Genomic DNA, 72,089 nt, shown 5'->3' with positions numbered 1-72,089 from the left:
AACATGCGAATAATTTACATCATCAATGATGTTCAAAAAATACCAAATCCTTCTATTACTGAATGAAAGTAATTTTGTCTTTAAATATATTCAACACAATGAAATATTAGTTGTTAATTGATCTCTGCAGATGATCCTCATTAACAAGTCCAAGTCTAGCACTCTGTAGACTTTATGTCCAAAGCATTAGAATAAAAGACGCATCATTCATATTCTCCATAGCTTTTCTCACAAGAAATGTCATATCATATCCCTTGTATCATGGCAAAATCGACATCATATACTTAAACACCGCCTTAAATATACCATTTAAGAGGGTTTAAAATATCATGTATATCTTTTCATACATTCAGTATTAGTTCCTCTATAAGCATAATTTGTATGCCATTTATCGAGGAAGTTCCTTTAATTATACTAGTTCCTATTGAACTAGCTCATTAGGTGTCTCATCTTGAACACCTTCTCGTCTATCCTAGACGAACATTCATGTTCATTTGTAACGTATGGGAAATACATTTTCAAAGAATGAAACATTTCTCGATTCTATTATCGAACCTTTGTGTATATCCGAAATCTTGGATTCATGCACAAGGAAGCGATAAGCACTACTGTGTTTAGCACATCCGATAAATATGCAGTCACCAGTCTTTGATCCTATCTTTTGTGCCTTAGGTAGGGAACAACTACCTTTGCTAGGCACCCTCACACTTTGAGGTATTCATAAGATGGTTTACCTTTCCACCATAATTCATATAGGTTTCATCTCTTTTCTATTGGGGTATCTTATTTAAAAGATTATTTGGCAATATGATGTCATCCCCCCACATTGACTGGCTTACACCAGAACTTACCAACATGGCATTCACCAGATCTTTCAAGTTCTATTCTTTCGTTCAATAGTCTCATTCGAGTGGGGTGAGTAAGGTGCAGTGAATTTATTTCTAATGCCATTTTGTGAACAAAATTCAGCAAAATGTGCGATATATTCACCACCTCTATCACTACGAAAACATTGATTTTTCGTTCAAGTTGATTCTCAACTTCGTTTTATAAAGCAATAAACTTCTCAATTTCTTCATCTTTACTTTAAAACAAGTAAACATAACAATACTTCGTGTTATCATCGATACACGTAATGAAGTACTTGTTACTGTTCCTCGTTGGAATGGATTTCAAATTACACACATTGGTGTGAACCATATCAAGAGGTTCGGTTATTCGTTCAATCGAAGATGATCTCATTAATTTGACTTCAACACAAGTTTCACATTTATAGGGCACAACCCTTTTAAATATACATTCACTCTTGGTCAACATGACCTTTTGAACATACTTTCCATTTTTATTTTATTTTTAAATGCCAAACTTGTACAACAAACATCCGGACACCAGATTCCTTACGAATCTCGGGAACATACAACACATTATTCAATGTGAGTTCCTATCCAGAAGTCAATTTTTCCAGGATCATCACTCTGGAATATAAACTAAAATAAACTCACGTGAACTAAATTAATTTGAGTTTTCAACCCAAATAAAAGTTTCACAACTCAACTAGGTTAAACCAATTAGGTTTCAACCAAATAGGTAAACCGAGCAGGTTCAACCTAAACAAGTAAACCAAATAGGTTTAAACCCAACAGGGTAAACGAACTAGGTTTTGACCTAAACAAGTAAACCAAATAGGTTTAAACTCAAATGGGTACCAAACAGGTATTACCTTAAGACCGTTTCAACTCAAACGGGTAAGCCGAACAGGTTTCAACCCTACAGTTAAACCAAGCAGGTTTAAACACAAACATGTAAACCAAACATGTTAAAACTAAAAAGTTTATGCTAAATGATTAAACTAAACCGTTTCAATAAAACCGGTTAAACCAAACATGTTAAGCCCAACTGTTAAATAAACAAGTTTAAATTTAAATTAGGTTTAATAACAGTCTAAAATTGTCCGAATACTGTCCCGAACACAGTCTATAACCAGTGTCGAATATTGTCTGGAAACAGATTGAAATACAGTTTGCAATTAGTCCAAAAACGGTCCGAATACTGTTCGAATACACGTTATAGAACGATCGACTTGCGCACAAGTAATCTGAATGATTCCAAACCTGAACCGCGCTCACAATTTGAGCATCATGGAGAGCGGTTCAACCAAGAACCTCCCAAGGTTCAGTCGAGAACCTCGCAAGGTTCAGTCAAGAACCTCGCAAGGTTCAATGTGGTCAGATAAAAGAACATCTTTTACTGCCGACGCTTAAAGTTCACACATGTGAACTTGTCACGTTTCTCAACATGAGAAAGAACCGCGTTATGAAACAGTGCAACAAGAGAGTTGGTTAATAACGTTAACAATAATTTTGTAACAATATCAGAATTATATAAAGTAAATAAACCGATTATTACACAAACAAAGTTAATACACTAATCTGTTTATAATTCGTCGGTCAACCAATAAAATCAAATTCATATTAACCATATATGTTCACTTTGTAACAAGAATAGAATCTGACCATGCTCAATAGTTCAACGCATCAATTAATATCAACTTCAGTATGTCTATTAACATATTAATAGAACACATGTAAATTCGGATTACCTATAAGCAAAGGCACATGATAATCAAATTAATTTAATTTCCCATATCTATCAAATATAATCAAGATATCAAGATGTCAAGATATATAAAATATAAGAGACTAATAATCACGTGCCCATATATACTCCGTATCAATTAGTTAACCATTAACCTTCTTATCAATTGGATTCACACATATAATAGACCACCAAAGGTTGTTAATACTGTTTTTAACACCGATTCATATCAGCCAAATTAAAACAGTACACAAACCAACAAGTTGTAACAACCTAATCAATTAATGATATTTCTCCTTACTAGCAGATCAAAGCAAAATCTTTTGTACCAAAGAGAATATATTCAACCATTTATCCTCAACTAATATGTAAAGTCAACAAAACCCTATTAGCCAGTCATCAAATTAATGGTACATGATACTAAGTTTCAGACTAAGTTTTATATGTAAACATGTTAGATCAATTAAAGGCATGCATGTCAACACAATATTGACAAAATTAATCGCAAATATGCTAAATCCGGTTTTTATAATAAAATAAGAGTAGTTGCCCAAACAGAACATCAATTAATAGATAATGGCAAAACCTTATAGATTAGGTACATGAGGTATATGGATCGGATAAATCATAGATCATAGGTAATCTGCTATGAGTTTACTCATGATATAGAGAAAACAAATTAAATAAGAAGTAATATTTTTAACCATACCCATAAACAAACATATATCTATATACATGATCAACCTAACGATTTCACAAATTTTAACCATGTATGAACCAACATCATATTTATATACTCGCATAAACTGTAAGTAGCACCCATAATTTAATATTTATATCACAACCGAAATATAAGTATACGTATATCATCAGCATGTTATATAAATTCAGAATTATTATGTAAAACATAACCTGATCAATAGAGTATGAACATGTAATATAAGCAAATTATATTATTTCTTTGTCTCTATGTGTAGCAAATCTTACTATAGATAGTAGAATCCATAAAGTTGATTATTTATCAATTAAGATAAAATAAAATTATATTCCGTATATAATAACTAAAAGAATTTGAGTTTTAGTTTATCCAATTTATTCAATACAAACAGTATCGAAATAGATGTACATAGTCTTGAAGATAAGCTAACAAGTCCTATAAAATAGGAAAATAAATAACAATCATAAAAGAAGTTTAATTATAATAAACTTCTTGAACACCCACATCCTATACGTAATGGACTCCAAGAATTCCAAAAATAGATTTGTTAAAAATAATATGTTCAATGTATATTATATTATCACATGTGACATGCTCACAATTTATTACGAATTAGACTTCTAATCAGATCAGTCGGTTGGACAAAAATTTCAAAGACAGTGATAAAATAACAGAGATATTATATCCGATTATAAGCATCCATCAGTTTCGTTGAACACGAATCTGTTTAAGTTTGTAGGAATATAGTACACGAAACTGAAACAATTATATATATGATCACAAATATATAGAAAATATGTATAATAAGTAATCATAATAACAACCAATAGATAGAACGATCTAACCGAATTGAAGGTTGAACCGGGCTTGTGTTTGACACAATTCCCTTAAACAGATTCGACGTCTGTTCTCAGGGTACACCGGTTCAAAGCAGCGTACTGCCGGACTTGAACACTTGCCTGAAAGGTAACTGGAAACGGGGTGACCGAAGTTGTAGAAGAAGCATAGAAAAACGAATACAAATTCGTAAGTGTGAGGGTTACGGTTTTGTGTGTGTTAGTTGATGCCTTATTCTAAATACCAAAGTATGGTATTTATAGTGCAAACACAATCTAAATTGATAACAAAAGATTTACAAAATCACAAGTCAAATCTTTTAGGATCTTAATAAGAAAAGAAAAGACTGACAAAATCTAAGAGAAGATTTACCAAAATCCTTGATTGATAAATCAAATCTTTTCTTACTTTGCACTTAAACTAACAACTTTGAGACGCGATATCTCATTCACCATTAACTCATTTTGGACACCCTTTAGTTCGTTTTTAAAGCTCTCATTAGTGGCTACAAAACCCACTACATAGTCGTTAATATATATCACTTTATTATATATTAATTTGTGTCCAAAAAATTGGTGGAACATACTTTCCAACCAAATTTTCCAACACTTTAGACTAAAAGAACATTGTGAATTACCTGAATAAACCATAATTATAAAATCTAATAGCCTCATCAACATTATATGCTCCATTTTGAGAAGGTACCTCGCATACTTCATCTGAATGAAATTTGCACAGTTTGCTAGAATACAATTGAGCGAATAGTTCATTAGCCTTTAAGGCATCATATCCTATAAGAGGAAAGTTTAAATGAAGAACCCATCCTTGTTGCTCATGTTCAAAATGGATAGGAAAACGAAATTTAATTGATGTTGCGTTTTGATACATAAACCATCGAAACTGTAATTGTACTTGAAAATGGTCAACCATTGAACCCGCCATTCGACCTTTTTCTTTGTTTCCGAGTCTGGTGTGTGTTCCATGAGGAAACCCTCATGCTTTTAAATTCTTGTCGGGAAACTGCTCAGCCGACATTTTTTCCATCAATATATCGAAATCTTGAAGTTCTTCTTTATAAGTAATCTTTTTAAGTCCCACCATTTTGCTCACATTCTTATCAGTAATGGGCAATTTTTTCGATCACTGCCTATCTTTAATTCTGATTTCACTAGTTTTATCAAACAAAGTAGACGCATAAAAAACGTTCTCAGTCAAATCTTGTTCATTTTGAAGTGATTTTTTCTTTAATTTGGACTTTGCAGGACTGCAAATTTCATTAGAGATTTTTTGTTTCCCACCTCTTTTTCGAATTATTGCATAAGAGGTATGACACTCATTGCCGAAACATTGATCTTGGTTATGGTCATTTGGAGGTGCATTAAGGATTATGTGAGTTGAATTTTATTTTTTGATGATAAGTTTTTGAGAAGTTGACTAGAATTTGAAGGTTTTGGGGAGAGGTTTGGAAAATCAGTTTCATTATATTAAAAAAGCATTGGTTGGGGAGAGGAAAGGTTGAAAGTACTTTGGACCTTGTTGTTATCCGAATTGCATTTAACTTGGCTCAGGTTTTCAATATTTGGGATTAGACTTTTGGTATTACTAATTTTGCAATTAGAATCTTTTGTTTAGACATTGCCTTATTGACCTTTTCCATTGATAAGTGTGTAACCCTTTCTTCATTTGCATTAGAGTTGACATATGCTTTATAGCATTTCTCGGGTTCCACATCAACCATGAGTTTAACATTATTTAAATTTAAAACTCCAACGGCTATCTCACCTTCTTCTTGTTCATCATCCACTTTGGGTTTCGACATGATATTTTTAGTAGCTGGTGACAGAACAACGTTTTCAGGGATAAATTGCTCTTGATGTTCTGATTCATATGATTCGGTGTAAGGACAGCTATTACTCTGAAGTAAGGAATTGTATTGTTCAATAAATTCGTTGGAGATGGATTCAATCGACACTTTTTTGTTAAATTCCTGTACCCATACCCTACATTTCCGAGTTTCAGATATTTTAACAGTGACATATCGATTAATAGGTGCGGGATCAACCACCTCAGTTAAAACGAACAAGGATTCAGCATGCTTTAATTCGTAAGAACTCTTATCCACATACAACACATCTCCGAAAGTCCCTGTTACCAATTTCAAGCTATTGATCGAAGAACATTTTAATGGAACACCTTTTATTTCTAAACGAGTGAACCTTGTAAATTTGAGTTTTCTTTGATCCATAGGTTGGACCTTCAAATATTCTAATTTACTCATATTAGGACTCATAATAATTCTTTGAAAGCTCTCTCCATCTTTGCATTCAACGATATAACCAAACACTCCCCAAGTAGAAACAAACTCAATAGAAAAAAAACGACTTTTCTACCATTTGAATAATTACATGTTTTATTGGGGAAAAAATTACGTCGTTGGTACCTGTGGTTTGTTCACATTTGCATCATAACACCTAAACTTTTTTTCTTGCGTAGTTGGTACCTCAATTTTGCTTAACTATCGTCGTTGGTACCCTAACCTAACTACAGTCAAAGATTAAGGGTTAACCCTTCACTTGTGCAATGCATGTGAGGGCAAATTCGTCCATTTCAATTTATCCTTCACATCTTCATCTTTATCACTAACTAAATAAAAACATTTCCCTTCATCATCTTCTTTCATCATCTTCTCATCTTCTGAAACACTTAACCACCACCAATTTTAAGAATACTTTATCGTCATAAAAAATCTAACACCCAAATCAAATACTCAATCAAGCACTAAGAAAAATCAAACACTAAAGCAAAACACAAAAATCATACAATAGAACTATCTTTAAAAAATTATAAAAGTTTAAACTATTTGTTTGCAAAACTGTAGAAGTAAAACATATCACTTTCAAACTATTTGTTTGCTACCACACATCAATTTAATAAATTGGTGGCTAAAATGCTCATCGTGACTCATCGTTACCACACATCAATTTAACAAATTGGTTGCTAGTTCCATTTTGTTAAAACTCATCGTTACCTACCACATCAATTTAAACAATTAACGAAATCAGATCTTTGTTGTTATAGATCCAAATTCACGTAAATCAAACCAAACTAACCTCCGGTCACCTCCAACCCATCATGTATTTGGGTTTGATTTATGGGTTTTGATTTGATCTGTCTAACTGAGAAAATTGGTTTTGTAATTTTCGAATGAAAAAGAAACAGCAGATCAGTGGTGGTGGTGGATGGTCACAAGTTACCTGAATATTCAATGGTTTCCGAAATGGTTGAATGGTTGCCAGAAAAAGCAACAACGTATCAAGTGGAGCGTGAATGCTTACCTGAATTTCGGATGGTCACGTGTTACCCACCAGATCTGGAGCTTGAAACCACCAGATCTGGATTCCGACACAAATTAATGGTGATTACAAGTTTTGTTTGTAATAGAAAAAAAAAGAAATAATAATATATAAATATAAATTTATGATTATATCCTTCTGAATATTCAAACAATCAACATGACCTGTAAATCATTTTTCTAAATGCAAATTATCAGTTACCCCGTAGCTTTCATCATCAATTATAAATTACTCCGTACTATGTATGCAAATTATCAAATCAATTACTGCAACCTGCCGACTGCAATTGGTTTTTTCTTTTCTCATAGCAAACATAATAGAAAATGACGAATTTGCCCTCACATGCATTGCACATGTGAAGGGTTAACCCTTAATCTTTAACTATAGTTAGGATGGGGTGCCAACTACGATAATTAAGCAAAACTGAGGTACCAACTACGCAAGAAAAAAAGTTTAGGTGTTATGATGCAAATGTGAACAAACCACAGGTACCAACGGCGTAATTTTTTCTTTATTGGGTCTTTATCAACAATAAGTTCCGTTAAATTCAATCGATCATGAACATCTTGATTCACAGATAGAGCTAATTCGAAATTTAACTTTTCATAGTTGTTAGAGTAACTACCTTTTTTGTTATCTTTAACCACCATTTCTGATTTTTCAAACCCAATGTAATTTGATCTTCCATTCAAGAGCTTCCCATATTTTCCCATCTTGTACACCTTGATTCTTGTGAAAAGGGATGTTTTTGTTTTGATAATACCGTGGTCTTATCGCCGTTCCACAGATTTTACAAATGATTGGCAACATTCATTCTTCTTTATGGTTAGCGACGCAATTCCAGATTCCTTTGCCCTACTTGTTTTTGGCGTTGTAATACTCAACCCCATTCAATTGTTCATGAGAGGCTATCTGTTGTCGAGAGAAAACTTTTAAATATAACTAAAGATGATCAAGTTTCTGACTATCAGTATTTGGAGAATCTGTTATCTCTTATGTTAATGAGTGTCAACTGGGATAACTCACGTTGTCTTCCTATTATATTTCTGAATAATAAAGGTATGAATTTTATCTTTAGTATTTTTTTTATTGTGTTCATGCCATTAAGTTAATCTGATATCCTCTTTCCCTTTCTTTGTTATAAAGATTTTTCCTCTTGATGCTATGTGTTATGCGGATTATAATGCTCCCCGGTATTGAAGAGGGAGAACATATTCCTACTGAGGACAGAGGTGATGGTTCATCATCTTCTCGATTGACACGATCTGATTCTCACAAACGTCGAGCTACTAGTAAAGAGAATTTTGGTCATATTGCAGATCAAACCGTTGAATGGTGCTCCGACGGTTTTGTAGATGAAAGTGTTAAAAATTGAATGGTGTAGCAATGGTTTTGAAGAAATTAATAGCTCGGGGAACTAAATTGATCAAGCATAGAATATTCAGGTCGAGTTCGGTCCATGCTTGACATCAGAGAAGGGGGATTTAAGGGTCAATTGGGTTTAACTCTCCAGTCCGGAGTACCGTGAATAACCCCCTGCGAGATGAGGATCTCAGCGGGGTGGTTAAACATAGACCCACCATCGGTGGGTAGTCCGGTCAGCAATGGCTCGCGCTGGGTTGTAGGGTTTGTGTTTATAGAATGTTACCTGTATATCAAGAATGTCTAGTGGAATGCTATAAGTCCGGTAGTGCAGGTATAATTGCGCTATCTAAGATAGCGCGGACAGTCCGTACGTGGATACTTAAAATAGTACGTGTGTAAGTTCTCCAAGAACCAATGGATCCCTTGTTTCGTGGATTGAGTCCGTTATTTATAGGGTGATCCTTTTTGTCTTCTATCGCCACGTAATAATGTTAGCAAGATCGTGGCCTGTAAATAGTACTTCCTTAAGTGAGTTGGCCCGACAAAAGTAAAAGGTATTTTTTCGGACCTGACTCCTGTCTGCCATATATCCTTTGCCAGCTACAGCATCGCCTGACATGCATACGTCACTACCGCGCTGACGCAGATCAGCACGGATTAGTGACTATAGCGCTTACCATTTCAGCGCGCATCATGCTTGGCCAACCTGACGATGATGATTGATGCGCTACACGAGCTAATCGAGTATGCGTATCATTAAGTCCCCCAAGTTCAATGGTATGCGCAGGTACTGCGAATGGCGTTGAACTCTACTTATGACCACCGTCTGCCAATTCTTTTCTAAGCGCCTTCGCTTTCCTCTCTTTTATTTAAATAATGTTTTGTCATGCTGCATTAAATGCAAGGTAATTGAGTCGACGTTTGTCAGTTGCTATCTTTTCGCCATTTTCGCCGTCCTTGGTCACCTCGTATATCTTCCTTTCCAGCTTTTCACACGTGGCTCCATCTCCACCCTTCAGATTTTAACCGCCCTTTTCAACTTCTCTTGAGACCTCTTCCGTGTTTTTACTCCCCTATAAATGCCTCATAAGTACCTCTCTCATTTTTTTTTACTTCATTTGTGTGTTCTTCAAGCTTGCGCAAATCTTCTCGGCCTACTACTTCGACCTCGTCTTTTAGTTTTTTCAGGTTAGCGCGTGTTTAGTTTCTTTCCTTACAATCTTTTGAATTATTTGTTAATAGATGGCGTGTAACACCCGTTTTTCAGTTACGCGTTATTTCGAACGTCATTCGAAATACGAGGCATGTAAGCGTATATTTGGATCCTAAATAAAGTTTGAGTTAATGTTTCAAAACCTTACCATTAGAAAGGAAATCTCATTACGTTTCCAACGATATTTGATTCATCGAAAACAGAGTTACGGTTTGAAAGTTACGACCAAAACAAGTTCAGAAAACTGATTCAGTTAATCTGGACGCCGTCCAACCTTTTTAGACGCCGTCTAAAAGGCCTGACGGGCCAGCTGTGATATTTTGAAGTTTTTAAAAGAGGGTATTTGGGTCTTTTCACTTGGGGGTCGTTTGGGCCATCAAAACTGATCTAAACTCACCCTTATCCTCATTTTCACCCACAAACACTCCCAACCAAGCCCTAGAGAGAGAGAGGAGTTTCTAGAGAGAGAGAGAGAGAGCTTGGATTAGTGATGAAGGTGGTGATTTTTGCCCAAATTGGAGTGGTTCTTGGTGCTTGTTGGTGATTCTAGCTACTAAAGCTCGTTTTGGTGCTTGAGGTAAACCCTAATCCGAATTGTAGTGTTTGATTTCTTGTTTGAGTTAGGGTTTGTGTTAGTTAGAGTTATAAACCCATTTATTGTGAAATTTGGGGGTTTTGGGTAAGATTCATATAAGTAAGCCTAAATGGGTGACTTAGGGTTTCGATTGATGAAATTGTAAGTTTGGATCTTGCATGCGTTGGTTAAACCTTAGAACACTTGTGTACTAGTGATTTTGGTTCGTGTTGACTTGATTTTGGGGTGTAAACCCTAATATGGGTCAAAATGGGTTTTATGTTGAAATGGGTTAAGTGTTCTTGATTTTTGGTATCAAATGATGATTTTGAGATACAATCACTAGTTGTTAGTGATTGTAGGTACTTAGGGTGTAATTTGACAAGTCAAAGTGAGTTAAACCTAATTTGGTCAACGGAAGTCAAAATTGGTGATTGTATGACATAATCACTAGTAATGGTGCTTATGGGTCAAATTTGGCTTGTTTTAGTGGTTAAGTGCAATTTGGGTCAAGTTGCGCTTATGGGTTGGTTTAAATGGTGTCAAGTATAATTTAGGTTAAATTGTACTTGCTTGATGTGTTTGAATTACCACCCGAAGTGGTAATTGGTTTTTGTCCATTAGGTGTTAAATGGGCGGGTTTTAGCGAGCAAGGTGTGATCCCTCGGCTAAGGGATGTTTGTCTCGGGTTCTCTCTTTAGAGAATGGCTATTTATGTGTATGTTGTACCTATGTGTGATATAGGTGGTTACTTGCTTGGATTTGAGGACGGAGATCATGTTATACATGACTTGTGCGGGCATTTCGAGGTGAGTGGAATAATTATATATGTATGTATATGATCTATTTACTTGCGGGGTATGGGTTTAAAGTTCGATGTTGACGATACCATATCCTCGTCCGAGTTGCTATTTAATGTATGGAGTTAAAGTTCGATGTTGACGATGCCATACCATTATTGTTTGTTGGATGAGGGTTTAAAGTTCGATGTTGACGATACCTCATGTATGGAGTTAAAGTTCGATGTCAACGATGCCATACCACTATTGTAGTGATTTTGATGAGGGGTTAAAGTTCGATGTAGACGATACCTCATATGTGGGTTTAAAGTTCGATGTTGACGATACCACATTAATTGGGACGAATGGGGTTAAAGTTCGATGTTGACGATACCATTCGTAGGGCTAGCCTTGAAACTTGAATACTAATGGATGTTGTGAACATCAATGTTTTATGTGTTGTAGTGTAGCATATTGTTTTATTCGCGTTATATGCTATTATTGTGCTAGCTTATATTATCGGAGATTTTAGCGTTATACTTGCGACGGTATGCTAGTTAAAATGCTAGCTTGTATTCATTGATATGCGGAATTTTATGCGTGGTTGCGTAAGTGGGTGCAAGTAGGTAAATTGTATATATATATATATATATATATATATATATATATATATATATATATATATATATATATATATATATATACACACACACACATATATATATATATACACATATATATATGTATATATATATATATATACACATATATATATATATATACACATATATATATATATATACACATATATATATATATATATATATATATATATATATATATATATATATATATATATATATATATATATATATATATATATAATTATTGCATTCACTAAGCTTTATGCTTACCCCTCTCGTTGTTTACCTTTTACAGGTATCGTGTATTGAAGCTAACTAGTTGTTAGACTAGACGCTTAGGAGCGCTTGGGCTCGATGGGGTAGCTTTTGGATATGTTAATGCGGATTGGGGATTTAGTAGTCCCCGGGATTATGCTCTTGGTATCGGGTTAGGTTGTAGAGTCCTAATCCGTCTAAAGTTATAAATGGGTCAAAATCGCTATATTATTGTAAGACGGGTCGTTGTGGGCCCGGTGTAGTAAAACTTGTTTTTATTGTGAAAATATCTTAGTTTTACTTAATATGATGTGTTGTGAAAGTCATTTCGTTTAAAAGTGTCGGGAAGCGAGTTTTCCGTTCGCGTAAGTTGGACCTCGGGGACAGAATTTTACAGTTCATTTGGACGTCGTCCAAATTGATTGGACGACGTCCTGGTCTTCACTACTGGACGCCGTCCAGATGTACTGAATCATAATTTTTTTTTAAGGCGTGTTTTTGGTAAAACGAAGTTGGGTCGTTACAAGTGGTATCAGAGCATAGTCTAAGGGAATTAGGTGACCTTGGAATAGGTGCCTAGTCTTAGAATTATTGGCGGTTGTGCGTTATTTGCGGGACTTGTAGGAATACGGGTCGGATTGAGATTTGTTAGTGCCTTAGAGTAGGTGACTAACTAGGACTTGTTTTTGTCCAAAGTGTGATCATGTGGGGCCTTATTTCGTGTGTAAATTAGTGCCTTAGATAGCTAGTGCCTAATGTAAGTAGGCGAACTTGGACATTGTTTTAGTGATAGTGACTTAGATTGTCGGTTGATTTATTGTTGCGGTGTATTTGTGTACATTTATTATTATATTGTATATAGGTGTATATATACAGGTATCTTTTGTGCGGTATCCTAGGGATGAATCTATTGGAGAGATTCGTATGTTTGGTGGTTTTGAGTGATCAAGTTCTCGGTAAGGACTTTGGTCATACGGGTACTAGGAGTCATCGCGTATTATTTTGTGTGAACGTTGCATCAGTCCGGGTAAAGTACTTTACGTGACCATGTGGAAATGGTAAGGTACGCATTTGTAATAGTGACTGATCACCATTATTACGAAAGTGTATCTTGACACTAAGCATGACATGACAGTACCGAACGGAGGAAACCTGGCATTGTTGGGGTAGAACGGGATGAATTAGGAATCTTTTATTGGTTCCTAGGATATAGTAGTCTCGAGTGATGTGCTTGTTATCACGTCAGGTTCTTTGTGAGTTGGGAAGTGTACGATGGATTCGGTTAGTTAAGTGAGCGAGCCAACTCACGAGTTTGGTGCGTGTTTAGTCACCCTAAGTAGTGGGTGCACTGTTGAGATTGTTATTGGTTTTAGTTACCCATCGTAACTAGGATGACCGATTTACACTTGCGTGTGTGCGACGACGACTTGAATTTCGTAATGAAATGTGACAAGTCTAATGATTATAGTTTGATTTACACTCGGTAGAGTGTGTGGTTATAGAATCGTGTTAGGATTCTAGTTGTGAGTCGCCTTGGAATTGGCGAATCGAGGAGTCTTCGGGTCATTAAACTCATGGGAGTGGGACCCATATAACGATGATTTCGTTAGCGTGTTGTAGATTATAAGGTAACATTCCTAATGGAATATCCCTTGTAGTAGTGGCTTTATCGAGATGTAGAAGGGTGTAAGACTTGGTGTTCCTGAGCATCTCCTTAGTGTTAGATGAAGGGCCTCATTAGGCCATATCTTTTGGCCATGTGGAAATTGCGGGTAGCGTGTGATCGCTTGGGACTTTCGATAAGACAATAAACCGTAAGGTTGTCGGGTAAGTATGACTTCGGGTCATAATTATAGAGAGATGGGTGTATAGAACCTAAAGATCAATTTTCTAAAATTCGATTGATTGTGGTGGGAGTCTGCATGACACTGCATCAGGTGCCTTTTTATACCTGCTAGTGTAATGTTCAACTCCGGTAGTGGTGTGATCACTTTATGCTTAGGGTTCCCGTGAAATACCCTTGGAAGCATCGGAGATTATAATAGTGATCGACGGGTGATAGTAATTCAATGGTTGCAAAAGTCGAAGTTTAAGAGCATTGTGATGAATACTTCTTATGAAGTGACGGATGAGTGAATCTTGTTTCTCTTAAGTGATGGATGGGTAAAGATGACCGGTGAGTCGGTGATGTACTTAATCTTCGGTTAGGCCGAAGATTTCGATGAATTGTTGATAGTGCGGTCGATGCAATTATCGTGTCAGATTGGTCACTCTTCATCATGAGAGTGAGCCATTGTTGATAAAGGTTCGTTGAGTGGAAGTTCGGGTGATCTCGACTGAGATGCACGACTGATTAAGCGGAGTGGCATATGCCTAGGCTTAGAGGCGTATGTGGGACTTTGGTGGAGTTCGCTTTGCGAACCATTAAGGCAGTTGACTGTGAATTTTGGTATGAAGGTGTGATGTCGTCGCGTGTACGACATTCCAAGTGAATGTGGATGTCGGCTCTGAGAGCCTGAAGTGAATTTGGAGTAATGTGGAGTATGTGACCAACGATGAGAATGGTCATGTGTTCCGTGGAACGACAATTTCACGGGATGTTATCATCTTGGCGGTGAGAAATGGAGCTGAATCCTTAGTGGTGGAGTTTTTATTGCCGCCCGAGGAAGCATCGGTGGTGTTTGTTTAGTGAAATGTCGGGGTGTACCGTGCTAGGTCTCAGCAGGAATTCGGATTTCCTAACGAGGAAGAGTGATGGGTTGGGGATGTCAACTCGAGATCGTGCATTTACGATTGTGAGTTACGATTCCGGAATGATATGTGTAGAGATTGGGATGATAGAATCGAGCGTGGTGTAGGATTTCTTACGTAAGGTGGTCGTGTGGTACCAAAGGGTGGTATGAGACCAAGTATGCAGTTGGAGACCACGGAAGTGAGAAAAGGAAGCTGTCATTGCGGGTGCTCTCGTAGTGAAAAATCTGGGTTGTCATGAAACCCGGATAGGATTAGTGGATGGGAACGAGTTCGATATCGTGGCGAATGCTGTATTTTCCCTGTCGGGAAAAGTGATCTTAGAAATTGTCAGTGGATCATTCCACTTTATGGACGATTGTGAGGCGGAGAGTGTCGGTTCTGACTGTATCCCGTAGAGATACACGGATGTGGTTTGTTTGCGAGAGTGTGTACCCTAGTGATGTGACCCGTAGGTTGCAATGAAATGTCGAGGCCATCCTTAACGGACGGTCTAGGTAGGAAGGTTCACCATGCGTTGGTAAATATTCTGTGAGTCATGTGGTGAATTGCGGAAATTTCGTGATGATAATTCGCCATTGACGGGATTCTAGTATACGATTAGTCTCCATGCTAGTACTAGGAAGCCGTCTTGTGTGGTTGTGTGGTAGGGTTTAGAGGAGGAACCCTGCGTCGCGTGTTGATGTTTTGCTCAGCACGTGGTGTATTATTGTCATCCCGGATTAATCCAGTGACGGATGGTCGTGTGCGGATCGATTGATTGAGTGATATGGTTACGAATGTAGCTTGTTGCGAGTTGTAGCGAGAACCTGAAGGGATATGTGGTGTTTTTCATATTTTCCTAAATGGAAATTCTGGATGTTGAGTGTGTGAGATATCGCTTGTTGCGGTAGTGCACGATAGTGATTATTAGCGTGTGGTGAGATTTTAGAGTTCAAGGAAGATGTTATGGATGTCGGGCTTGGTTGTGTTTCGTAGGATTGAAAGGCACGACGATGATGGTTGTCGGTGAAATGCTCTACTTTTAAGACGATTGTGAAGTGTATGGTACGAGTTTGGATACTCGGCGTAGGAGCAAACGGTTGCAGTTTTTTTGACTCGAGGGTTGATTACCCGATACTGTTGTTAAATGTTGAGTCAGTGCACGAAGCGAGAATTCGGGTGCGTGATTACTACATGTGTGACTTCGCATTGGAAGCGGAAATGTTCGAGGGAGAAGTGCTTAACTTCTAGTGTTGGTGCAGATCACGAGGACGTGATCTAATGTAAGTGGGGGAGAGTTGTAACACCCGTTTTTCAGTTACGCGTTATTTCGAACGTCATTCGAAATACGAGGCATGTAAGCGTATATTTGGATCCTAAATAAAGTTTGAGTTGATGTTTCAAAACCTTACCATTAGAAAGGAAATCTCATTACGTTTTCAACGATATTTGATTCATCAAAAACGGAGTTACGGTTTGAAAGTTACGACCAAAACAAGTTCAGAAAACTGATTCAGTTAATCTGGACGCCGTCCAACCTTTTTGGACGCCGTCCAAAAGGCCTGACGGGCCAGCTGTGATATTTTGAAGTTTTTAAAAGAGGGTATTTGGGTCTTTTCACTTGGGGGTCGTTTGGGCCATCAAAACTGATCTAAACTCACCCTTATCCTCATTTTCACCCATAAACACTCCCAAATAAACCCTAGAGAGAGAGAGAGAGGAGTTTCTAGAGAGAGGAAGCTTGGATTAGTGATGAAGGTGGTGATTTTTGCCCAAATTGGAGTGGTTCTTGGTGCTTGTTGGAGATTCTAGCTACTAGAGCTCGTTTTGGTGCTTGAGGTAAACCCTAATCCGAATTGTAGTGTTTGATTTCTTGTTTGAGTTAGGGTTTGTGTTAGTTAGAGTTATAAACCCACTTATTGTGAAATTTGGGGGTTTTGGGTAAGATTCATGTAAGTAAGCCTAAATGGGTGACTTAGGGGTTCGATTGATGAAATTGTAAGTTTGGATCTTGCATGCGTTGGTTAAACCTTAGAACACTTGTGTACTAGTGATTTTGGTTCGTGTTGACTTGATTTTGGGGTGTAAACCCTAATATGGGTCAAAATGGGCTTTATGTTGAAATGGGTTAAGTGTTCTTGATTTTTGGTATCAAATGATGATTTTGAGATACAATCACTAGTTGTTAGTGATTGTAGGTACTTAGGGTGTAATTTGACAAGTCAAAGTGAGTTAAACCTAATTTGGTCAACGGAAGTCAAAATTGTTGATTGTATGACATAATCACTAGTAATGGTGCTTATGGGTCAAATTTGACTTGTTTTAGTGGTTAAGTGCAATTTGGGTCAAGTTGCGCTTATGGGTTGGTTTAAATGTTGTCAAGTATAATTTAGGTTAAATTGTACTTGCTTGATGGGTTTGAATTACCACCCGAAGTGGTAATTGGTTTTTGTCCATTAGGTGTTAAATGGGCGGGTTTTGGCGAGCAAGGTGTGATCCCTCGGCTAAGGGATGTTTGTCTCGGGTTCTCTTTTAGAGAATGGCTATTTATGCGTATGTTGTACCTATGTGTGATATAGGTGGTTACTTACTTGGATTTGAGGAAGGAGATCATGTTATACATGACTTGTGCGGGCATTTCGAGGTGAGTGGAATAATTATATATGTATGTATATGATCTATTTACATGTGGGGTATGGGTTTAAAGTTCGATGTTGACGATACCATATCCTCTTGCGAGTTGCTATTTAATGTATGGAGTTAAAGTTCGATGTTGATGATGCCATACCATTATTGTTTGTTGGATGAGGGTTTAAAGTTCGATGTTGACGATACCTCGTGTATGGAGTTAAAGTTCGATGTCGACGATGCCATACCACTATTGTAGTGATTTTGATGAGGGGTTAAAGTTCGATGTAGACAATACCTCATATGTGGGTTTAAAGTTCGATGTAGACGATACCACATTAATTGGGACGAATGGGGTTAAAGTTCGATGTTGACGATACCATTCGTAGGACTAGCCTTGAAACTTGAATACTAATGGATGTTGTGAACATCAATGTTTTATGTGTTGTAGTGTATCATATTATTTTATTCGCATTATATGCTATTGTTTTGCGAGCTTATATTATCGGAGATTTTAGCGTTATACTTGCGACGGTATGCTAATTAAAATGCTAGCTTGTATTCATTGATATGCGGAATTTTATGCGTGGTTGCGTAAGTGGGTGCAAGTAGGTAAATTGTATATGTATATATATAATTATTGCATTCATTAAGCTTTATGCTTACCCCTCTCGTTGTTTACCTTTTACAGGTATCGTGTATTGAAGCTAACTAGTTGTTAGACTAGATGCTTAGGAGCGTTTGGGCTCGATGGGGTAGCTTTTAGATATGTTAATGCGGATTGGGGATTTGGTAGTCCCCGAAATTATGCTCTTGGTATCGGGTTGGGTTGTAGAGTCCTAATCCGTCTAAAGTTATAAATGGGACGAAATCGCTATATTATTGTAAGACGGGTCGTTGTGGGCCCGGTGTAGTAAAACTTGTTTTTATTGTGAAAATATCTTAGTTTTACTTAATATGATGTGTTGTGAAAGTCATTTCGTTTAAAAGTGTCGGGAAGCGGGTTTTCCGTTCGCGTAAGTTGGACCTTGGGGACAGAATTTTACAGTTCATTTGGACGCTGTCCAAATTGATTGGACGTTCCTGGTCTTCACTACTGGACGCCGTCCAGTGATGTACTGAATCAGAAATTTTTTTTAAGGCGTGTTTTTGGTAAAACGAAGTTGGGTCGTTACATGGCGTCTTCTTCTTCTACTGGCAAGCCTTCGAATTGCGGAGTTATTAGGTCCGTTATGACAGCGCGCAAAATCGCGCTTTTGGTGGACTGGTACCCGCCTTTGGCCGATCTAAACCCCATAGTGCCCCTACCAAATCAGCGCGCAGATACCGTTATTGACGGTAAGGTCACCGTGTATCGGCAAGTCATGATGGAGGGGAATGTGCGTTATCCTTCTACTCCTTTTTTCATGGAGGTCCTTCACTATTTCAACATCGGTCTTGGCCAGCTGCATCCATACAGTGCATGCCGCGTTACCCTTTTCGAGATGATTTGCTTATCGCTTCCCTCCTTCGCTAGCTCTATTTAAGCACGTGTTTGCGTACCGTAAAAGTCAGCAGAGTTGATATGCTTTTGACGATAGAGTTAACTTTGTGAAGCACCAGAAATCTGAGGTGCGTAAGAAATGGAAGAACTCATTCTTCTACATTGATGATTCGTTTATTCACCTTGCTTATAGAAATATCTGCGCGTGGCATGTGGATGAGAAAAACATCCGGTTAAATGATAAACCCCCTCTTTCTCCAATTGATGCGTGAAGGCTTGAGCACTTCTATAATCGCGAACTCCCCCTTCGTCAGTATAGCAGCGATATCTTGCAGGTTGCTAACTTGTGTCCCTATCCGCCTGGCCTGCCAGTTATCAAAGATGCCGATGATAATGGTAGGCAGCAGATGGGCATTAACTTTGTACTTGTCTTCGTTTTCACTGCTTCCGTTCTAACTTATCTTTTTTGAATTTACAGAGATGCATCTTGATAGGCTTCTTGCGTCTCGTGACATCGAGGGCGTCTATGCGGAGATACCCGAAACGGAGAATGAGGGTGAGATACGCTCATGCGTTGACCCTATTGTCCAAGGTGACAGTTCTGGTGGCGCCAGTGGTTCTGGTAGTGCCGAGCAGCGTGTAGGTGCTAAGGTACCCAAGGTGACTGAGCCCCCAATTGAGAGTGGGCACTAGCGTAAACACGAGAAAAAAGCCAAAGGTAGTTCCATTTTTTCTTAAGTTACTGACAATTGCGCTATTAAGTATGTCATTAATTGGCTATATTTTTGTCTGCAGAGGCTCGTCTGCGGTTTTATGGCATGAATGATTTCTGTCAATACCGAAAGATACAAAGACTTGCCAATTCAACTACTTAGAGGGCATCAAACTCCCCAATTACTTTACGCACCTATCACCCGAGGCAGCGTGGCGCTTCGATGTTCAACTAACTATGTTGAACTTGATGCGTTCTCAATTTTGCCTAAAGGAGACAAAAGCTCGTCTTGATGGCGCCGGCTCTTCTACGCCGGGCGCATTGACCACTGATCAGTCCTATGATCGCATCATATTTCTGAACTCAAAGCTCGAGGAGGCAGAGAATGCATGCCAAGAGGCAGCCAGCGCTTCATCCACCTTAGCTTCTAAAAAGTTGTCTATGGTTTCTCATGTTGAGGGGTTAACCGAAAAGGTTAACTCCATTGAGTCTGAAAAGAGCGCTCTGGCTAAGGAGCGTGAAGATTTGGTCGGTCGTTTGTCTACTTGCGAGGTCGATCGTAACGTGGCAGTGTGTTAATTTGAGACCTTGAAGAAGGGTCTTCCTTCGCTTGTTACTCGTGCTTGTGATTCCAAATATGTGAGCGATCTGCTTGTTGATGCCATTCTTGCCTTTAAGGAGGAAGAGAAGCTCGCTTTCTGGAAGAAGATCCAGCCTCACGTTCAATCTTTCGAGGCTTTAGAGGCTATTATTGCTAAGGAAGTGGATCCTTTGGCAGAGCAAAAGAGCAAGGAAGTAGCGCCGACGCTGGTGAACATCATGGTCCCCTCATTGGTAGCTTTGTCCAATGACCCTACTGTTGATGCACACCGCTTGTTAAATGAACAATTGTAATTTATCTTCATGTATGTAATGACCTTTGTGGAAATGAAATATTTATCTTGTTGCCTTCTCTCTTTTGTGGATGACGTTTATGTTTTAATGCACTAAAGTTTATGAATGTGCGTCAGTGATTTGCATTTGGGTAGATTTTATCGTTGTTAGTCATAGACGATATACGTGTGCTAGATATGACTTCACCCTTTGTGATTTACTCATTTTTGTCCGAGTGACGGTTGCTAAGTATTCGTATGACCAGGTATATGGGTTTTGTTTGCAATTATAGTATGATCATGCGCGCAAGATCGTGTGTTAACACATTTCCTTTGGCTAAGCTCTTGTTGATTTTAATCGTAATTATACTCAAGGCATGTCAACACTTAACTTATCACATATATTGTTGTGCACACAATATATGCTTAAGTTAAACGTCCGTATGTGCGCATCGGGAGTCTTCTAAGTGCGCCAACACTTAGGATTAAGGTCAGGCACGACCAACGCCGTCGTTTATAGTCATGACTTGTAGATCTCCAATTCTGCGCGGGTAGGTTAGGTTAATCCAATGACACTTAACTGTCCGGTTATAATAGACTAGCTCGTCGCCAAATGAGCTTCTGCCGCACGGGTGCCGGAGAAAGCAACCCTTCAAAGGCAGGAGTGCACTGCCTAAAAGATTGTGCTCACCGTTTTCAAGTTATAGAGCTACTTTACACATAATGGTACAAAGATTTTAGCAGACAGTAACATGAGGGAAATAATTAAATGTAGATAAAACTTGCGCATAAAGCGCTTAAAAGACATTGTTTCATTTGTACAGACTTTTAAACATGTGCCTAAACAAAGTGCGCTATAGAAACTTTCAAACATTTTGGTTAACGAAACATTCAAACAACCATCCGGATCACAACCGTAGTACCACGATCTCTCCCTCAGCAAATCATCCTTGTGTTCCTCGTACTCATAGTCAACACCGGCAAAATTGTCTCCTTCATCATTTCCAGCTCCTGAAGAGCCAGCCCCATCTTTCTTCGCCTTTGCCGCAGCTTGAATACTTCGGATCTGTGGATACCAGTCAAATGGTGTTACAAATCAACGAATACGTGAGTATGTGTGCAAGCGCACTCTAATATGCGTCTTATGTTTCAGATTATGTAAGATTGTGCTCATTTTAATGCGATAAGCGGGCAGACTGGTTGCGCGTTTATTGCATTCCATCCGGTTAAGTATTTAAGTGCTGGTTCTGCCTTTGTGTGCCCGCGCGTAATCTGTAGTTTTAATTTTCAAAGTAATTAGTTATATATGTACGTGTACCTACCGAAGTCGAGAGTCCCCTGTTGTTACTTTGGACTTGATCGTGGCTTTTTCTAGCGTGGAAGGCAGCACTATAACGCCTTGAGAAATGTTGGTGGCATTGGCAAAGTCTGATAATGCCGGTTGTCCAAGGATAGCGTCGTATTCTGATTTCGCGCGAATCACTTTAAAGTCAACCACCAACATGTGCGCCCTTTCCTTGTCATGGTTATCTCGCAAGGTCAACGTGCTCTAAGTATTCCCTTTGACCAAGCGGGGTCCCCACTTATTCCTCTAAACTATTGCTTCACCTCTTTTATGTTGCGCTTCATTGCGTAAGATAGGTTATCGAAGCAGTGAAAGAACATAGCGTTGACGCAGCTGTCGGTGTAGATAAGAATTTTGTCAATGTGTTGGGTGCATTTAGGTAAGTAACCCTCCACAACCAGCAGAGCATATTTCCTTTCATAGATAGGCTCGCGTGGAAGGTGCACCTTGAGTATTTCGTATGGCAGCAGCGGTTCTTTCTCGATTTCCTTCCTCCTTTCCCACAAAAAGACGTAGATAACTTTGTCCTTCTCAAATCCTTCGTTCTCCTTCTTGTACCCACTCGATTCATCCTTTCCTGGATTCAAGTGTTTCACTTCTCCGCGCTTGAGGCAAACGATCACCTTATCAACCAACGCTTTGCAACGATTGGTCTCATGTCCGAAGTCATCGTGAAAGTCGCAGAATTTAGACTTATCACGCCGCGCATATTCGCACATGCGCGCAATTTTCTCAAACATTTTTGAGATGGGCTCCGTTACGTATATCTCCTTTAGGCTCTTAGTGAGGCTTCTAATCAAGGCTTGCTTATTTTCCCTTGTGTCGTTATCCCTGTTTCGATGATGTTGCTGGTTGGTAATGTTATTCCCTTGATGGTTTTGTTGGTGCCTTCTATCACTGTGATGATTGTTACCATGGTGGCAGTAGGGCCAGGAGTCATGCTGGTTTCTCCCGAAACCGCCTGACTGACGTCCACTTTTTGGCAAATCATAACAATCGCACCGACCATTTCCCGAACCTCTGTAACCCTAGTAGCTGGTAATGTCTTCTTCAGCGTGCATGTGTTCGTGCGCTTCTCTTATTGCTTCCGCTAGTGTCTCTGGAGTGCGCTTCCTAAGTCTCTGCCATAATGCTAGGTGGCGTTCCCAGCTGATTCCATGTATGAAGCCGGATACTTTCAACGACTCGGCGCAGTTAGGGATTCTGGCTACTTCTTGGCAGTACCTATCGATGAACTATCCTAGGGATTCTCCTCGTTCATGTTTGATGTCATGACACTCGACGTGCATCCTTCGAGTTGCGCGCATGTTATGGAAGTTGAGTAGGAAACGTGTTCGAAGATCATCATAACAGCTTATCACGGGTGCTGGAAGGTTGTTGAACCCCTGTCGAGCCACACCTTCAAGTAGCGGAGGGAACTCCATGCACTTCGTTTCGTCAGCCTAGCACTGGTTTCGTTCTATTCCCTCATAATTCTGTAAAACGTCATGAGGGTCCGAGAATCCGTCGTAGTACCCCAAGGTTAGCGGTATCACGGGCAGTGGCATCGAGACGTGATTTAGTATATGCACTGAGAACTTTTCTCCAGTGGGAGCAGTTTCAAATGAGGGTTTAACGGGTGCTCCTTTCATTCCCGTGGACAGGTTTTTGATCATGAGCTCGACCTTCCCGGGCTGCTCAAATTCATGCACCATGTCATCTGGCGCAACATTCATCAAAGCATAAATCAGATTGGCTTGGCTGAGAGCCTGTTGTTCGCGCGTTCGAGCCGGTGATTCAGTGGATGCGCCTCTTCCCGCGGGCGAAGTTCCTTGCGCGAAAGTAGCGGCGCTAGATTCGGGAGTTGTCGGGGAGGCATCCCTTCGCGGTGAGGGAGAAGGTCTTGCGCTTTGTGGGCCGACAGGACTGTTATTGTGGCTTAGGCTACTGCGCATAACTTCAGGCGCTGGGTAGGTGGGGGTGAACCCTACGCTTGCGGTATTCGAGGCCCAAAGTATCGGCCTTACTGCTTTTGGGTCTTGAAGGGTGTTGTGGGCGCACCTAGGGGAGGCATTTGTGTGCCCCTTAGTTGTAGTGACCCGAACTTTTCCATGTTTATATATATTAATTGAGATTGATATTTACATGATTAAATGTTTCCAACATGTTAAGCAATCAAACTTGTTAAGACTTGATTAATTGAAATATGTTTCATATAGACAATTGACCACCCAAGTTGACCGGCGATTCACGAACGTTAAAACTTGTAAAAACGACATGACGATATATATATGGATATACATATGGTTAACATGAGATTATGATAAGTAAGTATCTCCATAAGTATATTAACAATGAGTTATATACATATAAACAAGACTACTAACTTAAGGATTTCGAAACGAGACATATATGTAACGATTATCGTTGTAACGACATTTAAATGTATATATATATATCATATTAAGATATATTAATATATCATAATATCATGATAATATAATAATTTAACATCTCATTAGATATAATAAACAATGGGTTAACAACATTAATTGAGATCGTTAACTTAAAAGTTTCAAAACAACACTTACATGTAACGACTAACGATGACTTAACGACTCAGTTAAAATGTATATACATGTAGTGTATTTAAATGTATTAAAATACTTTTGGAAGACTTCAAGACATATATCAAAACACTCATACTTAACAAAAATGGTTACAGTTACTTTCCCATTCTTTTCTTTCATCAAGAATTCTAGTCGTATTTTTACCCGTATTATACACAGCTTCAAAACGTACTTACTATGGGTATATACCAATAGGAACTAGCATGGGATTCCACTCTTGATTATGTCATGTATGACTAATCAATTTTAACTTCTACCATGAGCTAGTCAACTAACTAGAACTCCTTTTAACCCCACTCAACACTCACCAATTACCACTCATCATTCACTCCATTTCACTTCCAATTCTCTTTCTAATTCTCTCTCAACACACCCACACTATTATGAACGTATTTTTCCAGTAGTTAATCATCATCTTCATCAAAAATCACTTCAAGAATCAAGCTATAATCATCATAGGAAGAACACTTCAAGAACACTCCAAAAATCCCTTCAAATTTACTAATTTACTTCCAAGCTTTCTAATCCATTCCAAGTAATCATCTAAGATCAAGAAACCTTTGTTATATACAGTAGGTTATCTTTCTTATTCAAGGTAATATTCATATTCAAACTTTGATTCAATTTCTATAACTATAAACTATCTTAATTCGAGTAAAAATCTTACTTGAACTTGTTTTTGTGTCATGATCCTACTTCAAGAACTTTCAAGCCATCCAAGATCCTTTGAAGCTAGATCATTTCTTGTCACTTCCAGTAGGTTTACCTACTAAACTTGAGGTAGTAATGACGTTCATAACATCATTCGATTCATATATATAAAACTATCTTATTCGAAGGTTTAAACTCGTAATCACTAGAACATAGTTTAGTTAATTCTAAACTTGTTCGCAAACAAAAGTTAATCCTTCTAACTTGACTTTTAAAATTAACTAAACACATGTTCTATATCTATATGATATGCTAACTTAATGATTTAAAACCTGGAAACACGAAAAACACCGTAAAACCGGATTTACGCCGTCATAGTAACACCGCGGGCTGTTTTGGGTTAGTTAATTAAAAACTATGATAAACTTTGATTTAAAAGTTGTTATTCTGAGAAAATTATTTTTATTATGAACATGAAACTATATCCAAAAATTATGGTTAAACTCAAAGTGGAAGTATGTTTTCTAAAATGGTCATCTAGACGTCGTTCTTTCGACTGAAATGACTACCTTTACAAAAACGACTTGTAACTTATTTTTCCGACTATAAACCTATACTTTTTCTGTTTAGATTCATAAAATAGAGTTCAATATGAAACCATAGCAATTTAATTCACTCAAAACGGATTTAAAATGAAGAAGTTATGGGTAAAACAAGATTGGATAATTTTTCTCATTTTAGCTACGTGAAAATTGGTAACAAATCTATTCCAACCATAACTTAATCAACTTGTATTGTATATTATGTAATCTTGAGATACCATAGACACGTATACAATGTTTCGACCTATCATGTCGACACATCTATATATATTTCGGAACAACCATAGACACTCTATATGTGAATGTTGGAGTTAGCTATACAGGGTTGAGGTTGATTCCAAAATATATATAGTTTGAGTTGTGATCAATACTGAGATACGTATACACTGGGTCGTGGATTGATTCAAGATAATATTTATCAATTTATTTCTGTACATCTAACTGTGGACAACTAGTTGTAGGTTACTAACGAGGACAGCTGACTTAATAAACTTAAAACATCAAAATATATTAAAAGTGTTGTAAATATATTTTGAACATACTTTAATATATATGTATATATTGTTATAGGTTCGTGAATCAACAGTGGCCAAGTCTTACTTCTCGACGAAGTAAAAATCTGTGAAAGTGAGTTATAGTCCCACTTTTAAAATCTAATATTTTTGGGATGAGAATACATGCAGGTTTTATAAATGATTTACAAAATAGACACAAGTACGTGAAACTACATTCTATGGTTGAATTATCGAAATCGAATATGCCCCTTTTTATTAAGTCTGGTAATCTAAGAATTAGGGAACAGACACCCTAATTGACGCGAATCCTAAAGATAGATCTATTGGGCCTAACAAACCCCATCCAAAGTACCGGATGCTTTAGTACTTCGAAATTTATATCATATCCGAAGGGTGTCCCGGAATGATGGGGATATTCTTATATATGCATCTTGTTAATGTTGGTTACCAGGTGTTCACCATATGAATGATTTTTATCTCTATGTATGGGATGTGTATTGAAATATGAAATCTTGTGGTCTATTGTTACGATTTGATATATATAGGTTAAACCTATAACTCACCAACATTTTTGTTGACGTTTAAAGCATGTTTATTCTCAGGTGAATATTAAGAGCTTCCGCTGTTGCATACTAAAATAAGGACAAGATTTGGAGTCCATGTTTATACGATATTGTGTAAAAACTGCATTCAAGAAACTGATTTCGATGTAACATATTTGTATTGTAAACCATTATGTAATGGTCGTGTGTAAACAGGATATTTTAGATTATCATTATTTGATAATCTACGTAAAACTTTTTAAACCTTTATTTATGAAATAAAGATTATGGTTTGTTTTAAAAATGAATGCAGTATTTGAAAAACGTCTCATATAGAGGTCAAAACCTCGCAACGAAATCAATTAATATGGAACGTTTTTAATCAATAAGAACGGGACATTTCAGTTGGTATCCGAGCGTTGGTCTTAGAGAACCAGAATTTTGCATTAGTGTGTCTTATCGAGTTTGTTAGAATGCATTAGTGAGTCTGGACTTCGACCGTGTTTACTTGAAAAATGATTGCTTAACAAATTTTGTTGGAAACTATATATTTTTAACATGTGAATATTATGTGATATATTAATCTCTTAACGCGTTTGATATTATGTGATAGATGTCTACCTCTAGAACAAGTCCCATTGACTCACCTAATAATAATGAAGAGTCAAATGTAAATTGGAATGATTCGTGGACTGATTCACAAGTTCCCGAAGAGGAACCGGAAGAAGAGTCGGAACCAGAAGAAGAATCGGAACCGGAAGAAGAATCGGAACCGGATGAAGAAATAGAACCGGCGGGGGAAATAATAAAACGGTTAAGTAAAAGAAAATCCTCAACCAACCGACCAAGGTTAATTATGGTCAATGGTGTTTCCGCTAAGGAAGCAAAATATTGGGAGGATTACCAATTCTCCGATGAATCGGATTCTGACGAGAATTCCGATGATGTTATAGAAATTACCCCAACTGAATTTAAAAAGGCAAAAGAAAATAATAAGGGAAAGGGTATAAAAATAGAGAAATCTAATTCCAACCCCGATGAACTTTATATGTATCGTCAACCCCCGAAGTCCTTAAGTGGTAACAATGACCCGGGAACCTCTAAACCACCAGGTTTTTCTAAACCAATGTGAAAAATTACGGCTCGTATTAGGGGAACATCATATATCCCTAGAAACTTGGCAAAACGAACCAAAACCGAAGAAGAAGAAACAAGCGAGTCGGAATAAGATAGTTGTATTCGTGTGGTGTAATATATGTAATATAGTGTGCTTATGCTTTATGATATATGTAAAAATTGCTTGTATTAATAAGTATTTTTTTATGAATCTAACTCTTGTCTATTTTACAGTATAAAAACAGAAAATGGATAGACAACCCAATATTTTAAGAGAACTACCCGGAGACATGATTGATGAAATCTTGTCTAGAGTCGGTCAGAATTCTTCGGCACAACTATTTAAGGCGAGATCAGTTTGTAAGACATTCGAAGAACGTTCCAAGAATGCCTTGGTTTATAAAAGGCTTTCGTTCGAAAGATGGGGGATATCACATTGGGAAATCCATAAGTTACGATGTGTTTACTTTGACGCATATATTGCGGGGAACCCAAATGCTATTTTACGCAATGGGTTAAGAAATTATTTTGACTCAATATATCCGAATATTGGACTTCGTGATTTAGAAAAAGCGGCTAACATGCAACATAAAGAAGCATGTTATGCTTACGGATTAGTAATGTTCGCTTCTCACCAAAGTGAGAACAAGAACATCGGGCTACAACTATTAAACAAAACGTTCCCACAAGTGACGGAGTCGGTAATTGGGGTAAGAAATGAGGTATTTAGATTGTTACGGGACTGTTGGACATTACGTAACCCTCGTCCCTTTGACGACGTTACAACACGCTGTCTTATCAACGGCCATAACGGTTATGTTCCACAAGACCAAGGATGGGAAGTAATCCTAGTAAAACCAGAATGCATGACTTGTTTCTGGACGTATGAATTACGTGTCTTTATTGCCTTTGCTGAACGACTTGTGTACTAGCTAGAATTATCTTCACAACCATCTTGTATCAAATTTATTGTGTGCTATATTTCATGCTATATGTAAAATAAGCAGTATTGTAAGTTTGTAAAATATTGTGTAAAAGTTTGAACGCGAAATATTATTATAATCAGTTTTTCATATAGAATTGTAGTAGTTGAATTGTATATTAGCTACTAAGTATGAACTTAACGGGTAGGTACTACCCGAATTTAAACTTATAAAATGCTAATATGAAGAAAAAGCTTTTATAAATGAGTTCATATTATGCTACAATATACTATTAACTACTCTTAATATTCTGTATGATTAACTTGTTCCATTTAACTATTTTGAAGGAAATGGCACCGACTACTCGACACACCGTGAATATGAATGAAGAGGAATTCCGTACTTTTCTAGCTTTAAACATAGCCGCAGTACAGGCTGCGCTACATACCAACAATAACCTTGGATCTAGCAGTACAGGAAATCGTGTAGGATGCACCTACAAAAAATTCACTGCCTGCAAACCTTTGGAATTTGATGGAACCGAAGGACCGATCGGATTGAAACGGTGGACCGAGAAGGTCGAATCGGTGTTTGCCATAAGTAAGTGTACTGAAGAGGACAAAGTGAAGTACGCTACGCATACCTTCACAGGTTCTGCGTTAACATGGTGGAATACCTATCTAGAGCAAGTGGGACAAGACGATGCGTACGCACTACCGTGGTCAGCATTCAAGCACTTGATGAACGAGAAGTACCGTCCCAGAACCGAGGTCAATAAGCTCAAGGCAGAACTTAGAGGGTTACGAACCCAAGGATTTGATATTACCACGTACGAAAGACGATTCACAGAATTGTGCCTATTGTGTCCGGGAGCATTCGAAGATGAGGAAGAGAAGATCGACGCGTTTGTGAAAGGATTACCGGAAAGAATCCAAGAAGATATAAGTTCACACGAGCCCGCCTCCATACAACAGGCATGTAGAATGGCTCACAAACTAGTGAACCAGATTGAAGAAAGAATTAAAGAACAGACTGCTGAAGAGGCCAATGTGAAACAAGTCAAAAGAAAGTGGGAGGAAAACGGTGATAAGAATCACCAATACAAGAACAACAGCAATTACAACAATAATCGCAACAATTATCCCAACAATCGCAACATCAATCGCAACTACAACAAACGGCCCAACAACAACAACAACAACAACAACAGCAACTACAACAATCATCCCAACAACAATAATAACCGCAACAACAACAACAATCAGAAGCAGCTATGCCAAAGGTGTGAAAAGTATCACTCGGGGTTCTGCACCAAATTTTGCAACAAGTGTAAAAGAAATGGTCATAGCGTGGCGAAGTGTGAGGTCTACGGACCAGGGGTTAATAGAACGAAAGGAACAAATGGTGTCGGAACGAGTAATGGCAGAGCAAGTAGTGTCGGAGCAAGTTATGCCAATGTAGTTTGTTATAAATGTGGAAAACCGGGCCACATTATTAGAAATTGCCCGAACCAGGAGAACACGAATGGACAAGGCCGCGGAAGAGTTTTCAATATTAATGCGGCAGAGGCACAGGAAGACCCGGAGCTTGTTACGGGTACGTTTCTTATTGACAATAAATCTGCTTACGTTTTATTTGATTCGGGTGCGGATAGAAGCTATATGAGTAGAGATTTTTGTGCTAAATTAAGTTGTCCATTGACGCCTTTGGATAGTAAATTTTTACTCGAATTAGCAAATGGTAAATTAATTTCAGCAGATAATATATGTCGGAATCGAGAAATTAAACTGGTTAGCGAAACATTTAAGATTGATTTGATACCAGTAGAGTTAGGGAGTTTTGATGTGATAATCGGTATGGACTGGTTGAAAGAAGTGAAATCAGAGATCGTTTGTTACAAAAATGCAATTCGCATTATACGAGAAAAAGGAAAACCCTTAATGGTGTACGGAGAAAAGGGCAACACGAAACTACATCTTATTAGTAATTTGAAGGCACAAAAACTAATAAGAAAAGGTTGCTATGCTGTTCTAGCACACGTCGAGAAAGTACAAACTAAAGAAAAGAGCATCAATGATGTTCCCATTGCAAAAGAATTTCCCGATGTATTTCCGAAAGAATTACCGGGATTACCCCCACATCGATCCGTTGAATTTCAAATAGATCTTGTACCAGGAGCTGCACCAATAGCTCGTGCTCCTTACAGACTCGCACCCAGCGAGATGAAAGAACTGCAAAGCCAATTACAAGAACTTGTAGAGCATGGTTTCATTCGACCAAGCACATCACCATGGGGAGCTCCTGTTTTGTTTGTCAAGAAGAAAGATGGTACATTCAGGTTGTGTATCGACTACCGAGAGTTGAACAAACTTACCATCAAGAACCGCTACCCACTACCGAGAATTGACGACTTATTTGATCAACTACAAGGCTCGTCTGTTTATTCAAAGATTGACTTACGTTCCGGGTATCATCAAATGCGGGTGAAATAAGATGATATTCCAAAGACTGCTTTCAGAACACGTTACGGCCATTACGAGTTTATGGTCATGCCATTTGGTTTAACTAATGCACCAGCTGTGTTCATGGACCTTATGAACCGAGTGTGTGGACCATACCTTGACAAGTTTGTCATTGTTTTCATTGATGACATACTTATTTACTCAAAGAATGACCAAGAACACGGTGAACATTTGAGAAAGGTGTTAGAAGTATTGAGGAAGGAAAATTTGTACGCTAAATTTTCAAAGTGTGCATTTTGGTTGGAAGAAGTTCAATTCCTCGGTCACATAGTGAACAAAAAAGGTATTAAGGTGGATCCGGCAAAGATAGAAACTGTTGAAAAGTGGGAAACCCCGAAAACTCCGAAACACATACGCCAGTTTTTAGGACTAGCTGGTTACTACAGAAGGTTCATCCAAGACTTTTCCAGAATAGCAAAACCCTTTACTGCATTAACGCATAAAGGGAAGAAATTTGAATGGAAGGATGAACAAGAGAAAGCGTTTCAATTATTGAAGAAAAAGCTAACTACGGCACCTATATTGTCATTGCCTGAAGGGAATGATGATTTTGTGATTTATTGTGACGCATCAAAGCAAGGTCTCGGTAGTGTATTAATGCAACGAACGAAGGTGATTGCTTATGCGTCTAGACAATTGAAGATTCACGAGCAAAATTATACGACGCATGATTTGGAATTAGGCGCGGTTGTTTTTGCATTAAAGACTTGGAGGCACTACTTATATAGGGTCAAAAGTATTATATATACCGACCACAAAAGTCTTCAACACATATTTAATCAGAAACAACTGAATATGAGGCAGCGTAGGTGGATTGAATTGTTGAATGATTACGACTTTGAGATTCGTTACCACCCGGGGAAGGCAAATGTGGTAGCCGACGCCTTGAGCAGGAAGGACAGAGAACCCATTCGAGTAAAATCTATGAATATAATGATTCATAATAACCTTACTACTCAAATAAAGGAGGCGCAACAAGGAGTTTTAAAAGAGGGAAATTTAAAGGATGAAATTCCCAAATGATCGGAGAAGCATCTTAATATTCGGGAAGACGGAACCCGGTATAGGGCTGAAAGGATTTGGGTACCAAAATTTGGAGATATGAGAGAAATGGTACTTAGAGAAGCTCATAAAACTAGATACTCAATACATCCTGGAACGGGGAAGATGTACAAGGATCTCAAGAAACATTTTTGGTGGCCGGGTATGAAAGCCGATGTTGCTAAATACGTAGGAGAATGTTTGACGTGTTCTAAGGTCAAAGCTGAGCACCAGAAACCATCAGGTCTACTTCAACAACCCGAAATCCCAGAATGGAAATGGGAAAACATTACCATGGATTTCATCACTAAATTGCCAAGGACTGCAAGTGGTTTTGATACTATTTGGGTAATAGTTGATCGTCTCACCAAATCAGCACACTTCCTGCCAATAAGAGAAGATGACAAGATGGAGAAGTTAGCACGACTTTATTTGAAGGAAGTCGTCTCCAGACATGGAATACCAATCTCTATTATCTCTGATAGGGATGGCAGATTTATTTCAAGATTCTGGCAGACATTACGGCAAGCATTAGGAACTCGTCTAGACATGAGTACTGCCTATCATCCACAAACTGATGGGCAGAGCGAAAGGACGATACAAACACTTGAAGACATGTTACGAGCATGTGTTATTGATTTCGGAAATAGTTGGGATCGACATCTACCGTTAGCAGAATTTTCCTACAACAACAGCTACCATTCAAGCATTGAGATGGCGCCGTTTGAAGCACTTTATGGTAGAAAGTGCAGGTCTCCGATTTGTTGGAGTGAAGTGGGGGATAGACAGATTACGGGTCCAGAGATTATACAAGAAACTACCGAGAAGATCATCCAAATTCAACAACGGTTGAAAACCGCCCAAAGTCGACAAAAGAGCTACGCTGACATTAAAAGAAAAGATATAGAATTTGAAATTGGAGAGATGGTCATGCTTAAAGTTGCACCTTGGAAAGGCGTTGTTCGATTTGGTAAACGAGGGAAATTAAATCCAAGGTATATTGGACCATTCAAGATTATTGATCGTGTCGGACCAGTAGCTTACCGACTTGAGTTACCTCAACAACTCGCGGCTGTACATAACACTTTCCACGTCTCGAATTTGAAGAAATGTTTTGCTAAAGAAGATCTCACTATTCTGTTAGATGAAATCCAAATCAATGAAAAACTCCAATTCATCGAAGAACCCGTCGAAATAATGGATCGTGAGGTTAAAAGACTTAAGCAAAACAAGATACCAATTGTTAAGGTTCGATGGAATGCTCGTAGAGGACCCGAGTTCACCTGGGAGTGTGAAGATCAGATGAAGAAGAAATACCCGCATCTATTTCCAGAAGATTCGTCAACACCTTCAACAGCTTAAAATTTCGGGACGAAATTTATTTAACGGGTAGGTACTGTAGTGACCCGAACTTTTCCATGTTTATATATATTAATTGAGATTGATATTTACATGATTAAATGTTTCCAACATGCTAAGCAATCAAACTTGTTAAGACTTGATTAATTGAAATATGTTTCATATAGACAATTGACCACCCAAGTTGACCGGCGATTCACGAACGTTAAAACTTGTAAAAACGACATGACGATATATATATGGATATACATATGGTTAACATGATATTATGATAAGTAAGTATCTCCATAAGTATATTAACAATGAGTTATATACATATAAACAAGACTACTAACTTAAGGATTTCGAAACGAGACATATATGTAATGATTATCGTTGTAACGACATTTAAATGTATATATATATATCATATTAAGATATATTAATATATCATAATATCATGATAATATAATAATTTAACATCTCATTAGATATAATAAACAATGGGTTAACAACATTAATTGAGATCGTTAACTTAAAGGTTTCAAAACAACACTTACATGTAACGACTAACGATGACTTAACGACTCAGTTAAAATGTATATACATGTAGTGTATTTAAATGTATTAAAATACTTTTGGAAGACTTCAAGACATATATCAAAACACTCATACTTAACAAAAATGGTTACAGTTACTTTCCCATTCTTTTCTTTCATCAAGAATTCTAGTCGTATTTTTACCCGTATTATACACAGCTTCAAAACGTACTTACTATGGGTATATACCAATAGGAACTAGCATGGGATTCCACTCTTGATTATGTCATGTATGACTAATCAATTTTAACTTCTACCATGAGCTAGTCAACTAACTAGAACTCCTTTTAACCCCACTCAACACTCACCAATTACCACTCATCATTCACTCCATTTCACTTCCAATTCTCTTTCTAATTCTCTCTCAACACACCCACACTATTATGAACGTATTTTTCCAGTAGTTAATCATCATCTTCATCAAAAATCACTTCAAGAATCAAGCTATAATCATCATAGGAAGAACACTTCAAGAACACTCCAAAAATCCCTTCAAATTTACTAATTTACTTCCAAGCTTTCTAATCCATTCCAAGTAATCATCTAAGATCAAGAAACCTTTGTTATATACAGTAGGTTATCTTTCTTATTCAAGGTAATATTCATATTCAAACTTTGATTCAATTTCTATAACTATAAACTATCTTAATTCGAGTAAAAATCTTACTTGAACTTGTTTTTGTGTCATGATCCTACTTCAAGAACTTTCAAGCCATCCAAGATCCTTTGAAGCTAGATCATTTCTTGTCACTTCCAGTAGGTTTACCAACTAAACTTGAGGTAGTAATGACGTTCATAACATCATTCGATTCATATATATAAAACTATCTTATTCGAAGGTTTAAACTCGTAATCACTAGAACATAGTTTAGTTAATTCTAAACTTGTTCACAAACAAAAGTTAATCCTTCTAACTTGACTTTTAAAATTAACTAAACACATGTTCTATATCTATATGATATGCTAACTTAATGATTTAAAACCTGGAAACACGAAAAACACCGTAAAACCGGATTTACGCCGTCATAGTAACACCGCGGGCTGTTTTGGGTTAGTTAATTAAAAACTATGATAAACTTTGATTTAAAAGTTGTTATTCTGAGAAAATGATTTTTATTATGAACATGAAACTATATCCAAAAATTATGGTTAAACTCAAAGTGGAAGTATGTTTTCTAAAATGGTCATCTAGACGTCGTTCTTTCGACTGAAATGACTACCTTTACAAAAACGACTTGTAACTTATTTTTCCGACTATAAACCTATACTTTTTCTGTTTAGATTCATAAAATAGAGTTCAATATGAAACCATAGCAATTTGATTCACTCAAAACGGATTTAAAATGAAGAAGTTATGGGTAAAACAAGATTGGATAATTTTTCTCATTTTAGCTACGTGAAAATTGGTAACAAATCTATTCCAACCATAACTTAATCAACTTGTATTGTATATTATGTAATCTTGAGATACCATAGACACGTATACAATGTTTCTACCTATCATGTCGACACATCTATATATATTTCGGAACAACCATAGACACTCTATATGTGAATGTTGGAGTTAGCTATACAGGGTTGAGGTTGATTCCAAAATATATATAGTTTGAGTTGTGATCAATACTGAGATACGTATACACTGGGTCGTGGATTGATTCAAGATAATATTTATCAATTTATTTCTGTACATCTAACTGTGGACAACTAGTTGTAGGTTACTAACGAGGACAGCTGACTTAATAAACTTAAAACATCAAAATATATTAAAAGTGTTGTAAATATATTTTGAACATACTTTAATATATATGTATATATTGTTATAGGTTCGTGAATCAACAGTGGCCAAGTCTTACTTCTCGACGAAGTAAAAATCTGTGAAAGTGAGTTATAGTCCCACTTTTAAAATCTAATATTTTTGGGATGAGAATACATGCAGGTTTTATAAATGATTTACAAAATAGACACAAGTACGTGAAACTACATTCTATGGTTGAATTATCGAAATCGAATATGCCCCTTTTTATTAAGTCTGGTAATCTAAGAATTAGGGAACAGACACCCTAATTGACGCGAATCCTAAAGATAGATCTATTGGGCCTAACAAACCCCATCCAAAGTACCGGATGCTTTAGTACTTCGAAATTTATATCATATCCGAAGGGTGTCCCGGAATGATGGGGATATTCTTATATATGCATCTTGTTAATGTTGGTTACCAGGTGTTCACCATATGAATGATTTTTATCTCTATGTATGGGATGTGTATTGAAATATGAAATCTTGTGGTCTATTGTTACGATTTGATATATATAGGTTAAACCTATAACTCACCAACATTTTTGTTGACGTTTAAAGCATGTTTATTCTCAGGTGAATATTAAGAGCTTCCGCTGTTGCATACTAAAATAAGGACAAGATTTAGAGTCCATGTTTATACGATATTGTGTAAAAACTGCATTCAAGAAACTGATTTCGATGTAACATATTTGTATTGTAAACCATTATGTAATGGTCGTGTGTAAACAGGATATTTTAGATTATCATTATTTGATAATCTACGTAAAACTTTTTAAACCTTTATTTATGAAATAAAGGTTATGGTTTGTTTTAAAAATGAATGCAGTATTTGAAAAACGTCTCATATAGAGGTCAAAACCTCGCAACGAAATCAATTAATATGGAACGTTTTTAATCAATAAGAACGGGACATTTCATTAGTAGCGTAACGTCAGAGGTCCCCGCAGATCCTTTGGTCGCCGGCTTAGGTTCTGTGGGCGAGGTCGCGCTTGTGCAGGTTTAGGTACTTCTGGCTTGCTAGTCATTTTAACACCTGTTACTGTATCAAAAGGAAACAAGCGGGTTGTTAGCGGACATACAGAGAAAAGATCAAATAAAAATCTTTTAACTTGTATGTCCCACGGATGGCGCCAAATGATCAACCATAGAATATTCGAGTCGGGTTCGGTCCATGCTTAACATCAGAGAAGGGGGATTTAAGGGTCAATTGGGTTTAACTCTCCGGTCCGGAGTACCGTGAATAACCCCCTGCGAAATGAGGATATCAGCGGAGGTGGTTAAACATAGACCCACCATCGGCGGGTAGTTCGGTCAGCAATGGCTCTCGCTGGGTTGTAGGGTCTATGTTCATAGAACGTTACCTGTATATCAAGAATGTCTAGTGGAATGCTATAAGTCCGATAGCGCGGGTATAATTGCGCTATCTAAGATAGCGCGGATAGTCCGTAAGTGGATACTTAAAATAATATGTGTGTGAGTTCTCCAAGAACCGATGGATCCCTTGTTTCGTGGATTGAGTCTGTTATTTATTAGATGATCCTTTTTGTCTTCTATCGCCACGTAAATGTTAGCAAGATCGTGGTCTGCAAATAGTACTTCCTTAAGTGAGCTGGCCCAACAAAAGTAAAAGGTGTTTTGTCGGACCTGACTCCTGTCTGCCATATATCCTTTGCCAGCTACAGCATCGCCTGACATGCATAAGTCACTACCGCGCTGACACAGATTAGCGCGACTTAGTGACTATAACGCTTACCATTTCAGCGCGAATCATGCTTGGCCAACCTGGCGATGATGATTGATGCGCTACACGAGCTAATCGGGTATGCGTATCATTATAAATGGTTTATGAATTCAATCCCCCAAAATGTTAGAGCAGTAATTGAACGCAAAAGGGCTAATGGCTTCGAGTTAACTTTTTAAGAAAATAATGGAAGAAAATAAAAAATTCATACGAACATTCTCGATTGTGATTTTCCAATTAAAATAATTATATTATTATGATTATGTAACAACCCTGATTTTTCCTTTACTTTCGTTAACCTTTCGTTAGTTTATTTAACGGCGATTATTTAACTTTTATGCGTTTACGTGTATTAAATGCGTACTTGATCTTCGGAGGGTTTCAATAATTAATATGGGTTGATATTAATTCAAATAAATATTTCGGATAACGAAATACGATAAAAACAATACGATTTTGATAATAGCTTTTTGAGCAACGAAACGCTCGAGTTTATTTTAATAATTAATTTTATTAATTATTAACTTTTTAAAATATTTAATTTATTGGGTTTTTAATAAATTAAACAATTGGTTGCGTTTAACGATCGGGTTAGCGTTCCGGGCCTTCGGTACGACTAAACGACACTTAAAACGGACCACGATTACACGGAATTGCACAACGAGAGCCCGATAATTTCCCCATTGGGCCATTCGGCCGTGACCACCCCACCTCACCCATTCAATTTGTGTTTTGGACTAGTTTGGGGACTTAAGTGTAAATTGTGAGCAATTAGGGTTTAAGTGTAATACTACTAGTAAACCTAATACTACCCTAATCCCCACTTCACAATTACCAGTTGACATTTTTTTTTCTTCCTCCCTCCCCCATGAACGACGACCACCACCACCATACTATCACCATCAAAAATTGACTTTTAGATAAAACCTTGAACACGAAACTTGCAATTCGCATCATCCTCTATGTATTGGTGTGCTTTAATTGTTGATCAAAGGTATAATTGTACAAACCCTAACTCTAAAAATTCTGATTTTATAAATTTTCATAGTTATGTTGTCAATTGCTCAAGTCTATACGCGTATGTGTTAATCGTTATCGTTATTTTGATTGTTTGATGCGCTAGGGTTTAAAAACGAATTTGTATTTGCTTGATCAGAAAAATTAAGTTTTTCAAATGTTAATTATTATGTTATAATCAGATTCCTTGCAAAAAATTATTGAGTTTAGGCTTTGGATTCGCTTGATTTCGTTTCCGTATGATTAAGTTATGTCAATTTGAATTATCGTTGTGTTTTTGTTGCTTGATCAGAAGTCTGGTATTGATAGACAATGAATTGGCATGTGAGACTTATACCACTGGAAATATAATTTAAAAACACTCAATTTAGACTAGGATATCATGTCGTTTGCTTATGTATAGCCCGAGATGTGCTTGAATTAGTGTAAAAGTAGTTTATACAGCACTTGCATGAAAATAACTTTGTATGATAAAATGTGTTAACTTCTGTGATTAAAACTTTGCGTATTTGAAAAGTAGACAAAAATTACTTCATCTTTTATGTAGATATCATAGGCTAATTGTATCTAGATATTCGGATAATCGTGTGCGAATGTGACTAACTAAATGAGAATCGAATCTGTAATTGCACATGGTTTTGTACTCTGTGGATTATCTTAATTGCATGAGCATGTATGCTTCTGGAAAATGAAACTTAACATGATATGTGACTTATTATTAGTTTATGTCAATCTCTGAAACCTTATGAATTGGGCACAAAAGAGCCATACTTTATGTGAATTCTGATTTAAGCTGAAAACCGAATGTTCAACTTGCACGAATAAACTGTACAAATTGGCTAAACAAAAGTTGCTAGATTTTTTATATGTGTTTCTTTGATTGTCCTTGAACTATGGTCACTAATCTTGTATCAGTTGCATACTCCTAACTCCGGTTATAGCCAAAATGAAATCAGTGCGCGGTCAGAAACTGACTTGGCAAACCCCAAATGTATCCCTTCTAATTCCTGACTTTTAATTGTCGTATGAGTCCCTGGCCAGACTTTTTGGAATCTATTTTAAGTATATTTATGATCTGGAGTTTGTCATATTTACTTGAATTTTTTACTATTAGATAATATGCTAAGTATGCTACGTGTTCATGAACTTTGTGCATGACGATAAACTGAAATTGTGAAAATGATCATTCATGACCTAAAACGTATTGTTTGACTTAGGTTTGGCATGTTGACCAATATTTGACATGAACCTACTAATTTTGACTTTAGTTGACTACTTTGACCAAGTTTGACTTTTGGTTTGACTTCGGTTGACTTTGTTTGACTTGCATGATATAGTTGACTTTTACTTTGAAACGCGTTGAGTCGAGCAATAAGACAACGTACACTATGAAACCACACTTATTTAAGATACATTTATTGACCAACCTACATACGTATACTTAGGTTGCATTACTCGGCTATAAACCGTACAAGTTAATTGTTCACTTTTCAATCCGAGCTTTATTCAAAGGTGAGTCTACAGTCCCGCTTTTTACATGTTTTCAGGGATGATGTAATGACCCTGGATTTTCCAATGTTTAATTAATAATTATTATTATTAATACTTGTGTTTTAATGAATGTATGGTTTATATACATTTACTTGTTACCGCGAACGACTTTTAAATGCCCGACACGTCTTTGTGACACATGAACTTTTCACGAATAATATTTTTGAATATTATTTACATTCATGATTAAATTTTATTAATCATTTTTAATTAACTACGGTTACTAGTTAATTACTTGGGCTTTTATTGGATTTATTTGTTAATTACTTGAACATGGGCTTTTATTAATGATAATGGACCTAGAAGCCCACCATACTTATCTTAATGGATTATTCTAGGAGCCCTTTTGTTGTAAGTAGTCCATTAAGGATTAACTAGTTAGTAATTACTTATGGAATCTAGTTACTTGTTCCATTACACATCTTCCCCATGAAAACACACCTTATAACCAACTTTTAAGTCTTTACATGCAATAAACTTGTGGATCTTTTCCTTCCTCTTGATCCCCTTCAAACCGTCTGCTAGCATAGGGGAGGAGGGAGTTCAAAATCTTTTTTTTTTTGATTACTTATTACTTGTATTCTTCACTAGTTCATTTCACTTTTACACACACACAAAAATACTTGCATTCTTTTCTCTCTTTTTCTCTCAAAGATTGTAAGTAACTTGAGCTTTTTCTCCTTCTTTTTCTCTTGTAAAAACCAAAGCTAAACACTCTCATCATCATCATCATCTTTTGTTTGTTGTTACTTGTTCTTGGTTGTTGTTTAGTTACTTGTCTTTGTTAGTTGTTACTTACTAGTTACAAGAATCAAACTACCTAGTTTAATTCTTCATATTATCTTGTATTTACAAGAACACACAAGAACCTAAACTTACTAGTTTATGGTTCAACACTTAATTCTTTGAAAGATTGAAAGTTCATGTTGTAAAATCATACTTGTGATTCATGTTTGTAAACTTAAAGTTTACTTTCTTAAAGATCAAGATTTTGGCTTGAATCTTTAAAGTATGAACAACCATGAACTAGTTACTTATTTATTTAGTTTATTTCTTCATATTGTTCATGTTTAAATTCGTGTTTGTTGTTAAATGGTCAAGTATTATAAGTTATTCTTGATCTCATACTTCTTGGAACTAAAAGTTAACTTTATAATTTCAAGATCATGGAAGTATAACTTTTTAGTTATAACTTCATACACTTGTGTTGGATTTAACTTAATAACTTTAGATCTAGACTTTTGGGTATTGGATCTTCAAGATCTAACTAAGAACTATGTTCTACAACTTAAGATCTTGATTAGTTAGTTTACTTTCAAGTTTGTAGTTCAATATTACTTTTATAACTCTTGTATGTGTTGGATCTAAGGTCTTGATGTAACTTTGGTTCATCAAACATCATACAACTCTTAAGTGAGTTGTTCTACATATCTTAGACATACACTAGTGTCATGATAGTCAAAACTTGGTTAATATTACCTTTAGAGTTCATGTATGTGTCGGATCTAAGATCTTGATGTAACTTTGGATCATCAAACTACTTGCAACACTTAATTTAGTTGTGCTACTTATCTTAGACTTACACTTGTGTTATGATGGTAAAAACTTGGTAAAGATGATGTAAACACATCAATGAGTTGTACACTTGAAGCTATATGCATCAAGGATGAGAACCGTGATGAACATCAAGCACCAAGAACCCACCGAAACCTACTGTTTACTGTTTTCTGGAACTGATCAGAATACCTGGGCTACTATAAATTGTATTTTCAGTTATCTCTGTTCGAGTAGATAATTTTTCATTTAAGACTCGTCTTAATCCGAGTTACGGTTTAGGATCTATGGCCCTCCGAACGTCACTATGTCCTTTTAACGTTGTGCTGAATATTCTGACCTACTCGCACTTAAACCGTCGCCACGGTCAAACGAAGACGAGTTTGCTTCTGGAATTTTTATCACAACTAAAGAACTCATATACGGAGCCATGGCCACTGGTCTCACCTTATTTCAGTAGGTATAGAGGCCGTGGTGACTGATCGAATTCAGCCTTTATTTTAAACTCTTTTCTAGAATGAAACTTACTTTACACCTTTTGTTTGATGATGAATGATGATGACCCTTAAGACCTAATTTACATACATTTAAACCTATTGGAACGATTTACTGACTTAGTAATTTTTTACTTAGGTTGAGGACTTTCCGGACCTACATACTTGCATACTTCCCGACTAGACTTTACTACTACTTTACCACTGTGAGTTATAGCATCCCTTTTTACTTTAACTATTTTGGGAACTGAGAATACATGCGCATTTTACATTTTACATACTAGGCACGAGTACTTAAACTTTATATATTTGTGGGTTATACAACGGCATAAATTTTCCCCTTAGCTCGGTAACGTTTATTCATTGGTCTTTGAACCGGTGAACGCGAATCTTAGATATGGATCCATAGGGTTTGACATCCCCACTCGGGCTAGTAGCGCTAGCATTTAACGGGTGTTTAATACTTCGTAAACATACGCACTCGCCAAGTGTACTTTCAGGGGGTTAAACGTTAAGTTAGTTACCAAGTACCCACGGTTAAACATATACTTTATCATACTGTATTGAAACGCTCTTTGTAGCACTGAAATCTCGTGACCTACCTTACATTACTGTTATACTTAAACTATAGCTCACCAACCTTTGTGTTGACGTTTATAAGCATGTTTTTCTCAGGTGCTTAAGGTTAGCCGCTTCCGCTGTTGTACTAGTCTTGCTATAGACACCCGCTGCTTTAGAGATGTCACCGCATGAACTTTTATCTTGCATTCATAAACATTATTACTTTTGAAACTATGATTTGTAACGACCTAAGGGTCACGCACTATTATCTTTGCTTCTATTCATAGAAGCATACTATGATGTAAAACATTCGACGTTAGTTATGACGTCACCTTTTACCATGAATGCAAACGTATTTTGAAATAGCATATAGTGTTTGACCTTGTAATGATCCTGTTGTTGATGGTCCGTACATGATGATTTAGTACGAGGTGTCACAGATGAGAATACACGCTGTTATATTTATATTTTCAAATACTTTGTATTGACATGAGTACTACACATATGCATAATGAGTTTGTTCAAAAAGCCTCTAGCTTGAATACTTTTAATACCATCGGTGTAAGCACAATTTAGATGGACGGATCCGTTAGGTTGACAACCTCACCCGCTATAAAAACTGTGGTGCATTTACTTTGAACATTAAATACATCTGAACAAGTGTATAACATTTTACGAGGTAAGGCAGGTATAGTGGCTTCTATACTCGGGTCATTGCTAGTATTCAGGTGCTCGATTTATGCAAATGATAGAATCTCGTGGTCAAGGAAACTAAACTATTTTTCTGATAACCGTTTTTCAGATACTATGATACGTTACTTGAAACTGTGGTTTACAAACATTTAAAACTAGACATGGTGATGTTATGCGAGGCGTATATGAAATAGCTTATATTTTACTAGGAAAAACTATTAAATACGATACAATTTTACACAAGATATTTATTTATTTATAGAATGGATATACTTAAACCTTGCTACAACACTTATAGGCAGTGTACCTAATCGTACAGTAGTGTAGTTTTTAGTAAGTCCGGTTCGTCCACAGGGAATCTTTTAAACAAAGCTTAACGCTATATTAGTTTTACTTTATAAAAATACAAATATATATAAGTAATATTATTATTATAAAAAGGGGGTTTTTACCGTTTAATGACCGGTTTGTCGATTTTTAAAACTTTAGTCGCAGTTAAAACCTAATGTAAAATATTAAAAATAAATACAAGACTTAATTTAAAGCGTAAAGTAAATAACGATAATGAAATTGCGATAAATAAAAGTGCGATAAAATAAAATTGCGATAATTAAAAAGTACGATAATTAAAAGTGCAATTAAATAACAATAAATAAAAGTGCGATAATTAGAAGTGCAATTAAATATAAAATAAAGGAAATTAAATATGAAATAAAAGAATTATGCTTATTTAAACTTCCGTAATCATGATGTTTGACGTGCAGATTTTAGTTTTGTGCCCATGGGTTAATTGTCCTTTGTCCTGGATTATTTAATATGTCCGTCTGGTTTTTGTCCATAACAGTCCATCGGTCATAAATTTAAGGTGCGAGTGTCCTCGTCAAATTATCCTTATACCCGAAGTCAAATATTCCAACTAATTGGGGACTTAAACTGTAACAAGGTTTTATTACTTTGTTTAATAATTACACCAGGTTATCGACTGCGTGTAACCCAAGGTTTTAATACTTTGTTATCAATTATGCCAAGTGTCCTTGTACATAATTTCACCCCTGTTTTAATAATTCCATAGACTATTAATCCATTCCCGTGTCCGGTTAAATGAACGATTATTCGTACATATAAATACCCCGCCCATCGTGTCCGATCGAGTGTATATGGTTATTTATAGGGACGACCAATTGTAGATATTTATATTAAAATTAACAAACTATCATTTAGTTAAACAAATATAAAGCCCATTAATAGCCCATAGTCTAATTTAAAAGTGTCGTTCTTTTGTCCAAACCCTAATTATGGTACAAAATCCAATTACCCAATTTTAGTATTTTTAGCCCAACATCATGATTACTTCGATTTAAATAAGCATAATAATAACTTAGCTACGAGACATTAAATTAAAAAGGTTGAACATAACTTACAATGATTAAAAATAGCGTAGCGTTACACGGACAGAATTTCGACTTACACCCATACAACATTCGCTAACATACCCTTATTATTAGAAATTAAAATTAATATTAAAATTAAAATTAATATATATATATATATATATATATATATATATATATATATATATATATATATATATATATACGTTTAGATAGAGAGATTAAAGGAAATATATATAAAACGTTCAGAATGCGAGAGCTTTTATAGGCATTTTCAGAATTTGGGGCTCCGCGAGTCGCGGTATTTTTGCCCTTCAAACTCCGAAAGTCGCGGAGTTTGCTCTTACAGCTCATCCCTTTTTGGATCTTCTTTGCCGACGGTTTTAATATATATATAATTTATATAATTAATTATATATTATATTATATTTATATACATAGTTAACTTGTAATTTTTAGTCCGTTGAGTCGAGCGTTGAGAGTTGACTCTGGTCCCGGTTCCGGATTTTCGAACGTCCTTGCGTACAATTTAATATCTTGTACTTTGCGTTTTGAATCTTGTACTCTTGTAATTCTGAGACGTTTCTTATCAATAATTGGAACCTCTTTGATTGTATTTTGTACTTTTGAGATTTTTGGTCGTTTGCGTCTTCAATTCGTCGAATCTGTCTTTTGTCTTCACCTTTTATTATTTAAACGAATATCACTTGTAAATAGGACAATTGCAACTAAAAGCTTGTCTTTCTTGAGGGATAATGCTATGAAATATATGTTCGTTTTTAGCATTATCAAATATTCCCACACTTGAGCGTTGCTTGTCCTCAAGCAATATAGTCTTGAAATACTAGAATCACTTCTTTATTCTTCACACTTTGTACATCAGTGATTTCTATACGGCGGTATAAACAATGGTAGTAACGATGTGGTTTACAGTCCCACATGACTATAAAAATTTAGATCCATTAAGGAAATTGGATCTTTATGAAAACATTTGATCTTTTTGAAAATTCAATCTAGTTTTTTACCCTAGATAAGTTTTCCGGAATAACCCTTCACCGGTGTTTGCAAAATATTTTTGTGGGTTTGGTGGGTTTCGGATTTGAAAATTTTAGCTCAAAACTTGTGGTTTTGTGTCACCCACTTGCTAACCTTGTATTAGGAAAGGAACACGTCAAGTATACTTGCCCCGTATATTACCTTTCGATAAACTACCATCTGGTTGTAAAGGAAAGCGTTGAACAAGCAACTGTTAAGGCAATGTCCCCTGACATACTTTTAATTATGGTCTATAATGTGTCGGACGCAATTACTATCCTTTGTAGGAGCAATAGTAAAGCTCACCCTTATAATTTTTCGGTCTGGCACAAGGTCCTGTCTTTGACCATGCTATGCAACCACCGTTCTTATGGTTGACACCCGATTTGGTTCAGGTGACCTAATGAATTCCAGGTGAATTCCTAGGATTTTACGTTCAATGGTAATGAACGCATTGAAAATGGGTTTTCAGAAAACAAATCGGTTTATAATTTTATCAAAATATTTTCTCGTTCAAGCTCGAGTTTAGATATCATTGAATTCCATGAGTTTGTAATTCTCAATCTTTAAGGTCAATCTCTAGGATTGAGTAATATCAGTCTTAAAAGCTGATTTTTGATCTTTAAGGAGATTATCCTTTCTGGGGATCTGATTCATTAGTCTTATCAAGCTAATTTGCACGGCGTCCTCCCCATTTTACAAGACAGATCCTCTCATGGTTAGGATAAGTCTGACCACTTGGCGACCCTGTTTTATACTGAGGTCCGTGGATTTCCTGCTAATTTTAGAGATGACTTTTCTAAGTTTTTCGTCAACCTACAGCTGGTCTGGACGACAACTTCATGACCTAAATCAAGAAGCGTGTTTCTTTTTCGGAAGATTTTACTTCCTTTTAATGATGGAATTGATTCATCGTGTAGATCCATCTTTTCTTTCAAATATATTACAGTAAATTGGGTAAAACTGTTTAGTTTAGTCCAAAGCAAAAGTATCTTCAATTATTTGTTACAGAAATATGTAACTTATGTTTTAAATAACTTGGTAAATTTTCTCACACTTGGCTTTTATTTTCCTTTTTATTGTCCTCTATTCCATTTTAAATGAATTCTAACATTTTGGTTTGTTTCTCAATTTATGTCCTTTCCAAGGTAACAATAATTTCGGTGTTAACACCTAGTTTTATCGTTCATAAATATGTATAAACATGATTTTGAGTTCATTTAATTGAAAATTTTGAAAATTTTTACTAGAATTGGGTAGTCAGTATATAAGACTGGGGCTGTTCTTTATTATCAGAGAGCATTAGATTCTAATACAACTACTGCTTTACTAGTATTTTTAATGGTAACCAAGTGTTTAAATAAAAATTTTTTAAAATCCGAAAGAATTTAACCCCTTCCCACACTTAAGATCTTGCAATGCCCTCATTTGCAAGAAATCAGTAACAATTTAAATTATTGAGGGTGATTAGCGTAGAAAAATAATTAAATTTTACCAAAGTTTCCAAACATATTGTTGTTTGTGTTGAATGGTAAATAGTGCATATCATTTGTTCATTCCGTCTTGTTGTTACATCACATTTATTTTTCATCTTGTCGTCAAAATTAGTTGCTTTTGCTGAACTTAATGCCAGTCTTTGAAAATGCGTTGTTTTACCCTGTTGTGTACATAAGATAAACTGCAAACATATATACATATTTTTGAAGTTTGGTATATTACCCCACATTCAAAAATTATTAAAATCTAATAATAAAAGTTAGAAAATTATAAAAACTATTACAATATCCACATAAGTGTTAAATGTAGTAACATTACAAAAATAAAATAAATAAAACTAAATAAACTAGGGTTGATACTGATACCAGTAGGGGTTCCATGCATAACCGTATGTGTTATAAAATGCTTCAGCTGGGTTATAAGTAGGATACGGTGGTTGGATCTCTATAGACCAGGGAGGAAATACGGGCTTTGGAGTAGGAATATAGTTTCTACCTACATGTTGGCAATGAGCTATGATGTGGTTTTGATGAACTTGCCAATCTTCAAATGCTCGATGTCTAGCATTTTCATACTCTTGTGAAGCTATAAACCTTTGCATTTCTGTCATTTCATTTCCCCCTCCCACATTACCTGGCTGTTGATTTCTTTCAACCTGTGGATGTCTTCCATTATATTGTACTGCGGCGTTATTTCGCCTCTTCAAAACCTTAGCACCATGATATACATTTAAACCAATTGTATCGTGGGGTTTTGGTTCTTCGATTAATAATCCCCCCGACTTATATCCACATCGAGATACTCAGCAATTAATGTAATAAATATACCACCTCCTATCATACTGTGTGGGCTCATCCCCCTAACCATAGCCGATAAATAATAACCCACACAATAAGGTATACTTACAGCGCTTTGTGGGTCTCGAATACACATGTGGTAAAATAAATCTTGCTCATTTACCTTTTCCTTATTTTTACCTCGTTGTGTAATCGAGTTCGCTAGAAACCTATGGATTACTCTTAATTCAGCTCTATCAATATCAAGATAAGAGTAATTTCCCCCTTTAAATCGGTGATGGCTAGTCATTTGACTCCATACACCATGCGTATCAAAATTTTCATCAATCTTCCTACCATTTAATATTAACCCTTGACAATCGGCAGATGCTAGCTCCTCAGGCGTATATATACGTAAGTCCTGAGCCATGTCTAGTAGAGACATGTGGCGCATCGAACCTCCTAACAAAATTCTAATAAAAGTTCGATCGGTTAAACTAGCTACCCGATCATTTATTTCTATACTACACAACAATTCTTCACACCATACTTTTTATACAGGTCTACGCATGTTGAATAATCGTACCCAATCGTTAAAAGTAGAATTACCATACCTCTGTGTAAGTAATTCTCTAATTGGCTCGGCTAATTGCACTACCTCTAATGATTCCCATTCTATTACCCTTGGTACTTCAACAGCTTTAGAATGAAGAGTGTGCAAGCCCCTTTGGTATTTTGGATAATCTATCCAACGTCTGTCTAATCTCAAGTTCGGGTGCAAATCTTCCACGTGCATATCTGAAAATGTCATAACTGGATGAGGTATATCTTGTTTGTAATAGTTATCAACATCCTGCTGTTCCGCATTCTCAGGAGGAGCAATGCGAGCTTGGAATGAAGATTCACCCCTTTCAGTCTGCAAAACACATCAAACACAATTTTTGTGCATCCAAATATGCATTAGTGTCAGCAAAATCATCAATCAAAATAATTACAATGACATGTTCAATTTATATCAAACTTATGCTCATTTTCATATTTTTATCAAATCTACACTTTTTCAAATAAGCATATACGAAAATGTTCGCCAAGTTCATAAGCATTCAAATCAAATAACATGTCAAAATAATCATTATTAGCAATTAAACAAGTTTCAAATGGCATTATCTCTCAAAAATCAAGTTCATGAATTTTAGACTTTAAAAAGTCCACTTTAATTCTCAAAAATCATGTTTAGGCTCAAAGTTTGGATCATTTAATTACCTAAACATGTTACACTACTTAATTTAGCAATAATTCATGACAAAAATCGGCCATAACCTGTTTATATCAAAAAACCCCAAATTGCTCAAGAACACAAACCCTAGATTACTCAAAATTTGAAGTTTAAGGCTTCTAATCATGTTAAATAGCATCAATCTAGGTTATACAAGCATAATACATAAACAATTTAAGTATAATTACACTAAAAAGCATCAAAATCGAATTGGGTATAAATTTGTTCAAGAACACTAATTTTTGGATTAAATGGTGTTTAGGTGTAGAAATTTACCGTTTTCCTTGAGTAATTCCTTGATAGCATCCTTCTCAACATGATTTTATGAAAGATTTGATGAAAAATGGTGAAAAAATTCGATTTTGTGTGTGTTTTTCGTGTTTGTTTTCGCAGTTTTGTGGGGTGTTTGTGTGGATACTGATCCGTTCGGCCGTTTTTATTTTTTTCTAGATTTTGCAAACTCCGCGAGTCGCGGTGTTTTCCCGTTACAAACTCCGCGAGTCGCGGTGTTTGTATTTATTTATTTATTTTTTATTTTTATAAAAACCTTAACTTATAAAACAATTAATTAATTAATTCTAAAATTTTATTTCCCTTGTTATTTAGGGCGAGGTCGTTTCGGAACGATGTCCTAGTCCGTCCCTAGACAAAATTTTAAAATTTGTCAATTTAAAGCGCGGTTTTAAAAGCAAAGATTTATGGGTTTTTTAATGTTTTTGGCATACTTTAATTCAATAAGATTAAAAATAATGATAATAAAAGTTCTCGTCCCTCCCTCGGGTAAAGCAATTTCGGTTCAAAGACCTAGTCTTCAACTCACGACAAATTTTAAAAATCATATTTTTAACTTAGCGAAATAAAGTAAATTTTTGTTTTTTAAATTCACACCAAACTTAAATTTAAAATGCATAAAATTAAAAATTCATATTTTAAAAATTCACACCAAACTTAAATTATATTTTTGTTTTTATACATATAAACTTATATTAAAATATTAATTTTTCAAATATTTACAATTTTAATATATTAATTTTAAAAATTGCACAATATTAATTTAATATTAATTTTAAAAATATGGTAAAAATAAAATTAAAAATCTTTTTGGCTTTTATCCCACTTTAATCAATCAAATATTATCAAAAATATGCGCCCCTCTTTTCGGTAAAGTAATTTCGGTTCCATGACCTAATTTAACTCATGACGAATTTTTGAAATATTTTGGGTTGATTGATTAAAGATATTTATACCTTAAGAATAAACGTTAAATTTTGCAGTGATGTAATAATTTTTTTTTTGGTATGATATCAACAATTTCGGTCGCAAGACCTAATTTCATCGAATACCAATTTAATACTTTATAGCGAACAAATTAGCGTTTATTATCAAAAGGATAAAAATAAAAATAAAAATAAAAAAAAACTGTACAAACTTACCTGTGAAATAGATTTCTTAGTGATATGCTCTAGCCCACTCATAAGATAGTCGGACTAATTGATTTTCCATGGCTACATAGGCGTAACCTCGAGCATTTAATGTTTTTTCTTCTAAACATATGAATGGTCCATCTCTGCATAAAGTAACAAATTCGGTGTTTGAATAGGTTTGATTATTTGAACATTTACCTTCGTGTGACCATTTTCCGCATTTGTGACATCTTTCAAGGTGCCGTGCTCTTCTTTTCGCTGCGGATTTTGATTTTCCTTTACCAAATTGTATCTTATTATCTTCGCATCTGGATTCTTTTCTTACTCCGTCCAATTTTTCTCTGATTACTGATACCAGTTCACTCGAAAGTGTGTCATTATTACGTTTAGTAATCAAAGCGTGCAGCATTAGACCATGGTTTAGTTCACAGGAAGTCTTCATTTCGTAAAAACCTAAAAAAATAAAAATTCAGAATGGGGGGAGAAGACTAGTTCTTTAGGGTCTGCTAGGGAAAGACCATTCGGGTTCCATTTTCGAGAACTACACGAAAACAGAAAATCTAACTCTAACAGAAATACATATTATCCTTTAAAGACTTGATTCTCCCCACACTTAGTTAGCTGTGGTGTTGAAATTGTGATTAACTTCGTTGCCAACTTCCATCAGACTATCTATGTAATGTTTAACTCTATGACCATTAACCTTAAATTCAATCCCATTTGAATTTATTAACTCTACTGTTCCGTATGGGAAAACTCTTTTGACTATAAATGGTCCAGACCATCTTGATTTCAAATTTCCAGGAAATAGCTTGAATCGTGAATTGAAAAGAAGAACTCTGTCTCCTTCTTTAAATTCTTTTGAACTTCTGATTCTTTTATCATGCCATTTCTTTGTTCTTTCCTTATAGATTAACGAATTTTCGTATGCTTCTTGTCTTAATTCTTCTAATTCTTTTAGTTGACTTAAGCGTAGACGTCCGGCTTCATGTAAATCAAGATTACATGTCTTCAAAGCCCAAAATGCTTTGTGTTCAATTTTTACTGAAAGATGACATGCTTTTCCATAAACGAGTCTGAAAGGTGTGGTTCCATTTTGAGTTTTGTAGGCTGTTCTAAAAGCCCATAGTGCATCCTCCAACTTAATGGACCATTCCTTCGGATTTGATCCTACAGTTTTTTCTAGAATACGTTTTAAAGCTCGGTTGGTATTTTCAACTTGTCCACTCGTCTGTGGATGATAAGCGGTGGAGATTTTATGAGTTACTCCATATATTTTGAGAACTTTCTCAAGTTGATTATTACAAAAATGAGTTCCCCGATCACTTATTAAAGCTTTCGGTGTTCCAAACCTTGCAAAAAGACGTTTTAAAAAGTTGACTACAACTCGTGCATCGTTAGTTGGGAGAGCTTGTGCTTCCGCCCATTTAGATACATAATCAATTGCAACGAGAATGTAGAGATTATTATGAGATTTTGGAAGTGGACCCATAAAGTCAATACCCCAAATGTCAAATACTTCACATACTTGAATGACATTTTGTGGCATTTCATCACGTTGACTTATTTTTTCGGCCCTTTGACAAGCATCACAGGATTTGCAAAGAAGGTGTGCGTCTTTGTAAATTGTAGGCCAATAGAATCCAGCATCATAAACTTTTCTTGCTGTTAGTTGAGGCCCATAATGCCCTCCTGTTGGTCCTGTGTGACAATGGTTTAAGATTTGATTGGCTTCATCTCCGAATACACATCGGCGTATTATTCCATCGGGACAACTTTTAAACAGATGTGGATCTTCCCAGAAATAGTGTTTTATATCACTGAAGAATTTCTTTCGTTTTTGGTACGACAATCCTTTTTCAAGGAATCCACATACTAAGTAGTTTGCATAGTCTGCAAACCATGGTATTTCATTATAATCTATCTTCAATAGATATTCATCAGGAAAGTTGTCTTGTATGGCCGATTCATTTAGAACTTCTAATTCGGGATTTTCAAGACGAGAAAGATGATCAGCGGTGAGATTTTCTGCTCCTCTTTTATCTCGGATTTCAATATCAAACTCTTGTAAGAGTAAGATCCAACGGATTAATCTTGGTTTAGCATCTTGTTTCGAAAATAGGTATCTAAGAGCAGAATGGTCGGTATAGACCACCGTTTTAGCTAGAACGAGATATGAACGAAATTTGTCAAAAGCAAAGACAATAGCAAGGAGTTCTTTTTCAGTAGTTGTGTAATTTGTTTATGCTTCTTGTAACGTCTTACTAGCGTAATAAATAGGTTGAAATCGTTTTTCAATCCTTTGTCCTAAAACGGCTCCCATTGCAAAATCACTTTCATCGCACATTAGTTCAAACGGTAAATTCCAATTTGGAGTTATCATGATCGGCGCATTAGTGAGTTTCTCTTTAAGAATATTAAAAGATTTGATACATTCATTTGAAAAGATGAATGGAGCATCTTTTTCTAGGAGTTTATTCATAGGAGTGGCAATTTTAGAAAAATCTTTTATGAAACGTCGGTAAAAACCGGCATGCCCTAGAAAACTCCTAACTCCTCTAACATTGGTGGGATGTGGAAGTTTAGCAATTACATCTACTTTAGCTCTATCCACTTCAATTCCTTCCTTTGAAATTTTATGACCAAGAACGATGCCTTCTTTAACCATGAAATGACATTTCTCCCAATTAATTACTAGATTTGATTGTTCGCATCTAATAAGCATTCGTTCAAGATTAACTAAACATGATTCAAATGTATCACTGAAGACTGAAAAGTCATCCATGAAAACTTCCATGCATTCTTCTATCATGTCGTGAAAAATTGCCATCATGCACCTTTGAAAGGTTGCAGGGGTGTTGCAAAGTCCAAATGGCATGCGTTTGTAAGAAAAAGTACCATAAGGGCATGTGAACGTGGTTTTCTCTTGGTCTTCGGGTGCTATTGGAATTTGAAAATATCCGGAAAATCCATCAAGAAAACAATAGTAACTATTTCCGGCTAATCTTTCCAACATTTGATCAATGAAAGGTAAGGGAAAGTGATCTTTTCTGGTGGCGTCATTTAATTTTCTATAATCAATACATACACGCCATCCTGTTACAGTCCTAGTCAGAATAAGCTCATTTTTCTCATTTGTAATGACAGTCATGCCACCCTTCTTAGGCACGCATTGAACTGGGCTTACCCATGGACTATCAGAAATTGGATAAATTAAACCTGCATCAAGCAGTTTAATAATTTCTTTCTTAACTACATCTTGCATATTAGGATTTAGTCTTCGTTGGCGTTGTACATACGTTTTATGACCTTCTTCCATAAGGATTTTATGTGTGCAATACGAAGGACTTATTCCTTTAATATCATGAATCTTCCATGCAATGGCTGGTTTATGAGCTTTCAACACAGAAATGAGTTGTGATTTCTCATTTTCAGTAAGAGAAGACGATATTATTACAGGTAATTCAGATTCACCATGTAAATAAGCGTATTCCAAATGTTTTGGAAGTGGCTTTAACTCTAATATCGGTGGTTCTTCTATCGATGATTTATATCGATATCTGTCTTCTTCTTTTAGCATTTGAATTTCTTCTGTTGTTAGTTCATATCCATTAGCCATTAGTGTAGCTAACATTTCAGTTTCATCAATTGGTTCAGTTCCTTCTCCTAAAGAACATTCTCCCGTTCTTTGTAATTCTGGAAATTCTTCTAATAATTCTGCATGTGAATCTATAGTTTGAATATAATAACATGTATCATCTGCAGATTGTGGTTGTTGCATTGCTCTATCAACTGAAAAGGTAACACTCTCATCCTCTATACTTAGGGTCAGTTTCTTACCAAACACGTCTATCATTGTTTTAGCCGTATTTAAGAATGGTCTTCCTAATATGAGAGGAACTTGAGAATCTTCTTCCATATACAGAACAACAAAATCTACTGGAAATACTAAAGTACCAACTTTAACTAGCATGTTCTTCATTATCCCTCTAAGATATTTTATTGATCTATCGGCTAGTTGTATACTTATTCTTGTTGGTTTCAATTCTCCAAGGTCTAGTTTAGCGTATAGTGAATACGGCATTAGATTTATACTAGCACCTAAGTCTGCCAATGCTTCTATTGAACTAAGACTACCCAGAAAACATGGAATTGTGAAACTTCCTGGATCGGATAGTTTTTCTGGTATCTTATTCAACAGCACTGCTGAACAATTAGCATTCATAGTAACAGCCGAGAGTTCTTCCATTTTCTTTCTATTTGTGATTAGATCTTTCAAGAATTTAGCATATCTAGGCATTCTTGAAATTACATCAATGAAAGGAAGATTTACATTTATCTGTTTAAACATATCCAAAAATTTGGATTGCTCGGCTTCAAGTTTCTCTTTTTTCATTTTACTCGGGTAAGGAAGTGGTGGTTGGTATGGTTTAACATAAGGTTTAGCCTTAACTGTGTTATCTTCATTAACCTTTTTAACTACCGTTTCTTTTTCCTTATCTTGTTCAGGTTGTGGTTCTTGTGGAGTAGTAATAGCTTCATCAGAAATTACAGGTATTTCAGGTGGTTTAAGTGTAATACCACTTCTTGTGGTAATGGCTTTATCTGTTTCATTCCGGGGGTTAGCATTTGTATCACTAGGTAAACTTCCCGGTTTTCTTTCACCTATTAACCTTGCTAGGTTACTCACTTCTTGTTCCAAATTTTGAATAGAAGCTTGTTGATTTCTAAATGCTTGAGCATTTTGTTCATTCGTTTGTTTCTGAGATGTGAAAAACTGTGTTTGAGTTTCAACTAGCTTCGTCATCATATCTTCTAAATTCGGCTTTTTATCATCGGTTTGTGGTGGTTTGTTTTGAAAATTAGGTCTTTGCTGATTGTAAGTATTGTTGGATACTTGTTGATTACTAGGACCTTGTTGGTTGTTGTATGGAACATTTCAGTTATAATTCTGGTTTTGATTGTAAATTGGTCTTGGCGGTTGATAATTATTCTGATAATTATTTCCAGGCCTTTGGTTTATGTATGAAATATTCTCTCTTTGTTCCATTGTTAGCTAAATACTGAGACAATCTTTTGTCAAATGTGGTCCTCCACACTGCTCACAACTAATTCGTATTGAGTGTATATCCTTAGTCATCTTTTCCATTCGTCTCTCGACAGCATCTATCTTTGCAGAAATGGAATCTAAGTCATGGCTAGAATCGGCTCTAGCTGCTTTAGATGATCTAACGATATCTTTTTCTTGGTGCCACTCATGTGAGTGGGAAGCAGTGTTATCAATAATTTTATAAGCATCAGTTTTGGTTTTCTTCATAATAGAACCACCAGCTGCTATATCGATGTCTTTCCTTGTAGTGATGTCGCATCCTTGGTAGAATATTTGTACTATTTGACTAGTGTCTAAACCATGTTGCGGACATCCTCTCAATAACTTTCCAAATCTTGTCCATGCCTCATATAGAGTTTCATTTAGTTTCTGTGTGAACGTAACAAATTCTCCTTGAAGTCTTACGGCTTTAGATGCCGGAAAGAATTGTTTAAGAAATTTTTCAACTAAAACGTCCCATGTATCAATCGCCCCTTCAGGTAACGATTTCAACCAATCTTTGGCTTCTCCCTTTAAAGTCCAGGGAAATAACATGAGATATATCTGTTCATCCTCCACTTCTCTTATTTTAAATAGTGTGCAGATCCTATTAAATGTACGAAGATGTTCATTTGGATCTTCCTTCGGCGCACCACTAAATTGGCATTGATTAGTCACCATATGTAGAATTTGTCCTTCGATTTCATAATCTGGCGCATTAATGTATGGATGAGTAATTGCGTGACCTTGGCCAGTGCGTTTAGCTCTCATTCGGTCTTCCATACTTAAAGGTTCCAGATTCTCCATGATTGAATTTGTTGAATCTGAATCACTAGAGGATTATGATTTAATGGTTCGTTACTCAAAAATCTCTGTTTGAATGATTGGTGGTTCCGGAGGAAAAATTAATGGTTCAGGATCTATGAATCATCCCTGAATATTTTCCGGATTCTCAATTGTGAGGTCGGGTTCAAAAAATGGATTATCGGAAATTCGAATTGGAGTACTTGGTCGACTGGATGACGATTCTAAAAGAAAATCAACGGCGACAATATTTGCTAGATGTCTTGATCGAGTTACAGGTGGTGAACGTACAAAAGGTGGTGAACGTCTTGCTCGGTGCATTCACTGAATATCCTATTAGTTTTTTTAAAAAGAAAGAAAAATTATATAAGTTATCCAATTAATAGACTTTCTGATTTTGCCCACGTTTCGAATAGCCAAAAGATGCAGCAGAGGGGCAGGATTCGTTTGGTCTCAATATAATTGAGTACTGTTTGGCTCCAATAACCCGGTCCACGTACAAATCCAACTATTACTACGAACCAGAAAATTTTGATGTCTATCAATTTAACCACTTAAAATAAATTTTCGTAATTTTAAGAAGTTTTAGATAAGAAATAGAGAAAATTCTAAGTCCTAAAAACTAGAATGACGAGAAATAAGAAAGAAAAAGAGCGCGTCGAAAAAGGTCGAAAAAGAAAAGGGTTGAAAAAAAAATAAAAATAAATAAAAGGCGTCGAAAAATAAGAAAGAAAAAGAGTGACTTATAAAACATTAAAACACTCGACTAACCCAACCTTATTACTATCACTAACTTAAAATTAAAATTGCAAATTGAGATTACTAATTGGAGTGATAATTGATACATAGGTAAAAGGCGTCGAAAAATTCTAAAGCACCTAAATCTTAGTCTAAAGAAAAAGCACTTAAGGGATTTTACGGCAAAACCTAAAAATCTAGAAATAAAAATAACTATGGCAAAAACTATATTTAAAACTAAATACGAGCGAAAAATACAAAAAATTACGCTAAAACAATTAAAAAAGGACAAAATATAAAAATATACTAAAAGTTGTAAAAATTACAATTTTTATAAAAATATTATTTTTATATTATTTATTTTATAAAACTATTAATTTTTAAAATTTAATTAAACTAATTAAACTAAATATATAAAATAATTAAAACTAAACTAAATTAACTAATTAAAAATTAAAAACCTAATTAGGGTTTTAATTTAATTATAATAAATTATACCCCGTAATTAATGCTGATTAGGGTTGCTGGACACGCGTGTCAGGGTGGCTCCGCGAGTTGCGGTGCCACGTACCAGAAAACTCCGCAAGTCGTGGTGATTGAATTTTCAAATGAGGTGCAGGCCAAAATCGTTCGGTTTTTAATATATATATTTTTTATTTATATTTTTTATTTTTTTGTTTTAATATTTATATAAAATATTTATATTAATTAAACAAAAACTTATGTTTTAAAAACTAAAATAAAAATAGAAATACTTTATAATTTTATAAAAATCTTAAAAATAGATTTATATATATATTTTTTTTCGGTTTTTTTTATATTTTTGATATTTAAAAAAAATGTATTTTTACAAAAACTAAATGAAACTTAATAAAAATCTTTTTTTATATGTGGCGTATCGCTTCGGCGTTCCCCGGTAGCGGCGCCAAAAAATACTTGATGTTATGCGAGGCGTATATGAAATAGCTTATATTTTACTAGGAAAAACTATTAAATACGATACAATTTTACACAAGATATTTATTTATTTATAGAATGGATATACTTAAACCTTGCTACAACACTTATAGGCAGTGTACCTAATCGTACAGTAGTGTAGTTTTTAGTAAGTCCGGTTCGTCCACAGGGAATCTTTTAAACAAAGCTTAACGCTATATTAGTTTTACTTTATAAAAATACAAATATATATAAGTAATATTATTATAATAAAAAGGGGGTTTTTATCGTTCAATGACCGGTTTGTCGATTTTTAAAACTTTAGTCGCAGTTAAAACCTAATGTAAAATATTAAAAATAAATGCAAGACTTAATTTAAAGCGTAAAGTAAATAACGATAATGAAATTGCGATAAATAAAAGTGCGATAAAATAAAATTGCGATAATTAAAAAGTACGATAATTAAAAGTGCAATTAAATAACAATAAATAAAAGTGCGATAATTAGAAGTGCAATTAAATATAAAATAAAGGAAATTAAATATGAAATAAAATAATTATGCTTATTTAAACTTCCGTAATCATGATGTTTGACGTGTTGATTTTAGTTTTATGCCCATGGGTTAATTGTCCTTTGTCCTGGATTATTTAATATGTCCGTCTGGTTTTTGTCCATAACAGTCCATCGGTCATAAATTTAAGGTGCGAGTGTCCTCGTCAAATTATCCTTATACCCGAAGTCAAATATTCCAACTAATTGGGGACTTAAACTGTAACAAGGTTTTATTACTTTGTTTAATAATTACACCAGGTTATCGACTGCGTGTAACCCAAGGTTTTAATACTTTGTTATCAATTATGCCAAGTGTCCTTGTACATAATTTCACCCCTGTTTTAATAATTCCATAGACTATTAATCCATTCCCGTATCCGGTTAAATGAACGATTATTCGTACATATAAATACCCCGCCCATCGTGTCCAATCGAGTGTATATGGTTATTTATAGGGACGTCCAATTGTAAATCTTTATATTAAAATTAACAAACTATCATTTAGTTAAACAAATATAAAGCCCATTAATAGCCCATAGTCTAATTTCCACAAGTGTCGTTCTTTTGTCCAAACCCCAATTATGGTACAAAGCCCAATTACCCAATTTTAGTATTTTTAGCCCAACATCATGATTACTTCGATTTAAATAAGCATAATAATAACTTAGCTACGAGACATTAAATTAAAAAGGTTGAACATAACTTACAATGATTAAAAATAGCGTAGCGTTACACGGACAGAATTTTGACTTACACCCTTACAACATTCGCTAACATACCCTTATTATTAGAAATTAAAATTAAAATTAAAATATATATATATATATATATATATATATATATATATATATATATATATATATATATATATATATATATATATATACACGTTTAGATAGAGAGATTAAAGGATATATAAAGCGTTCAGAATGCGCGAGCTTTTATTGGCATTTTTAGAATTTGGGGCTCCGCGAGTCGCGGTATTTTTGCCCTTCAAACTCCGCAAGTCGCGGAGTTTGCTTTTACAGCTCATCCCTTTTTGGATCTTCTTTGCCGACGGTTTTAATATATAAATATAATATATATATATAATTTATATAATTAATTATATATTATATTATATTTATATACATAGTTAACTTGTAATTTTTAGTCCGTTGCGTCGAGCGTTGAGAGTTGACTCTGGTCCCGGTTCCGGATTTTCGAACGTCCTTGCATACAATTTAATATCTTGTACTTTGCGTTTTGAATCTTGTACTCTTGTAATTCTGAGATGTTTCTTATCAATAATTGGAACCTCTTTGATTGTATTTTGTACTTTTGAGCTTTTTGGTCGTTTGCATCTTCAATTCGTCGAATCCGTCTTTTGTCTTCACCTTTTTATTATTTAAACGAATATCACTTGTAAATAGGATAATTGCAACTAAAAGCTTGTCTTTCTTGAGGGATAATGCTATGAAATATATGTTCGTTTTTAGCATTATCACATGGTAATGTCTACAAGTATATGAAACGAAACTATTTTGGTGTCCCACATTTGGAACTTGATATCACTGATTACGAACAGTTAACACTTGACATTGATGTATGCAAACTTTTGATATAAAACTTTGGTGGTCTTCCACTATTAAACGTTTTTCGGAAATATATTATTTCTTAAACATACTGTATCGTTTAACTAAAACTTGTAGATTCACTCAACATTATTGTTGATTCGTTTTGCGTGATTTATTCTCAGGTTTTAATTGCTTCCGCTGTAGAATATTGCTGTAACGTAGAAGTCAAGCCAAGCACTGGGACCAGAGTTAACGTTCCGTTAAAGGGATTTTTGACGGGGTGTTATATTTGGTATCAGAGATGTAGCTATAGGGAACTAGGATACATTAGTGTGTCTAACAGTAGGGCGCATTAGTGAAGTCTAGTCTATAGCCGTGTGTCTTGGACGACTTTTATACACCACACCTGCACTATTTGCTTCACAATGCTACATGTAGGGCTACACATTACACCACATACATATATGCCTTATACCATGCAACATGGACTTGGACTAAATATACTATATCACGAAACACATACATACACCCGAAGCCATATTTAACTAAATTAAGTTGACTACGCCATCTTGAACTTATGGAGTGATGTCGAATGGAAATGTGAGATAGCGTAATGTAATGACCGGGATTACATTACGGTAACTCATATAGAAGTTCCGACATCGCAAAATAAGGAATTGGGGCCGAGTCAAGTAGGTCACCTGGATAGACAACGTTTAGAACACAAACCGTATAACCCCGAATGTGAGAGGAAACTTACCATGTACAAATTAAATTGTTAATATAGCTTGTAAGTAACTTGTGATCTTGACCCAACTCATCACTGCTCAACACTGTCTGTCACCACCAATCACTACTTGTCACTACTAAGACACTAATTGAACACACTCGTCATCTCATACCACTACTCAGTACTGTTTATCACTGATAACTACTACTCAACGCCGCCTCTCACTGCTAGTCATGACTGATCACTGCTTCTCACTGCTTGTCATTACTAAATACTACTTACTACTACCCCTTGCTACTTGCTACTACTCAATACTACTCATTACTGCTTACCACTACTAAGTAATACTCGACACTACCAACACCTCCGCGTTTTACTACTCGCTAATGTGCATCACAACTCATTTCTGATATGTCTTTAGAGGAGGAATTCCTGATAACCGCCCGCATAATACGTAGTAGATATTGTCCACTCGATTACCAACTTACCTATCATTCAGCCATCCGTTGTCCCTGATTTTGTTTTCCAACAAGATCCTACTAACTGAAGACCATTATGCATTATTGGGTGCATTAGAGTACATGTGCATATACTTATGATGTGAGCATGCTATCTAACAACTTATACATCACTACTATCATCACTGCTTATCACAACCCATCGCTACTTATCGCTAGCGCCACCACTCATTGCTACTAGTAATACTACCCGTTACCATATCCCTCATCATTTTGTTCCAACTTACTATTCTTAAGCGACAACCATTTTCATTATACTCACAAACATTACCAACCAACTTTGAACACATCGACGCGAACTACACTTCATCTGTTCCTGCAAGACACACCCGTCTGGGAGTTTGTACCAACCATTTTTGATTAAATATCAGATTTTGTTTGAGTTGCCATTACACCTTGTTCATTTTCATTTTTCATGAAAATCATCACGTCCTCGCTCATCAACTATAAAGTTTATATATGCTGTCAACACCGGTGCTGAGAGAAGCTTTAACGCTAGAGAAATTGGTCACGATGTTTATAAACCTGTACCTTCTTTAGACAACGTGTACTCTATAAAACTACTAAACTGGGAAGTTTTAACTTAGTGGTTGAAACAAACTGGTTATCTGACGATACAATCGAGGCAGCTATGACCAGAAGACTATTCGAATTTCTTTCATCGATGATAATAGTGTACGAAGAAGAGATCAGTACACCGTCATGTTACACTAATTACTTGAAGGTCCAGAAGTATATGAGATGAGAATGTCTCGCAATTTTGGCACATGTGAGTAAAGATGAGCCAACATTTAAGAGACCCGAATATTTCCCAACTATTAGAGATTGTCCTAAGGTTACACGTCCACCCCACCGTGAAGTCGAATTTCGGATTGGTTTGGTGCCAGCAGCTACACCCGTTACGCGTACAATATACGTATTTTCACCTTTAGAACTACAAGAGCTTCCCATAGTGAAGAACATGAGGGTTGTAATGCCCTAAATTGTGACATATACTAGAAGGTGTGTCACATAACCACGAATTCCAAAGTTGGAGCTCCAGTCTTGTTTGTTAAGAAGAAGGATGGGTCGATGAGATTGTGTATCGACTACAGAGAATTGAACAAGTTGACAATCAAGAATCGGTATCTGTTACCAAGGATTGATGACTTATTTGATCAACTACAGGGATCTAGTTGTCATTCGAAGATTGATTTGAGATCCGGATATCACCAATTGAGAGTCAAAGAAGCTGATGTCCCGAAGACAGCGTTTAGAACACGTTATGGGCATTATGAGTTTACAGTGATGTCTTCTGGTTTGACAAACGCACCAGCAGTGTTCATAGACCTCATGAACCATGTGTGTAAGCCATACCTAGATAAATTCATCATTGTGTTTATTGATGATATATTGGTGTACTCCAAGAACAAAGAAGAGCACGAACAGCATCTACGTTCGATATTGACCATGCTTAGAGAAGAGCAGTTGTATGCAAAGTTCTCTAAGTGTGACTTTTGGTTACCAGAAGTACAATTTCTTGGCCATGTTATAGGGGCCAATGGAATACAGGTCGATCCAGCAAAGATTGAGTCGGTTAAGAATTGGGAAACTCCAAAGATGCCAACGCAGATTAGGCAATTTTTGGGTCTAGCTGGTTACTACAGAAGATTCATTGAAGGATTCTCTAAGATCGCCCGACCATTAACCGCGTTGACTCATAAGGGTAAAAAGTTTGAGTGGTCAGAACCGCAAGAGGCTGCATTTCAGTTGTTGAAGGAAAAGTTAACAACTGCACCAGTATTGTCTCTACCCGAGGGAAGTGAAGATTTTGTTGTTTATTGTGATGCCTCATGTCAAGGAATGGGTTGCGTGTTTATGCCACGAAACAAGGTTATTGCTTATGGATCGCGTCAGTTAAAGATTCACGAGCAGAACTACACTACGCATGACCTTGAGTTAGGAGCTATTGTCTTTGCACTTAAAATGTGGAGACACTACCTGTTTGGAACCAAGTTCACTATCTTCACTGACCATAGGAGTTTACAGCACATATTCCATTAGAAACAGCTCAACATGAGACAATGACATTGGATGGAACTACTTAACAATTACAACTGCAAACTTCAATACCATCCGGGCAAGGCGAATGTTGTGGGATGCCTTAAACAGAAAGGAGCGAGAGAAACCTCTTAGGGTTAAAGCTCTTAACATAGTTGTCCGTACAAATCTCACATCACAAATCTGCGAAGCACAACAAGAAGTCATGTGTGACGATCGCTCCAAATCCATATGGACGAACACGTCATTCATCGATTTCATTGCGAGGTATTTGACCTCTATATGATACGTTTTGTAAACATTGCATTCTTTTGAAAAGGCACACCATAAATGTATATTTAAATCAAAGGTTTTCAACATCTGATGATTTCTACATATAGACAATCACCGTAATAATAGTTTACAATAGTACTTCCATTGACAATGCAGTCAAAATAAGATACATGGTGATGATTTGGTGAATGCAACTTTTCCTCGAAAAATATGTCATGTAAGACTCCATGCACATAGCTTGTATAACATATAAACAAACAGCGGAAGACTTCTAGAAAACCTGAGAATAAACATGCTAACAAGTGTCAACACAAAGGTTGGTAAGTTCATAGTTTTAGTGTTTCGCATAATCTGTATATAAAAGTGGATCACAAGATTTCAGTTGTTTCATCCAGAAACGTTTATCAATAGATTATATAAAAGTGGATCACAAGATTTCAGTTGTTTCATCCAGAAACGTTTATCAATGGATTCTACATAACAGAGCACCCTGGTAACTAAGCTTTAATGTTATAATGATAAATACCCCATTCGTTTTAATACACGCAAACCAACGTGTCCTAAACTCAAATAACACACGTCCGTTAAAAGGCTAGCGCTCTAGCTCGGACGGGGATGTCAAGCCCTATGGATCCATATACTGTTATTCGCGCCCACCAGTCCATATCCTATGTACTGGCAGCTACTAGTTACCAAAGCTAAGGGATTTTCGGTTCAAACTCAGTGTAGAATTAAGTATGTACTTGTATCCATTGCGTTTAAAATTAATTGCATGTATTCTCAGCCCAAAAATATATATTGCAAAAGCAATTAAAAAGGGAGCAATGAAACTCACCTTAGCAGCATATAAAGTCATTCATCAAAATGTGATCGAAACTCGGATTACCAAATAACCGTAGATCTCAACCTAGAGAATATATGTTGGTCAATAAATGTCTATCAAGCTAGGTCTGGTCATAGTGTATCACAATCCTAATGCTCGAGATCGACATACAAAAGTTATCCAAAGTCATTTCAAAAAGTCAATTTTGACAATAGTTCAACAAAACGAGACATACCTTATATAAGGAGTCATTTACTCGGTTGATAATATTCAAAAATCCATTTTATAAATCTCGTAAACAAGTTGTTTAAATCTTAATTGCAGATTCAAAAACAATTTCAATTAACGTCAATCATAATTCAGTTGATCATATCTTTTAACCCGTTCATCGAAATTATTCGATATCTAAATGAAAAGTTATTGATTTTTCGCCAGCTTTCCAAAAACATGTATATCATATACCTTTTACCAGTAATATATGTATTTAATTCGTGATTCATTATAAACTGTTTAACGACGAAATTTAGCATACAAGCATGTATAAATATATATACTCGAGTACTAGACATGGATACACAATTAATATATAAAAGATAAAATATGAGTGCTTACGTATCAATATTGAGATTCAATATTGTAGGAAAGTACGTAGACGTAACGGATATGATAAACACTAGGTTTGATTCACAGATATACCCCCAAACATTACCCATAACCTCCTTGGCAATAACCCATAATTTCCTTAGCTCTATCCCGCTTAAAACCCATTTTGAAAGTGACACGCTCATGACCTCGTCGTAGTATTTTATGTATACTACTACTAATAATAATAAGATTAATAATAATATTAATCTTAATAATAATATAAATAATAATAATAATAATAATAATAATAATAATAATAAAAATAATAATAATAATAATAATAATAATAATAATAATAATAATAATAATAATAATAATAATAATAATAATAATAATAATAATAATAATAATAATAATAATAATAATAATAATAATAATATAAATATATATAGAGATCAGAGAGATAGATTGATGAGGAAATGAAGAACTGAAATGAACTTGTGCGAATTTATAGATTTGAGCCACCAGCCCCTGCCATGCGATCGCATAGTTTTTGAGCATCAAGGCCATGCGATCGCATGGCCCTCTGATCCAGCTCACATTGTTTTAACTTTTTGTTTGTCGACATAATTTAATTATAATATATATAATTTAAATTAATTAATTATATATTATATTTTATTCCCGTGCGTAGTGGACTTGTAACTTTTGCTCCGATAAGTCGTACGTCGTCACTCGACTTATGTCTCAGTTTCGGTTTTTTGAGTGTCCCTTCGTACGCTGAGAAAACTTGTAATTTACATTTTGGGACACGTACCTTTGTCAAAATATAGCCTTAAATTATCCCTAAATTATATTACTCAAAGTATATCTTAAACTTTCGAGTATTTTGGTGAAAGGACCCGTTCATATACATTATAAACGATTCACAATGGTTGATTACATCGCGAGGTATTTTGACCTCTATATGATACATTTTACAAACATTGCATTCGTTTTTAAAAGACAAACTTTCTTTACAACGAAAGTTGATGGCATGCACACCATTTCATAATACATCCAACTATAATTGACATAATAATAATCTTGATGAACTCAATGACTTGAATGCAACGTCTTTTAAAATATGCCATGAATGACTCCAAGTAATATCCTTAAAATGAGCTAATGCACAGCGGAAGATTTCTTTAATACCTGAGAATAAACATGATTTAAAGTGTCAACCAAAAGGTTGGTGAGTTCATAGGTTTATCATAACAATCATTTCAATATATTAATAGACCACAAGATTTCCGTTTATAAATATATGTACACTCGCAAGTGTATAAGAGTATTCTATAAATTGTAGGCACCCGGTAACAAGCCTTAACGTTCATGTTTTACCCTCTGAAGTACACCAGATCAGGTGTGTTTAAAATAATCTCGAAGTACTAAAGCATCCCATAGTCAGGATGGGGTTTGTCAGGCCCAATAGATCTATCTTTAGGATTCGCGCCTACCGTACATAGACAAGTAGTTCAATGTTACCAAGCTAAGGGTATATTTCTGGTTTAAACCCACGTAGAATTAGTTTTAGTACTTGTGCCTATTTCGTAAAACATTTATAAAAAACAGCGCATGAATTCTCAGTCCCAAAAATATATATAAAAGGGAGCAAATGAAACTCACCATACTGTATTTCGTAGTAAAAATACATATAACGTCATTTAACAAGTGCAAGGTTGGCCTCGGATTCACGAACCTATATTAATTATATATATTTATATGTTGGTCAATATTTGTCTAACAATTTTTGGTCAAGTCATAGTGTACCACAATCCTAATGCTCGAGACTAATATGCAAAAGTCAACAAAAGTCAACGTGACCCAAAATGACTTCTAAAATTTATACGTGTTTATTATATAACTTAACTATAGTCGTTTTATATGTTTAAATATATTTATTAGATTTTATAATAATAAAAGTCATTTATTAATAAAAATTTATATTAACGTTTATATATGATAAAATATACTTTTATATATCTTAAGTAGTAAAATTTATAAAGTTCACTTAATATCTTAAAACTATAGTTTAAAACTATAGTGGTAAGTATTATTAATGTAATTATATTACGCGTGGTGAAAAATATCTTTGTATCCCCTATTTATTTGATAAAATAATATTGATCATAATAATAATAAGTAAAAGTTGTATTATTTTGTAATAATAATTATCATTATTCTATAAAAAAAATAACAATAATTATATTTACTAAAAATGTTATTATAAAATGATAATACTAACATAATAGTAATAATGATATTTTATAATAACAATGATATTTCTATTAAAATAATAATGACGATAGTAATAATAATCATTTTAACAATAATACTAAAATTCAGTTGACTATAACTTCAAATCCGTTCATCTAAACCATTCAATATCTAAATAAAAAGTTCTTAATTTTTCGCTAGCTTTCCAATGACATGCATATCATATACCCTATCTCAGTAGCATATGTATCTAATTCAGGATTCAACAAACCTATCTAAGGACAATATCGAATGTACAAGCATGCATAATCCTATATACTCGAGCACTAGTCAGGGATACACTATTGATATATAAAAGTTAAGTTATGAGTGCTCACGTATCAATATTGAGATTCAATATTGCAGGAAAGTACGTAGATGCAACGGAGATGATAAACACTAGATTGACCTCACGAGCATACCCATGAACCATACCCATCACCTCCATAGCTATAACCCATAATTTCCTTAGCTTCGACTCATTCAAAAAACTATTTTGAAATCACTCGGACATCACTCCGTCGTAATATTTTATGTATACTAATAATATCTTGAAATAATATAGAGCAAATATATATATATATATATGTAAATCGATTGAGAGAGTTTAGAGAAATATATTTTCAAGTTTCTATGAAATAATGAAACCTATTGAATTCTATTTATAATAGGTTTTTGAATTATTAAAGTATGAATTATTAAAGTGAATTATTAAAGTATGAATTATTAAAGTGAATTATTAAAGTATGAATTATTAAAGTAAATTATTAAAGTTAAAGTAAAGTAAAAGTAAAGTAAAGGTAAAGTTAAAGTATAGTAAAAGTATAAAAACTATGTATGTATAATACGTGTATAAATATATATAATATTAATTTAAATCGTTATATATATTTAATGAAATAAAATATAAATATCGTTATATTTATTATACTGGTTAAGTAATGAGTTGTCAAAAGTGATTCTAGATATTTATAAAAGTTATATACGTTTTAATAATAAAGTTCTTTTTAAACTGAAAACGTTTTTGTACGTTTGAAAATAGATTAATAGAATATTATGGAAACCAATTCTCCACTAGCTTTTGTCTAACTTTCGTAAATGACACTTTTTATTTTTATTTATAAATAGCTTTACAAATTATTTCGAATATCGTTAAGGAATAGATTTCTCAAATCATAGTGGACCTCTCAACGGAGACTTGTAATCATAATTCAATGTTTTTGATAATTCAATCATTTAATATATATTTTTTTTAATTTCGTCGATAATCATATTGAAACAAATACGTTCATATAAAGCATTATACTTTTAAATACTTTGTTGACATTTTCAATTTATAACATATACACATATACATACATATTCATATATGTTCATTTAATGGTTCGTGAATCATTGGAATTTGGTCGAGGTTTAAATGAATGTATAAACATAGTTTAAAATCCTTGAGATTTAACTTAACAAACATTGCTTATCGTGTCAGAATAATATAAAGATAAAGTTTAAATTTAGTCGGAAATTTCCGGGTCATCACAGTACCTACCCGTTAAAGAAATTTCGTCCCCGAAATTTGATAGAGGTCGTTATGGTTAATAATGAGAATGTTATTATGATGATTATGAAGTTTTATCATGTCTAAGAAGTATGGATAAAATAATTCGATTACTCAAAGCGTATGAGGGAAGTTATTGTAAATGAAGGAAATAAGATTATAGTGATTCGTCATATCTTTTGACGTCATCACAATTGATCTCCGAATTTAAAGAAAATCTTTGTAATCTACGTTGGATTTGATGCTTCGGTGATTAAGGAGATTATGATTCTCTTCGAATTAATACGATAATCCATCTTGATTTCTCTGTCGGGTATTTCACTATAAATCCACCTCCTTCATTTCCTTACAACTCACACCTTCTATTCTTTCTCCCTCAACTCATATTTTAAAGTATTTGTCAATATGCTTCATCCAGTACTGATTCTCGAAATACTCCTCACTTTCATATCTGTCGTTCTTCTTTTTCATATGCCTCCGGAAGAATCTATTTACTTCTACTATACTCTCGGTTTTATAGTGTTTTTAGTTCTTCCGTGTCTTTATATTGCTATATGCATCGATATATACGGTTTATAATTTTTGGGTGGTTGTTGGGTTTTATATCTTCCCTTATATTTCAAAGCCCCTGCTTTTGTCTTCTATAATCATTGACATCCAAGTTAATGCTCCCTTCTATTTGCTGCGATTTATACTCCAATTTCTATTTTGGAGTTTTGTCCTTTCGTTTCTTCTTCTTGCGATTAAGCAACGTTTGTAATGGTCCAGTATTCGCAGATATGAATTTCAGAATGAACATAGTTAATGTTCTAAGAAGGAAATGGTAATGGCACGATCTTGATTTGTTAATTTACCAGAATACCCTGAAAAGACCGAATCATCAAGAAAATATATTCTTGATATTTTTAGATATTAAATAGAATACAAGAGTCGTGTAACATGGAACATGATGAAGGCATGGTCTGTGAATCGTCATGTCCCATTAGAAACTCAGCATGACTTACTGTAATATAATCACGTTGATCAAGTGTCATTATATTATACTAACTCATGCTTCAGTTTCCAACACTACTTCAAAACATTCATAATTTAAACTCGAAAGTTTATAGAATATAGAAACTAATAGTTTCTTATATGATGTAACACTGATAGTGCAAAGAGATAAATGACTTCAGATAAGATTAGTTGTGAAAATATCTTCAGAAATATCGCGGATATTTATAATGAAAGATATGATAATATCTTAGAATTTCTAATATTGATGGATGATGATGAAGATTTGTCTGTAAAGGTTTAGAATAAAGAGTAAGGTATTCGTTAATGACTTTAGCAGGCACTGAATCATTTGGATTCTTTGAAGGCAGATTTAGTCTTTGTGATTTGTCCACAGCCTCCTTCATAGTCTGTTCAATCCGTTTTCCAGTTCCAAACCTTCTCTTTTTCTCAGCTTTACCACCTTACTATTCTCAAACTTTTTACTGTTAAGATCGTTTACAGTTTTTGATGCTTCGTCAGCATTTCAAGAACTAGTTTTCAGTTCAAAATATTTTTCAGAACTTCACATTCAAAGTATGTAAGTCCAGGAGATAGACGTTTTACGTACACATATAACTGTTGGCGTAGACATGCTGCGAGATTTCAATATACTGGTTACTGTTTTTCGATGATTCGTATGACAATTCTCGCTACAAGATGCGAATGAGTAAATGATGTGATTTCAATAAATGTAATGATTTTTCGAAAAGTCAAAGATAATTGAAGTTGTTGGTAAGTTTATTGCTAAGGTGGCGAGATATGAAAGGTCCCCAGTAACGATGACGAAAGGGTAACGCATCTATCGAGGTTATAATAAGACTAGTCCGACTGAAAAGTCGAAGTTGACTTGCTGGAGCTGTGACAAAACTGTCTACTTTGAAAAGGAATTGAAAAGTCATTTTAGCTAATAAATGCCAAAGGGTCTGACACGGATACGCCTCGAACTATGACTTTGGCTTCGAGAGCTTTTTAGGTACATAAATGTGGGTAATATGTGGTTGGATCATCATCTCGATTGTTCATTGTTTGAAGTGTCTTCGAAAACTTCGGAGAGTTTGAACACAGTTTGTAATCGTTAATATACATATGATGTTCTAACACGGTTTTGAAGTCAAAGTATAGCTTTGAAAGATGTAGGAATCTAAGAGTGATGTCTTCTGTTAAATCATGACTTAGATTTTGATTTGTC

The sequence above is a fragment of the Rutidosis leptorrhynchoides genome, chromosome 2 (assembly GCF_046630445.1).
Source record: "Rutidosis leptorrhynchoides isolate AG116_Rl617_1_P2 chromosome 2, CSIRO_AGI_Rlap_v1, whole genome shotgun sequence".
Lineage (NCBI taxonomy): Eukaryota > Viridiplantae > Streptophyta > Magnoliopsida > Asterales > Asteraceae > Rutidosis > Rutidosis leptorrhynchoides.
Note: the sequence above shows the minus strand (reverse complement) of the source record.